General features: G+C 46.7%; 1 protein-coding gene and 1 long non-coding RNA gene across 3 annotated transcripts in view; both read left to right on the top strand.

Moving 5' to 3' along the window:
• The first annotated feature begins 4,373 nt into the window (after nucleotides 1-4,373).
• LOC308463428 (BOS complex subunit NOMO1-like) lies at nucleotides 4,374-37,728 on the top strand. Its single transcript, XM_080981806.1, has 31 exons — nucleotides 4,374-4,535; nucleotides 6,225-6,314; nucleotides 7,074-7,119; nucleotides 8,678-8,778; nucleotides 8,898-9,004; nucleotides 9,694-9,766; nucleotides 9,967-10,119; nucleotides 11,315-11,452; nucleotides 12,420-12,509; nucleotides 13,467-13,572; nucleotides 13,670-13,820; nucleotides 14,749-14,926; nucleotides 15,604-15,745; nucleotides 16,079-16,210; nucleotides 17,428-17,564; nucleotides 18,520-18,607; nucleotides 19,312-19,375; nucleotides 21,887-21,982; nucleotides 23,402-23,611; nucleotides 24,412-24,494; nucleotides 25,661-25,820; nucleotides 26,411-26,537; nucleotides 26,836-26,949; nucleotides 29,285-29,412; nucleotides 29,647-29,788; nucleotides 31,764-31,847; nucleotides 34,049-34,159; nucleotides 34,482-34,583; nucleotides 35,827-35,946; nucleotides 36,709-36,801; nucleotides 37,290-37,728. The coding sequence occupies exons 1-31, from the start codon at nucleotides 4,389-4,391 to the stop codon at nucleotides 37,419-37,421; spliced, it is 3,645 nt and encodes a 1,214-aa protein (XP_080837932.1). The 5' UTR covers nucleotides 4,374-4,388; the 3' UTR covers nucleotides 37,422-37,728.
• Nucleotides 37,729-51,359: 13,631 nt separating this feature from the next.
• Nucleotides 51,360-60,948, top strand: part of LOC308463459 — a 170,515-nt gene continuing 160,926 nt past the window's right edge. For both annotated transcript variants that reach the window (XR_013979592.1, XR_013979593.1), the window contains exons 1-2: nucleotides 51,360-51,474; nucleotides 53,714-53,822. This is a non-coding gene — a long non-coding RNA (uncharacterized lncRNA). The remainder of the gene's footprint in view (nucleotides 51,475-53,713; nucleotides 53,823-60,948) is intronic.

Raw genomic sequence — 60,948 nt, 5'->3', positions numbered from 1 at the left:
CTCCTGGCAAGGGCCTTCATTCTTACTACCCCTGGATGTGTCTCGTGTAGGGCTGTGAGGACCCTTTTGCAGAGGGGCTGGGGAACAACGACTCTGCTTCCCCATAACAGGCACCCCTTGTGGGCCGACAGTTCATGTTTGCGGGTTGTGTAGCCGGCGAATTCTGGCCCGGGGCTGCTGCTGGGCCATCCCCTCCACACCCAGTCCAGGACCCGGGAGATGACCCTATCTTTCTTGGAATGGTGTGCAACTTCTTGTGCCTGAATGGGGCGGTCGGGAAGCAGCTCCAGGCTCATAACCTCTTGTGCAGGTGCTGGGTCAGGGCCTGTTTCCGGTAGTGGTAGCCTGCTGAGGGCGTCCGCATGGCCCATCGCCTTCCCAGGTCGGTGAATCAGTGCATACTGGTAGCTGGCAAGGAAAATTGACCACCTGAGGACGCGAGGAGACAGCACTTGGGGGGTCTGCTTTTCGGGGGCAAACAAGCCAAGCAACGGCTTGTGGTCAGTCACCACGGTGAAGGGCCGCCCGTACAAGAAATCATGGAATTTTTTTACTCCCTTTACGATTGCCAGACCCTCCTTGTCGATTTGCGAGTAGTTCCGCTCGGTTGTGTTGAGTGTCTGGGAAAAGTACGCCACCGGTACCTCTCTTCCATCCGGGAGTTGGTGCCCCAGGACAGCTCCAATGCCATAGGGTGAGGCGTCGCATGCTAGCACCACCGGCAGCCTCTCGTCGAAGTGTGCCAAGACCGAGTTTGAGACAAGCAAGTCCTTGACTGCCTGGAATGCGGCCTCCTGGCGCTGGCCCCACACCCAAGGGGCCCGCTTGTCCAGGAGTCTGTGTAGGGGCTCCGCTACCGCCGCCTTGTGGGGAAGGAAGGAATGGTAAAAGTTCAATAGTCCCAAGAAGGCCTGAAGTTCAGTCTTGCTCTTGGGCGCTGGGGCATCACAAATGGCCCGTACCTTGTCCCCAGTCGGGTGGACCCCTTCTGCGTCCACCATAAATCCCAGAAAGTCCACCTGAGGCACTCCTAGTAGACATTTTTCCCGCTTCACCTTGAGACCCGCCGTCTGGAAACGGTGCAGAACGGTGCGGAGGCGGTCCTCAAACTCCTCTGGTGTGGGGCCGGCAATCAACACATCATCGAAGAAGGGGGTGACGCCAGGAATCCCTTTAAGGAGAGAGTCCATTATATTCTGGAATATGCCTGGTGCCACGCTGACACCGAATTGCAGCCGCTTTACCCTGAACGCTCCTCTGTGCGTCACAATCGTCTGTGCCTCTGCTGTGGCCTCATCTACTGGCAGCTGTTGATATGCTTGGGCCAAGTCCAGCTTGCCAAAAATTTTCGACCCAGCCAGGGTGGCAAGGACATGGCTGACCACTGGCACTGGGTATGCGTGGGCCGTGAGGGCCTTGTTTATGGTACATTTGTAGTCTGCGCAGATGCGGACCGAACCATTAGGCTTGACGGGTGTGACGATTGGGGTTTCCCAGGGAGCATTAGGCACCAGCTCCAGCACTCCTTGCTCTACGAGTCGGTCCAATTCCTCGTCTATACGGGGTTTCAAGGCGAACGGGACCCGGCGGGCCTTGAGCCTGACCGGTCGTACTGCGGGGTCAAGCTGTAGCGCAATGGGGGGGCCCGTATACTGTCCCAATTTCCCATCGAAAACCCCTGGAAATTCCTTGCATATGGCGTCCACGTCCACTTGTAAGCTAGTGTGGTTCACCCCGGTGACAGCTAGCCCCAGTGGTCCAAACCATGCCAATCCCAGTAAGCTAATGTAGGGGCCCTTGACCACAAGCAAGTCCAGTTGCCGCGTCCGCCCTCGGTATTGCACCCTGAAGGTCCCCACCCCCATTGTGGGGACCTTACGTTTCTGGAAGTCCCGGAGGGTGAATGGGGCCGGCCTGAGTTTGGGACCCCCAGTGGGACACAGTTTCCTTAAGGTCCTTGCCGAGATTATGGATAGAGTTGAACCCGTGTCAAGCTCCATGCGGCATGGGGCCCCCTCTATCTGTACCTCTACATAAATTTTCTCTACATTGGGGTGGGGCAACTGGTATACCTGGAAGTCCGTGAGCTCCGTCGAGTTGCCTTGGTGCGTTGGGCCCCGGGACCTGGGGCTCTTGGATTGGTCATCTGATGCCTGGTGTCGGGTGGGCCGAGCCCGACACACCCGGGCGATGTGTCCCGATTTTCTGCACTGCCTGCACTCTGCGTTGCGGAAACGGCAGGTCCTCCTCTCGTGACTCTCCCCGCAGCTTGCGCAGTTCCCTCCTTCTCGTCGAGGCAGCTGTGGTCTGTGCGCTGCTTGAGTGCGCTGCTGTACTCGGTGCACCTCCTCCCTGTCGGATCCTGAGTCGTCGGTGAGGTCTTCATGGTGGACCCTCGGTTGGGATGGCAGGCTCGGCCGTGCCTCTTGGGTCGACCTCTCGGCAGCTTCTGTTGCCAGGGCCTCCTCCAGAGCGACCTGGAACGTTAGGTCCTTCTTAGCGTAGAGGCGTCGTTGCAGCTTCTCATCCTTCAGGCCACCGACGAGGCGGTCACGAAGCATGTTCTCCAGCTCTGAGAAGTTGCAGAACCGGGCGGCTTGGCGGAGAGAGGTCACAAACCCAGTTATGGTTTCCCCAGGGGCTTGCCGCTTTGCGTAGAAGGCATTTCGACGAGCCACCACTGAGGGCTGCGGCGAAAAGTGCCCCTTCAGCTGTTCCATTATTGTTTTGTATGGAACAGTAGCGACGTCTTCAGGCGCAAGGAGAGCCCGGGCGATTTCAAACGTCTCCTCTCCGCAGACGCTGAAGAATATCGCCCTCTTCTTGGCGTCTTCTTCGTCGGTGACCCCTTTGGCTTCTAGGAGGAAGGTGAAACGGGAGGCGTACGCTTCCCAGTCTCCAGATGCTGGGTTGAATGGCGAGAAGCTGCTGTTGGCTGCCATTCTGAGTTCCTTGTGCCCCGGAGCTGAAGCCTGGATACACGGTGCGAGGCAGCGGTGCGGCAGTTGGCGGTGCTGCGGTGCTGTGTGTGGCAGTCAGCTCAGCGGGATCCCACCTTCGTCGCCAGTGAAATATACTCAGAGTCGCAAAGTGATTTCATGCTCTTTATTCAGCTCATAGTGGTGAGGAGGAATGAATAAATGTCCCCTCACAGTATCTGCTTTATATACATTATTTACACAATGGGCTGCACATGATTGGCTAATTCTGGAATTCTACTGTAAGCCAATCAGGTTGTGGATTCACTTCTATCTGGAGCAGGATTGGGTGGTTCCTGCCAACCAATCATACTGCTGCATTGTTCTAGGACCAATCAGACTGCTGCATTCTGAATCCTATTGTTCTAGGACCAATCAGACTGCTGCCTTTTGGATCCTATTGTTCTAGGACCAATCAGACTGCTACAGTTTGGATCCTATTCAACTCAGTACATAACAAGCTCCCAGGGTTATATCCTACTTTTCCTCCAAAGGAGCTCAAGGTGGGCACACACAGTTCCCCACAGACTTCATTTCATTCTCACAGCAACCCTGTGAGGTAGGCTAGACGGCGACCGGCCCTGGGTCACCTGTGAGCTTCATGACTTAGTGGGAATTCGAACTCTGGCCTCCCAGTCTGACACTCTAACCACTAAGCCACACTTCTGTTCTAGTGCAACTCCAGAGGCCCCGTCTCCCTCCTCCTCTATTGAAATGAAGCCAAGGAGGGTGAGATGGGGGACTTATTTTTATCCACTGCATTTTGTCCCACCATTTTCCTCCAAGGAGCTGTACATGGTTCTCCCCCTCCTCATTTTAATCCCACACAGCAACCCTGTGAGGTAGGTTAGGTTGAGAGAGGCAGTGAACTGCTCCGTCCCCAAGGTCATGGCCGAAGGGGGATTCGAACCCGGGGCCTATCCCAACGCTCTACGTCAGGCACCCCCAAACTCAGCCCGCTATATGTTTTTTTTGAGACTACAATTCCCATCATCCCTGACCAGTTGTCCTGTTAGCTAGGGATGATGGGAGTTGTAGTCCCAAAAAACATCTGGCGGGCCGAGTTTGAGGGTGCCTGCTCTACGTCACGCCGGCTCCCGTCACGTTCTACGTCAGGAAATGGTTCTTCAAGCTCAGACGTCGCTCATTCTGAAAGCACTGCGTCCTCCCCCCCCCCCAAAAAAAGCCGTTCGGAGCGCCTTGCTAACCCAACCCTGGGAGTCGCAACTCCCCTCCCAGCCGCCAGGGGGAGCAGGGATAACCCTTTCGCCTCTCGCACGCGCTTGCTTCCGGCAGGGAAGAGGAGACCATAGAGCGCATCCGGCACATGCGCCGTCTCTCTTCCTGACTCGGCGTCGACCTTCGGAGGCTGCTCGGCGCGGCGGGGCTGAGGGGGGCGAGGGAGCGGCGATGCCGCGGGGCTGGGCGCCGGCGGCGCTTTGGTGGCTCCTGTGGGGCTGCCGCTTGTGGGACGCGGCGCGGGGCTCCGAGGATATCGTGGTGGGCTGCGGGGGCTTCGTCAAGTCCGACGTGGAGATCAACTATTCCCTGATCGAGGTGAGCGCTGCGCCTCCGGCTTCGCCCGCTCTGTGTCTCGCATTTGAAACGGGGGGGGGGGGCGGGCAGGTGAAGCAGCTCCTGGGGGACTGAGAGGAAGAAGAAGAAGAAATGGATCAAGGGCCTCTTTCTCATTTTACTTACCCTACTTAATTCATAAAATTCATACTACTTGTTTGTGAAAAACAAACATCCACCCCCCAAACCCCTCAAAGCGCTTTACGGAAAGATAAAGCAGCAGCATCAAGGGAAACGCACAACCCTAGTTTAAAGCAAACAAATGTTTAAAACTCTGAAGTGGGTTAAAATCACATCGACTTTCCAATAAGGTATGTTTTTTGAAGGCTCCGAAGAGAGTTCAGCAAAGGCCCCTTGCACAATCTCAATAGGCAGCGAGTTCCAAAGTAGATGCTCCTATCAAGTTCCTTACCGTGTACTTTTTAGTGCATGGCACTTATGTAGCTGTAGGAAACGCTCACCGCATGCATAGAGTGGATTTATTGCACCACGAACTCTTTAACCCCTTAGTTGCGCAAACCTAAGTTTCCATTATGCAGTTGAGCTCCTCTTATGAAATACTGACAACCTGAAGGTGTCTTGCATTCACCCTGCACTATCCTGCTACAGAAGAAGGAAAGCCTGTTCTGTGACCAGCGCTGAAGCGCAAAGCAGGTTGTGTGCCTTTGCCAGTCCACTCGCGAGAAGTTCTACAGTTTACAGCCATTTTGTGTGGGGGTTCCTGTTCCTGGCCCCCCCCCCCATGTTGACAGAGTGCGTATAAGTGCCCCCACCCCCATTGCACTCTTTTTGTGACGTGTTGAGTGATGCCTTCAGGTTACTTCAGGGTTCAGTGCGGGGTGTGATTGTGCGTCTTTCAGATAGTGGCTTCTCCTCTGGCAGGCTAGTATTTTATTTTTTTGCAGGCCAGTAACATTTGTGGGCTTATTTGCAAGGCTGCTTTAGCCTTTAGTGTAAAGTAGGGTGGGACACCTGTGGCCTTCAGATGTTGCTGGACTACAATTCTTATCATCCCTGACCATTGGCTGTTCTGGATGAGACTGATGGGAGTTGGCATCCAGTAACATCTGGAGGACCACAGGTTCCCTACCCCTGCTTTAAACCATAGTTAGAAACGTAACTGTAGCTTAAAGGTGAAGGTGCAACATACGAGGGATAAAATGGCTGTTTTGCACCTCCATGCTCCTGCTCTGCTACTGGGAACTAAGCTTTGCTTTGGCTTAGTGTTACAGCCAAACCTGGGCTTGTGTTTTGTCTCCCTCTGAACAAACTGAGAGATGTATCCAAGGTTTCTTCTTAGCATACTGGTTGTGTTTTGTTTGGAGGAGCCGAACCATGAGCCTATGTTTGGACATAATGCTGAGCCAAATCATGGCTTTCCTTCCTGGAGTGGAGCAGGAGGAGGAGTGGGGGGGACAGACATGAAGCACTTAGTTTTCTTCCTGCTCACCAGCATATGGTGTTTTTCTTTGAAACCATATTTTTAAGCTTAATTGTGTTTTAATGTGTCATTCAAACCAAGTCATTGTGTGCTCTGTATTTTTTTTTCCAAAAAGCTTTTGAGTGTATTTAATATAAAGAAAAGTGAGGGATATGAGTTTAAAATAATAAATAATTGCTGTAGCAGAATTACCATATTCCATTGTGGGGTTTTTTGCTTTTAACTTATAGATTAAATTGTACACCAAGCATGGAACCTTGAAATACCAAACAGACTGTGCTCCAAATAATGGTTACTTCATGATTCCTCTGTATGATAAGGTAAGCAACCATATGGTACCTGAACTGTAACAGCCAGAGGTCGCTAACCTTTTTGCACCTGTGGGTAAATTTGCAAACTGGAGAAACTGGGAACACCATCACCCCACTCCACACCGCTGTCAACCACACACTGCTGCTTTCTGTTCTATAGGCTACAGTGGCAAGTTTTCAAGCCTAATTTTAGCGCTGGGTGAGGGAGGGGCTACCGGTTCCAGGCTAGTGACCCCTAGCGTAGGTCTTTCTTGAATTTTGAGTTTATTTTTCCGCCCTGCGTGTACAGCTAATTGCGCAAAAGTTAAATGTATGTAAGTTGAGGGCATACTGTACTGTGTACAGTTCGGGTAACTTCACCTGGAAAGGGATATTGCAGAATTGGAAAAGTTTCCAGAAAGGGCGACCGCAATTATCAAGGGGATGGAGTAACGCCACTAAGAGGAAAGGTTGGAGCTTTGGGGACTCGTAAGTTTAGAAAAAAGGTTAGTAAGAGATGACACAATAACAGATTATAACATTATTCTTGGCACAGAGAAGATGGATGGAGAAAAGGTTCTGCCTCTCTCATAACATTCAGAACTTGTGGACATCTAAGGAAGTTGAACGTTAAAAGCTTCAGGACAAATAAAAGAAAGTACTCCACCTAGTGCATAGGATTTATTGGATACCCCCTTAAGATAGAAGATAGTCAACTGCTGGGTTTTCTTTAAAAAGCTGTTGCATTTTTATTGTAATTGCAAAAAATGTTCATGATTTCTTTCGTAGGGGGATTTTGTCCTTAAAATTGAACCTCCCCTAGGGTGGAGTTTTGGTATGTATGTACCTGTTTGTTTGTTTGTTTGTTTGTTTGTTTTTTGATGGGGTGGGATATGAATTGTTCCAAATGTTGGTTTTAGATCATTTTGGTGTGTATGTTTGGCTCTGCTCACTTTTGGCATGCTGTCTGAAAAAAAGATTTGCTGACCCAATGTACAGAACTGTGCTGTAACACTGCAGTCATATGCATTCTTATCTGGGAATAAGTCCTGGGAATAACTCACTGAAAAGGACAGTATAGGATTGCACTGGATTGAAACTGAGGTTTTCAAAAGTTCATTTCTAGTGGCATTTGCTTTTATAGGTGGCATAGGGAACCTTTGGTCCTTCAGTTGTGGCTGAACTATAGCTCCCCACTATCCCTGGTCCTTGACTGTGCTTGCTGGGACTGAAGAGAGTTGTAGTTTTGCAACCGGAGCCCCAGGCATTCCTCACACCTGTTCTGGGGTGATAAAAAGTCAAAAGCTATAGAGATAAGAACAGGGCTCTATGTAGAATATGTTGGGCCTTGCATGGTGAAAAATGTTCTGTGATCCTGTCTCTTTGGGGGGGGGGGAATGCTGCCTTGATTTTATTATCTATTTACTGAAAGTCTTTCTAAGCTACTTAATTTTACAAAAAAACCAAACCAAAAACCTGAGCTGTATAAAAAAAATCCTTAAAAACCCACAGTATCATAACAACAGTAAAACAGCACAGGAGCAGGTAAAAACAGGAATTCAGTTTTTAATCCCTCCCCCTGCAAGTATAATGAAAACAACCAATAAAACAGGTAAACCAAACAGCTCTTTGGATCACAGCATTCAAAAAACGATGCTAAACCTGTTTGCCTGATATTGCTCCCCTTTCTCATTACTAAGACTAGGAATCACTTGCAACTTATAAATCTATTGACCAGAAGTGTTCAAAATAATCCACATAAGGCCCTCCAGACCCGACCATAGGTCTGTGGGGGGTCTTTGATCTGATGAACTGATGTTAACAAATGCAATAAAACTTCCAAATGTCATCAAATGGGCCTCTTTCTGTCTTCTAGCTACATGGTGGAGGAATTCAGAAATAGCAAGGTCCAATCTCATGGGTCAGGGAAACTTTGGCAAAATGATATCATCTTCACATGATGTCTGAAGCAACCAAGGCCACACCCGCCTCATATTTCACCACTGTGCATCCACTCCATACATTTAACCACCCTTATACCATTTTTAGCAGTCATGGCTTCCCCCAGAGAATCTTGGGAACTATTGTTTAAGGGTGCGGAGGTTTGTTATGAGGTCCCTATTTTTACAGAACTGCATTGATTGGTTTAACAACCAATCCCTCTTCTCTGCAAGGGAAATACTCTTCTCCTAACAACTCTTGCACCCTTAATAGACTACACTTCCCAGGATTCTTTGCTGAAAGCTGCAGCTGTTAAAATGGCATCATAGTGCTTTAAAATGTTTGGGGCAGATATGGTTTCAGGAATGATGCTTCATGTATAGCAGACGCAGAAGACATTGACATAATTTTTCCTCCGTTTCATGCTTTCCCTTTCATTCCCTCCCCACCAGAGCCCACAAGCGTGGACATCCATGTGGACGGCATCAATGACATTTGCACTAAAGGAGGAGACATCAACTTTGTGTTTACAGGCTTCTCTGTAAATGGGAAGGTAAAAGGCCCTTGCTGTTTGACCATTGCTGCCTCCTTTTGGAGGAGGTGATGGGGAAGCAGGTTCTCTGTGCTTTCTTCCCTGCAAGCTGAAGAGCTGCTCTGTCCCCTTCTTTCCAGGTTCTCAGCAAAGGTCAGACACTGGGTCCTGCCGGGGTTCTTGTTGCACTGCGGAATCCGGGTTCGGAGGCGAGCATACAAGCCACGACCACTCAGCCGGGCGGAAAGTGAGTCTGACTTGTTGCCGCAGGGCTGTATCTCATGCTGTAGCTTCAGTGGCGCAGCAGATTTCTGGGTGTGCAGCAGTTTTTCCACTTCCTCTCCAGCCCACCCTGCCACGCCCACCCTCAAAATAAACTCTGGAGAGTTGAGGGGCTCCCTGGAGCATCTTTGGGGAGCACACAGGTGGGAGGAGAGGAAATGGCAGTCCCATTGTGCCAGTGGGATTGCATATGTGGAGCATTAGTTTACAAAGTATAGGTTATTTACATACAGCACTTAGGGCTCACGAGTATAAAAGCAATTTACGAGCATAAAAATCCAACTGCGCAAGTGTTAAAATACAGAAATCCATAAATAGCATGCGCAATAAAACAACCCCATTAAAAACAGCATAGTAACTAAAAGAGAAGAATCTGGCTGGGAGAGCAAGGTAATGCCTACATAAATAGAGTGTGTTGCTTGTATACCAGAGGTGGTTTTTGGACAGTTAAATATGTAGGGCCTGAGCGACTGCGTGAAAGGTTTTGCTTCCGATTCCTCTCTTACAGTCTGGCAGGGATTGTTTGAAAAAGAAGGACGGGACCATAGCTCAGTGGTGAAGCACATGGTGGGTGGGGTACAAATATCATCATCGTATGGCACACACTGTTAGCCAGAGCTATTCTGTTTGTGAACCAGCTTTCCTTTTCTACAGGTATGCCTTTTTCAAAGTCCTTCCTGGGGAATACGAAATCTTTGCTTCCCATCCAACCTGGATGCTGAAAGAGGTGAGTGCTCCTGTAAATGGAAGCGTCGAGCTTGCACACAAATCTGCCCCATACGCTGGTGAAGTGACTTTAAGGCTCTGACTTTCTCAGAACAAGAAGGATCTTTCAATGGTCAAAATGGTTTTATATTTACAAAAAAAAGCCTCCAAAACTGTATGTGGAATTGTGAGACCAACCGTTCACATTTTTCTATATTTCAGGCCAGCACAACTGTAAGAGTGACCAATTCCAATGCTTATGCCTCTGGCCCTCTCGTTGTTGCTGGTTACAACGTTTCAGGATCCGTCCGGAGTGATGGGGAGCCCATGAAAGGGGTCATGTTCCTCCTTTTCTCGTCGTCGGTAACCAAGGAGGTCAGTTGTACATCATGCAAAAGAGAGGGTTGTAGCCAACTATCCACCCCACCCCCCGTAGACCTATTGAAACTAATGAACCCAAGTTAGTCATTCCCATTAATTTCAATGGGTTTACCTTGAGTAGGACTAACATTGGATACAACTCGGAATGTTTTTGACATCTGTGGAGATGTGACATTGGTCTTGTTTTTTTACCCCCTCGTACTGTTTTTGACAAACGTGCCTAACTGCAGTTAAATGAGCCTGGTCTTCACAGAATGAGATAGTGGTAGAGTCAGGCTGTGGAAGAAAGGGACTGTGTCGCTTAATTCATTTTATTCATAAAAAGTATTTATATACAGTGGTACCTCGGGTTACATGCGCTTCAGGTTATATACTCCACTAACCCAGAAATAGTACCTCGCGTTAAGAACTTTGCTTCAGAATGAGAACAGAAATTGTGCTCTGGTGGCGCGGCGGCAGCAGGAGGCCCCATTAGCTAAAGTGGTGCTTCAGGTTAAGAACAGTTTCAGGTTAAGAACGGACCTCCAGAACGAATTAAGTTCTTAATCCTAGGTACCACTGTATCTCCATTAAAACGCAAAAAAGCCAAAACACTTCCATAAAATAAAATCCCTATTAATAAAGTTAAAATTAGAAATCAGCTAACCTTTATGGAAAGAGGTATTCTTACTTGCCTGCATAAATCTTACAGAATTGAAAAGTTTTCAATAGGTATTTAAAAGCTGAAACAGGTGGTGCCTTCAGAGTACAGATGGAGGACCACATTTCTAAAGTTTTACCAACCATAAGGGATGGTAGGAGAAGTATGCCAACAACTTCTAGGGATCCAAGCTTGAACACTGCTCCCATCCATCTGGTTTGTGGGGAACGGCCAATGCTCCAAAGTAATTAGACGATGGGCGGTGTGAGTTTCTCTTGCGTCTTGTGAAGGGGAGGGAGCGATTCTGTACCTGAGTTCCATGTGCACAGTCCTGGTTTTTGCATATGAAGCATCTGCTTTGTCTGCTGCTCAGTGAGCCAAATTCCCTGTTTGTTTACATGAAGAGGAAATACCATCGTTTGAGTGCCTCTCCAGATGAATGGGGAAGCTTTGGCAGCCACAGAGCTCCCATTTATGCATTGGAAAATTCTGTGCTTCTTGGGGTTCCTTGTTCTCGGTATAGAGGATTGTCTGCCTTCTTTTGTACAGGACATCATGGGCTGCAGCACCTCTCCAGTTGACGGCTTTCCTGCCAGGGATGATTCTCTCGCCTATCTGTGCAATGTCATCTCCAAAGAGGACGGCTCGTTTACTTTTCTGTCTTTGCCGAGTGGGAAATACACTGTGGTGAGTAATGAGAGAGCTCCCCGGCCTTTCTGAATAATGATTTCCTCAAAAGTGAAGGCTACAAGCAGGGGCCCTTCTTGGGGCCCATGGGTGCAGTTGGAGGTCATAGAAACTGGTGTGTGTGTGTTGACAACAACACTTGCACTCTGCAGCCACACACACACCCTCATCTCCCCACTGCAAACAGCAAGTAGGCTTGAAAAAAATAAAATAAACTTTTTTCAAACATATTTTTTATGTGTGTGAGAGAGAGAGCGACAGATTTATTTGTTGCATTTATATCCAACTTTTTCTCCTGTGAGCTCAAGATGTACATGGTGCTCCCCCTTAAGGTAAAGGTAAAGGGACCCCTGACCATTAGGTCTAGTCGTGGCCGACTCTGGGGTTGCGGCGCTCATCTCGCTTTATTGGCCGAGGGAGCCGGCGTACAGCTTCCGGGTCATGTGGCCAGCATGACTAAGCCGCTTCTGGCGAACCAGAGCAGCGCACGGAAATGCCGTTTAGCTTCCCGCCAGAGCGGTACCTATTTATCTACTTGCACTTCGGCGTGCTTTCGAACTGCTAGGTTGGCAGGAGCAGGGACTGAAAAACGGGAGCTCACCCCGTCGCGGGGATTCGAACCGCCAACCTTCTGATCGGCAAGTCCTAGGCTCTGTGGTTTAACCCACAGTGCCACCCGCGTCCCTCTCCCCCTTCAGGTAGATACATATTATTACATTGGGCTGTATCCAACTAAGTATTACTCAGAGTATACTCATTGAAATGAATGGCTTAAGCTCATCATGCCCGTTAATTTCTTTCCTCTGGTTATGGCTAACATTGGATGCAGCCGATTGCCTGGAGGGCCCCTAGATTCAACAGTCACCATTGCTAGAGAAACACCTCCCACTGCGATGGATTGGATTTTGTCTAGATTTGTCTTTTGGAGAAACACGTTGCTTAACCTGGGGCTCTGCATTCTTCTCAGGTCCCCTTTTACCGAGGCGAGAGAATTATGTTTGATGTTGCTCCATCTAGATTGGACTTTACAGTGGAGCATGACAGTTTGAAAATTGAGGTGAGCTCTTCTCGAATTACCCTTTTTGCACTCTGGATAAATTTAGGTAACGCATATCGTACGGATGGATGTATCTTAACCTGAAATAATCCAGCAATTCAGAACTATTTCAAATGGGGTAGGAGGGAGGAAAAACAGTTCCAGTATGATGCATTCTAATTCCACCCTTTTTCACCCGTGGTAAAACTACTCATTGGCATTCAAATTCTGGATAGTGGTTTGTCAAGAAATGACCAAAATACTCAAACATCCCATTCCAACTTCCCTGCAGCTTTTTTTTTAAACTGAATCTATGGGATGATCAATTGAAAAGTTTCAGCTCTCAGAAACTCTTGATGAGGATGCTGGCAATTGCCAGAACCTCAGTTGCCCCCCCAGTGGAGAACCTTGTAGGATTTGCGACTTTTGCTTTGGTATAAGAATATGTACAGTTTAGCATTAGCTGAAAAAATAACTTCTCAATCACGTGTTGCCAAAGGCTTGGAGGACCCTGAAAGATTCTGTGCTGTTTGGTAGGATTTTATCTTATGTACAAAAAAATGGACACACGGGACTCCCTTTCCGTAGTATAATGTATAATTTTTGTTTTCCTAATGGTTTTAAGTACTTTACAAACCTAATGCTAAATCCTTCTCAGATATACAGTACTTCTGTTATTTTTATTGTATTGATTTGATTTACCTCAATAAAATCTTTAAATAATAATAAAAATATATTTTAAAAAAATTGAAAAATTGTCCAGTGGCACCTTAGAGACCAACTAAGTTTGTTCTTGGTATGAGCTTTCGTGTGCACCAAGAACAAACTTAGTTGGTCTCTAAGGTGCCACTGGACAATTTTTTCAATTTTTTAAATACATTTCTATCGCATCAGACCAACACGGCTACCTACCTGAATCTAATAAAAATAATTTTTTTATTATTCAGCCATTGATCTCTCCTACTTCCTCCCTTTCAGCCCATTTTCCATGTCATGGGCTTCTCAGTCACAGGGAGGGTTTTGAACAGCCCAGAAGGGGAAGGCGTTTCAGATGCTACTGTGACGCTGAATAACCAGATTAAAGGTATGTGCTTCTTCTTTTGCTCTGGCGTCCTACCTATTTGATGCTTTTGGCCGAGCTGAATTCAAACACAATCTGTCCATTTTTAATTTGTCCACAGTTACTACCAAGTCTGACGGCTCTTTCCGACTTGAAAACATAACCACCGGAACATATACCATTCAAGCCCAGAAAGAGCACCTCTTCTTCGATACCATTACGGTGAAAATTGCCCCCAATACTCCCCAGCTGGCCGACATCATCACAACAGAGTGAGTGTCTGAGTAGGAAGCCGAGCAAGACAGCAAGGGCGGGCTTGGGGTTTTTCAGAGCAGAGCCAAGAGGCCTTGGGATAGGAGCACAGGACACTACCATACACCAGGGAGGGGCTGTAACTCAGTGGCAGAGCAGCTGCCTCACGTGCAGGAGGTCCCCAGTTCCAGCCCCAGCATCTCCAGGTAGGCCTAGGGAAGATCTTCTGACCTCCTCTAGAGTTGCTACCAGTCAGAGTAGACAATCCTCAGCAAGATGGACCAATGGTGCGGCTTGCTTATTTATGAATGAATGAATGAATCTAGATTCAGGTAGGTAGCCATGTTGGTCTGACGCAGTCGAAATAAATAAAAAAAATTGTCCAGTAGCACCTTAGAGACTCCTTAGAGACCTTAGAGACTTTGAATGAATGAATGAATGAATGAATGACATTTCCTCCAAGCCATTCATGGTGGCCTACAGAGTTCTCCCCGTTTTATCCTCACAGGAACCCTTTGAGGTAGCTTAGGCAGAGAATAAGTGACTGGCTAAAGGCTACCTGGTGAACTTCATAGCTTTGAACTCTGCTTTCCCAGGTCCTGATCCAACACACTATCCAACACTGGAGCAAGTGTGGTGTAATGGCTAGAGGGTTGGACTCGGACCTGGGAGGCCAGGGTTTGAGTCCCCAGTCAGCCATGAAGCTCTCCTTGGGCCAGTCACTTCGCTCTCGGACCAACCTACCTCACAGGGTTGTTGTGAGGGTGAAATGGGGAGGAGGAGAACCGTCTGCCTTGAGATCCTTGGAAGTTAAAGGCGGTACAGTGTATAATTGTCAACAACAACAATGGTGTCGTTATATCGGAGTTGGGAACCCTGGGGCCTTTTAGATTTCCTGACCATTCCAATTGTTCCTGACCATTGGCAATGCCCTTCTTTCCCCAATAGGTTCAGTGTCTGTGGCCAGATATCAGTAACCCGCTTTCCTGACTCTATCAAGCAGATCAACAAATACAAGGTGACGATGTTGCCTCAAGACAAGGACAAAACCTTGATGGTTACTACGGAAACGGACACTCGCGGTGCTTTCTGCTTCAAGGCAAAATCGGGTGCCTATGTCATCCAGGTCAGAATAACTAGTACCTCTTAAGAAAAGAAATAACTCGTAAAAGCAATCAAATCTGGAAGCCTGGGAGCAGATTTCTGTTTCTCAAAGCAGTGGGAGACCTTAGGCCCAGGGACCACATGTGGCCCTCAAGTCTTCTCTACCTGGCTCTTGGAACCCTTTACTCTCCCTGCTTTGTACCCCCAGTTTTTCCCTGGCTGGAATGTGTCCTTGAACGCTGATAATGCTTCTCTCTTGCCTCTTGGAGGGCAAAGGAGTGGGTGTGGGTGTGTAGAAAATAGATCAGGGTTTCCTAAACTTGGGTCTCCGGCTGTTTTGGGGCTACAGTTCCCATCATCTCTGACCCCTGGTCCTGCTAGCCAGGGATGATGGGAGTTGTAGTCCAAAAACAGCCGGAGACCCAAGTTTGGGAAACTGAACTAGGCTATTGCACAAAGGGAAAATTGACATTCATTGCTCCACCCACCACTGGTATGTGAGCCCCAGAAGGTCGGCCTGAGGGAAGTGCGGCCTACAACTCCCATCAGCCTTGGCAAGCATACTCAGTGACCTCCTTGCATATTTCCAGTTTCTTGCTCCTTTGCTGCTCAGCGAATGGGGTGCAGCTGTTGTCTTTTATCTGTCTTGCTCCATTTCACACAAGGAAGTAATTCTCAGCGTCATTTTCTTTGCTGTAGGTGATCGTTCCCGAGGCAGAAGCCAGAGCTGGCCTTGCTTTGAAACCCAAGATATTTCCTGTGACGGTTGCCTCCAAACCGGTGCTGGACGTGACTTTCTCACAGTTTCTGGCCTCCATTTCGGGGAAAGTCACTTGTTTGGGTAAGATTTGCACTGACGGGTGGAAATAGTTGACTTAGGTTGCTCATATAATCTGGTGGGAATAGCCGATTTCAGAGGAGAACTTTGCTGGATGCAACCATGTGATTGGCTGCAAATTCTTGTTGAGTGTCTGCTTGCTGGTAGATCCAGGTTTGTTCTCAAATGAGTGCTGTCTCTCATCAAGAGGCTAACATCTGAATCAAGGCTCTATCCCCCGCTCCCATTTCTAGGAATCTCTGACACACACACCCCCTCCCAAAAGTCCTAAGGAGGCTGCTGACTAAACATGGCAATCTGAAATCTGCACATTTCCCTCTTTTTGTCTTCCCCCAGATGCTTGTGGCGAATTGACAGTGACACTCCAGTCTGTGAACCGGCAGGGGGAGAAGCGTAGCCTTCAACTTGCAGCAAAGTCTAACTCAGTGACTTTCTTGTTTGAAAATGTGCTTCCTGGAAAGTATAAAAGTAAGGACAATGCAGTGCTTCTAGTTTGTATGCAGCAAAGTCGTCTGCTAGTGCAAAGATTTCCACCTGTGTAATGGAACTTAATCTTCTTACGTGCCTTCCCTAATTACCCCAAAAACCTCTGGAGCAGATTTTGGGGGGGCCAAGAGAGGGCATGTGGAGAGAGGGAGTCTGGTTGCACAGGGGTGTTTATTGCCTTTTCACTGTTTCAAATTGTGCCAGAATTTGCTACTCATTCATATTTATGGTCCACTTTTCATCATCATCATTTATTTCTGTGCTGCCTTTCCAGAGTTAAAACCATGCTCAAGGCAGCTTCCAACATGAAAACATTTATTTCATAATTTAAAAAATATATAACAGCAGTCATAAGCCATAAATAAAAGCATGTCAAAATGTACACAACAAAACTAAACCACCTCCACATAAGACATAAGAACTAAAAACAAAGCTGCGAAAAAATAATATCAATAGGACAGCAGAATTAAAATCTCCCAAAATTTATTCTTGACCCCAACAAAAATCCCTAAACAATGCCCCACGTTTTGGACAAGATATGTCTCCACTGAAGTTCAGCCTTCAATGTTTATTCAATTTAATATGCTAGATGTCATTAAATAAATAAATAAATAAACCACTGCCACCACACTGTTAATCGTTTAAAAAGATGCCTTAACATCATAATGTTATTTTTCCCAAAAAAATCATTTTAATACAATTGCTTATAAAACAACAGAAGGAAATACTCTATTAAAAAGAAACGTTCCCATGTTCTCTTGCACGCTGAAGTTTCTCCTAGTTTCTGTGTCTGATGTGTACAATCCCTGTTGTGTACTTCTTATTCCAAAGAGAGAGAGAGAGAGAGAGAGAGAAATGTGGGGAATGCACAGGTGAAAGCACATAAGTTCCTTACGTCTTGCAGACTTCCTTTTCAAACAGGGCTAGCCAACGTGGTGCCCTCCATTTTTTATGGGCTCCAGCTCCCATCAGCCCCAGCCAGCATGGCCAGTGGTCAGGAATGATGGGAATGGCTGTTCCTGCCACATCTGGAGGGCGCCACGTTGGCTGAATATGCCCAGTTCTTCCATATCTGGACTTATTTTTAAACGCTAATGCTTACAAAATGTTCGGATGACTTCTGTGCTTGTCTAACTGCTTGCGTTTTAAGCATCAGGCGTGACACCTCCCCCTTACTGGTCTGTCTTTTCTCTTTTAAGTGAGCATCATCCGTGAAGACTGGTGCTGGAAGAATAAATCCTTGGAACTTGAGGTTTTGGAAGAAGATGCGTCAGGAATTGAGTTCCGCCAGACCGGCTATATGCTGCGCTGTTCTCTTTCCCATGCGATCACTTTGGTGAGATCACAGCTTATATGCGTTCTCTTTGGCCTGAACTGCCCCACAATATATAATCATAGCCAACTGCCTTATAGACAGTCAGACTCAGTATTGATCATAAGAGTTGCTCCTTCCAGTCCATTCCAGTCCTTTCCAAAATCTGGTAATCACCAACCTGGCTGCTGCCCATAAGTATCAAATTAATGATTTAAGTAATATATTTCTATACTGCTGGGGGGGATGCTGGTTGCGCTGTGGCCTAAACCACTGAGCCTCTTGGGCTTGCAGATCAGAAAGTCGGCGGTTTGAATCCCCACGATGGGGTAAGCTCCCATTGCTCTGTCTCAGCTCCTGCCAACCTAGTACAGTGGTACCTCGGGTTACATACGCTTCAGGTTACATACACTTCAGGTTACATACTCCGCTAACCCAGAAATAGTACCTCGGGTTAAGAACTTTACCTCAGGATGAGAACAGAAATCATGCTGTGGCAGTGCAGCGGCAGCAGGAGGCCCCATTAGCTAAAGTGGTGCTTCAGGTTAAGAACAGTTTCAGGTTAAGAACGGACCTCCAGAATGAATTAAGTACTTAACCGGAGGTACCACTGTAGTTCGAAAGTAGATAAATAGGTACTGCTGCTGTGGGAAGGTAGACGGCATTTCTGTATACTCTGGTTTCCATCAAGGTGTTCCATTGTGCCAGAAGCGGTTTAGTTATGCTGGCCACGTGACCCAGAAAGCTGTCTGTGGACAAACGCCGACTCCCTCAGCCTGAAAGCGAGATGAGCGCCACAACCCCATAGTCACCTTTGACTGGACTTAACCGTCCAGGGGTCCTTTGCCTTTACTGCCTTTCCCACTTAATTTTGGAGGCAGAATTGAAAACTGCTGTAGTTGTTTGAAAACTGACTTGGAAACTTCAAAGATTGGGATTCAATACCTGCTAATAGACTTTTTGGGTTTTTTGTCATCAGGAGTTTTATCAGGATGGAAATGGACCTGAGAATGTTGGCATTTATAACCTGTCCAAAGGCGTGAACAGATTCTGCCTCTCCAAGCCGGGTAAGTGTCTCGTTGGAAATGAATGGTCTTGTGTGTATGTGTTTGTGCGTGAGTTCCCAACAGATAGTGGTAAATTTTGAAGTGCAGCTCCCATAACAGCCCCCAAAGCTGCACCCCACTGCAAGGTGAGTCCACAAATACAGGAAGGTGCATTGGTTTACCCCATTCTCCAAAGAGCAGGAGCGCCTAGCCTAATATCCAACATTGTAGGATCAACAGATAGCCATAGGCAGGTAAGCTGCAAAAGATGGTTAGCGTGTTGGACATTGACTGGGAAACCCCAAGTTCCCAGGATGACTGTTGGCCAATCGCTGTCTTGGGCTAGGCTCCCTTGCAGGGTTGTTATTTTGAGGTTGGAGTAGACCAAGAACCACAACCTTCCTGGGGTGCCTTCTCCTGAGCCAAGTGCATCCTGGAATTCCTCACCAGTCCTGTAGGGGGCGCACCAGGTGGGAGGCCATGGAATGTAGGAGGAGTGCCTATCTACCTATGCAATCTGCACTGAGATAGAGAATTAGTGAGGTTGTGTCTTCGGTTAGGCAAGCCTCTTGTTTAGGCAGCAGGTTTCAGGTTGCCAGCAAAATGCTTCAAGCGAGGCAGGTTCAGGAGCTGACGAAAAGGCTAGCGTGATACAGTTTTGAAGTATGGGAACCTTCAGAATCTGAAATCAGGATTGCAACTGTGTCTCGCTTTGATATTTTCAGGTGTGTACGAAGTCACACCCCGTTCCTGCCACCGTTTTGAGCACGAATACTACACCTATGATACGTAAGCATGAAGTAGCAGCTGGCTGGTAACCTTTGCGGAAATGTTCACCGGCAATATTTGCAATGGATAAATGTGATAAACTAGAAGGAGGCTTCACATATGTGAAGCTGTTTCCGGGGCCTCTAGAAGCTGTGGTGGAGCCGCTTTTCCATGGGTTCATCGCACAGTGCGGCTGTCATGCTCTTTAAAGAATGAGCACTTAACTGCCTGGTTGGAGCCAGGCAAGCAGGTCCTTAGCACCTGACAGTCTTCCTTGATCCTAGCTGGGTGACACTTGCATGCTAAAGAGCTGGCTGTTTGGAGTCTAGGAAGCTGCCTTGTTAAAGTCAGGCCATTCAGTGCAGTATTGTCTATAGCAGTGGTGGAGAACTTTTGGCCCGCAGGCCAAGCTTGGTCCTACTTGCCTGCCTGATGTCAGTAGGCAGTGAGATCCAAATTGTAGGTCCTGCCACATTATGATAGCCGTTTTCAAATGGCCCAAGGGCTGTCACATGGAGGATGGAGCAAGCTTGTTTTCTCCTTCTCCAGAGGCTAAGACCCGAACCGATGGATTCAGCTTACGAAAAAGGAGATTCTGATGAAACATCAGGAAGAACTTTCTGACACTAAGAGCTGTTTGACAGCGAAACAGACTCCCACGAGACGTGGTAGACTCTCCTTCCGTGGGAGATTTTTAAGCAGGGGTTGGATGGCCATATGTCGTGAATTGTTTAAGTTGAGATTCCTGCATTGCGGGGGGTTGGACTAGATGACCCTCAGGGTCCCTTCTAACTCTACAGTTCTATGAGTCTGTGTTATAGCAGCACTGTGTCGTGTGGGCAAGTAGCTCTCATGCCACTGCTAGAGCATCTAAAGGCCACTTAAATGTTATTTAAATGTACAGGTGAAACTCAAAAAATTAGAATATCGTGGAAAAGTTCATTTATTTCAGTAACTGAACTTAAAGGTAAAACTAATATATGAGATAGACTCATGACATGCAACACAAGGTATGGCAAGCCTTTATTTGTTATAATTGTGATGATTATGGCATACAGCTGATGAAAACCCCAAATTAACAATCTCAGAAAATTAGATTATTGTGAAAAGGTGCAGTAGCTATTCAATCCATAACACCTGCAATGGGTTCCTGAGCCTTTAAACGGTCTCTCAGTCTGGTTCAGTAGGAAGCACAATCATGGGGAGGGCTGCTGACCTGACAGTTGTGCAGAAAGCTATCATTGAGACCCTCCATAAGGAGGGGAAAGCCGCAAAAGGTAATTGCAGAAGAAGTTGGATGTTCCCAAAGTGCTGTTTCAAAGCACATTAATGGAAAGTTATGCGGAAGGGAAAAGTGTGGAAGAAAAAGGTGCACAAGCAGCAGGGATGACCGCAGCCTGGAGAGGGTTGTCAGGAAAAGACCATTACAGCTTCACCTGTAATCTTAATTTGATGGCAGCTTTTCTTTTTTACCACCAGTAGAGGGAGTACATTACACTGACTTTTAAGAATGTTGATCAGACCAATATTCATGTAGCCCACACATGGGTAAACTCATCCACTTTTTTCGGGGGGAGGGAAAGATCCTAGGAACATGCTTTATAAATATGCCATTTCAAATTGTCATATTTGACAGGTTGATTTCTCTGAAAACTTCCACTGTAAAAGATTAAAACAAGGCATATAAGACATTGACATGATTGGCACTAGAGGGAATGTTTAGCCAATATTATTAGAGGGATGTTCGTCAGTGTGGTCCCCAAATGGGTTCTGCTCACCCCTGCGGTTTGCATTAATGAATCTCTCTTCCTGTGACCTCAGTTCAGACATTGCACCACAACACACTTGTGGAAATTTTCCTTCTTCTTATTAGACTTCTATACCACACTTCATTATAAGATCTCAGGGCAGATCACAAGAAAAAAAATACACGGTAAAAGCACAAATAAATAGTTGAAATGAAAACAACGAAACAATACCACTCCTTCCCATAAACACATCTAAAAATCTGTCGAAAATTAATCGGCCCAAAGCCTTGGTTGAAGAGGAATATTTTCGCCTAGTTCCTAAAGATATGGAATGAAGGCACCAGGTGAACCTCCCTGAGGAGAGCATTCCACAAACAGGGCCACTGCATTAAAAGGCCTGTTCTCATGTTGTCCCCCTCTGGACCTCTCATGGAGGAGACACATGAAGAAGGGCCTCTGATTGCAGAACCCAGGTTGGTTTATAAGGGGAGAGGTGGTGCTGAGCCATTTAGAGGTTGTTGTGATATCTTAAATGGCAAGCCATAGATTGTGGCCATCTTTCCACCTCCAGAGGCTGCTATATCACAAAGATGGGAGTGAACTTATAATAGTTATAAGTTGACCCAGCTATGCATGAGAGTCTTTAAGTAAACCTCAACCGTTTTACAACCCCAAGCCAAATGCAAATGGCTGAAAATCCTATCCCTTTCATAGCGTGGAATGGAAAGCAAAAGGTGGTTGTTGGGATCGATTTTAAGTGCCCCCTCCCCCTTTTTGGTTCCAGGTCTGCTCCGAGTATACTGACGCTGACTGCGATTCGTCACCACGTCCTTGGAACTATAACAGCCGATAAATTGATGGATGTGATGGTTACCATAAAGTAAGAACTTTGGGGTTGCAAAGACTACCCTTGAATTACCAAGTTTTAACAAACGTTCGTTGTCTTGTGTGGCTAGTGGGTTGCAGATGCTTAGGAGAAGGGTATTTCTTTTTACACATGTAGAAGTTTCCAAAAGGTCCACGTATCCTTTATTCTATGGGACATCCCTGAGTTGAAACAGTTGGGCGCCTAATGTTTCAAGAGCTTGAAAGGATATGTCCACTGTCTGTTCATGACGAAACTCTAAAGCACTAGTCTTCAACTGGTGCGTCACAGCCTAGTCCACAGAGCACAACCTACCACATGCGGATATATGGCAAGAGCAAGAAATGGATCCCCAAATGTATGTTTGGGTTAGAAGTGGCACCCTGAGACTCTTAATCTCAGGGCCGTGGGTTTAAGCCCCATGTTGGGCAAAAAAGATTCCTGCATTGCAGGGGGTTGGACTAGATGACCCTGATGGTCCCTTCCAACTGTATAGTTCTATGATTCTAAGACTCTACTGCTCTAGAGAGCACAATGACTGTTTCATATTTCAGGGCCTACAGCACTAGAGTGCCCTCTTTGAGGGTGGTAGTCATCATGCGCTTCAACCTTGCACAACTTGTGAACTACAGTCGTACCTTGGTTCTCAAATGGCTTAGTTGCTGAACAAATTGGCTCCCAAACGCCGCAAACTCGGAAGTAAGTGTTCCGGTTTGCAAACGTTTTTTGGAAGCTGAACATCCTCTGTTGCTTCTGCTTGAGTGCAGGAAGCTCCTGCGTCAATCAGAAGCCACGCCTTGGTTTTCGAACAGTTTGGGGAGTTGAACGGACTCCCAGAACGGATTAAGTTTGAGAACCGAGGCATCTCAGAAGCTATAGGAATATTAAGGGAGATATCCTAGGCCACACCCACACTATGCATTTGAAGCATTCTTACGCAACTGTAAACCGTTGTGGAGAATCCTGGGAGCTGTACTTTGTTAAAGTCCTGGGGATTCTCCATGACTGTTGAAAATGGCATAAGAATGCTTTAAAATTGTATGCTGTGGGTCAGACTGCTGGTCTGCCTAGCTCAGTACTGCATATTATGGAGTGCTGGCAGCCACCCAGTCTCTTGGGCAGAAATTGGTCTACCAGGTGCTGAGCCTGAACGTGCCCCAGGCCATCCAAAAGGATCCTCTGTCCCAGCGATGGAGAAGCCATGGCCAGGTGTTTCTGGACTACAGATCCAATAGACCACAGCCTGCATGTCCAGTGGTCAGAAATGATGGGAGCTGTAGTCCAGCAACGTTTGGAGGGTTGCAGGTTCCCTGTTCCTGTTTTATGCCCCCGAAGAACAAAACGAAGGGGCCCTTTCAATATCTTCCCCTTGGTGGCCATTTCCCCTGCCAGTTTTGCATTCAGACGATTCTTTCTCTTGTTTTGTTTTCTCAGATCCTCGATCGACAGCGAACCCGACCTGGTGCTTGGCCCCCTGAAATCTCAGCAGGAGCTGCGTCGGGAGCAGCAGCTGGCCGAGATCGAGGCCCGCAGGCAGGAGAGGGAGAAGAAAGGCCTGGAAGAGGAAGGATCTGAGCCTCCAGTCCAGGAAATGGTGGAGGAACTACAAGGGCCGTTCCACTACGAGTTTTCCTACTGGGCGAGGTGCGTTCGTCTTCTGCCCAGAGAAGTCCTTTTTCTTGTTGTTATAGAAGCTTTTGAGGAAAGTTTGAACTGCTGTCTCTTCAGGCTTCAGCACACGGGGTTGGGAATCTCAGGCCTCAGGGGCCAAATGTAGTGCTTCAGGTCTGTCTGTTTGGCCCTTGGCACTCTTGCTAGGTCTCACCCCTCCCTGACCCAAGTGTTTTATTTATTTATTAAATTTGTATACCACTTTATTTGTAGCTGTAGGTCTCGGGGTGGCTGACAACATAAACTTACAATGTAGAAAACTCAAAATACATAATAAAAATAATTAAAACGATTAACAATACTAGTGTATACGACCTATAAAAATACACTCGGCAATCAAAGAAGCATTTGAAACATCCCTGTTCCCCTTAAAAACATTAACCTTACCACAAGGTCCATGCCCTCATTCCTCCCTCCCGGAGTGTCACCCCCAAAGGGACGACACCCTTTGGCGTCGCCTCTTTTGTGGTGGCCCCATTCCCAAGGCAGGCAGGCTTTCTGGATTTGCCCTTGAATTCTGATTGTGCCCCTTGCTTTCCGGGATGGAGGTCAGAGAGGGGTGTTTGAATGTGTGCAAAAGCCAGGCTGTTGCATAAAGTTTAAATTTGTGTTTGTTGCTCCACCCCCTTTTCCTTCTGGCCCCGCCCAGGAGGGAATGCAACCCTCAGGATGAGAAAGGTTACCCGTCCTTTAGCATTGTCCATCTTGAGACAGCTGTTTGGACTCAACCGTACAGTTCCAGCTCCCATGTTCTTTTATGGTTCTTTTTCCAGGTCTGGGGAGAAAATCACAGTGACGCCATCCTCAAAAGAGCTCCTTTTCTACCCGCCTTCAATAGAAACGGTTGTCAGTGGAGGTAAATCTTGGCTGTAGCTCAGCGCTGGGAAGTTGCTGGTGGATCTGCACAGCCCCGCGGGTCGAGCGACTAAGTCTGGGACAGCGGCTGAATCAGGGAGTGTTGGACTAGGAGGCTGTAAAAGGAAGGGGCCAGTGCCGTTAATGCAGCAAAGCAGAGATAAAACACTAAAACAGCAGGCTTCCACTGGCTCCCCAGGGGCATCTGCTTGGCCACTGTGAGAACAGGATAGTGGACCTGCTTCTCCACTGTCGGAATTCACAGAATGCTGTGTGGGATAGTAAGTCTGCAGGCTTGAGTTTGCTAGCTGAGGCAACTGGCTGATGCAATCAGCCTACAATACTTCCTACGGAAGTGCTGAGTCAGAAAGACTCAGCAGTAATGTGCTGTCAGTTGATTGGCTGTCATCGGTGTAAAGGGGAAACCTGTCCAGCAGTAAGAGAGAAAGAGATAGAAAGGTCTTCCTATTTGCCTTAAGGTACAGCCAGGTACCCTGTTTGACTGTATGAACTGCTCGTGTATTATAGCTTGTAGGTCATTGTATATATTTGTATATATATGGCTCACAATAAATATACTGCACTGCACTGAAGAATCTGGAACTCTCTGCATTTCTGCTAAAGCGCCGCGGAGAATTCGCAACATCCACAGGGCAGGACCTGAACCAGTGGATTAAAGTTGCAGGAAAGGAGATTCCAAATAAGCATTAGGAAGAATTTTCTGCTGGCAAGAACTCTTCAACAGTGGATGGACTTCCTCTCCTTCATTGGAGGCTTTTAAACAGAAGTTGGGTGGCCACCTGCCAGGGATCCTCTAGCTGTGATTCCTGCAATGCAGGGAGTTGGTTCTAGGTGACCCTAGGCAAGTCCCTTCCGATTCTATGAGATGGACCTTTGGCCTGATCTAGCAGATCAGAGGGAAAAGGTCGCAATACAGCAACCGTTAGAAGTAACAGTAATTCAGCTTTGGCAATGATAATCGAAAAAGCATGTGGCCATTTATGGTTCAGAGGCCTTCCTAAACAGAAATAAATAATTAAAAAAAGCTGCTCACCATCTCACAGAAGATAATAAGAGGATGAAATGATCTCCTCCTGGGAGGGAGTTAGAAAGTTTCCATAAATCCCTAACTTTCCTCTCTCTTTTCCTTCCCCTCCTCAATTTAAGAGAGCTGCCCCGGAAAGCTGATAGAAATACACGGCAAAGCAGGCTTGTTCCTGGAAGGGCAAATCCATCCCGAGCTGGAGGGTGTCGAGATCGTCATTAGCGAAAAGGGAGCGCCGTCGCCACTCATCACGGTTTTCACAGACGACAAAGGTTCATACAGGTAAGCCCTTACGGCCAGTTCCCAGGGGTTTGGGTCCAGAGGCCAACTCCAGGTACATCTGCTCTTACCAGAGAGCATGTCTGCAGTTTGGCTGGCTGTCCTCCTTTTGCACAGTTTCTAAGGGTCCCTTGATCCTCAGGACTGTTTGTTGTTGTTGTTTTTTCTCAGGGGATGAGCAGGGAGGTCATTCCCATACAAGGGCAGATTCCCCGTCCCCCCCAAATCCCACCTGACATCTTCTAGGGTTAACCTGCCCAGATCTGCAAAGCAGGGCTTTTGAACATATGGCCCCAGGCAAAGAGTTGGAAGCTGAGGCTCTTTGTAGGAGAAATAGACCAGTTCTATAAAGGGTTACCGTGATCATTTGACTGCCTTGGGATTCCCTTTAAACCAGAGGCCTTCAGGCAGTGTTGTGGCTGGTAAATTCCTGCCCATGCCACTGTTTCCCTCTTGTACTCTTGTGTTCTGGTCCTGCTTGGCGGTTTCCTACAGGCGTCTGGACGGATACCAAGAACAGGATGCCAGACTAGGTGGGTCTTTGGATTGATCCAGCAGGCTCCTATGTTCTTACGTTCCCTTTATTTTTACAGTGTGGGGCCTCTTCATAGTGACCTGGAATACACTGTCACCGCTCAGAAAGAAGGCTTTGTGTTGAGTGCCGTGGAAGGGACCATTGGGGACTTCAAAGCTTTCGCTCTTGCCGGAGTCACTTTTGAGGTAACGTCCTCCGTCTCCTCTGGAACCTCAGCAGAGTTGTTCCTTCTCTAGATAATTTACATGGGCAGAGGGCGGAAGGGGGAAACGTTGCTTGAGGACAATGAGGCACACACAGTGCCAAATTTTATGGGAGGCCAAAGATTTCTCCCAGCCATTGCCAAAGAGGTGAATACATCTCTCCACTTGGTGGCTCTCCATTTATCTTAGGGTAACACACCTGTGCTCTTTGAACTGTGTTGTTCAGCTGCTGATTGGGTACGTGGTATTGCATCACTTTTCTTTTTTTCATTTTAAACAGATTAAATCAGAAGATGACCATCCCCTTGCAGGAGTCCTCCTGTCCCTCAGTGGAGGCGTCTTTCGCTCAAACCTCCTGACTCAGGACAACGGAATGCTGACTTTCCCCAACTTGGTAGGGTTACGTCCACAACTGTTCTTTTGGATCTGCTCTCTGAAAAATCATTAGAGGCCTGATGATGATGATGATGTTATTATTTATACATAGACCAGGGAACTGGGCTCCACCTCCTGTGGGCCAACTTTGATGAGAGCTTAAAGCAGGCATAGGCAAACTCGGCCCTCCAGATGTTTTGGGACCACAATTCCCACCATCCCTGACCACTGGTCCTGTTAGCTAGGGATGATGGGAGTTGTAGTCCCAAAGCATCTGGAGGGCCGAGTTTGCCTGTGCCTGGCTTAAAGTGGCTTCAAAGCGAGCCTCTTTTGAAGTCCTTACATGTGTGGTTTGAACCCAAACCACACCTGCTGATGGATGAAGCGGGGCTCTGTGTCGGGGACTTCTGTGGCTGCACCAGGGAGTTTCCAGTGGGGAACTCCTTAGTGCAGTCAGTCCCAGTGGGGTTTGCTTTCAGTGCTGAACGGCTCCCTCTCATTCCTTTGTACCTATGTCCTTAGCTCCCGACAGCTGACATCACACAGGACTTCAGGAAGATTCAAGGCAGGAAGATTCAAGGACAATCAAAGAAACATTCAAATGGGTCGTTGTAGTATAGTATAGTATCTTTCCTCTCTTCAAGAGCATTGTCTATTCTTCTACATTTCTCGGTGACACGTTTTTGTGAACAAGAGTTTTCAACTCTGACAAATATGAAGGATCAGGGAAGAGAAAAGCTTATTTGTGTTGATGGGGAGATGAGAGTTTGTTTGTCTCAAATTAGACCCAGTATAAATGGTATATACCTGGTAAAAGCCAGACCAGCTCATACCTCTCATTTAATTCGTATCCATGTAAGGTACACATGTAAGAGGCTTGTTTATAATAATAATTTGGAATTGATTTGTGTTCTTCTGTAGTTGCACTGCTTTGTGTGTTCTGGATGTCCCATGATTATGTTATAAAGCAGTTGTGTTGTATGTTATAAATCACACACTGCCAGGAGTTGTTTCTTTTTGTTTTGCAACGTATTCCTTATCAGTACAAAGTTTGGTGTGGTACAAGCAAATTTTTATTCTGGCCCAGGAAAAAAAAAGCTTGAAAACCACTGGTTTTGAGAAAAGGCAAGTGAGGGGCGACAGGATAGAAGTGTGTGAAATTATGCACAGCATAGAGAAAGCGTCTGGAGAAAAGTTTTTTCTCCCTCTCTCATAACACAGGAATGATGTCCAGTGAAACTGGACTTGAGAAGATTCTGAACGGGTAAAAAAAAGGACTTCATCACTCGGCGCATATTCAAACTGTTGACTTTGCTCCCACGAAAGGCAGAGATGGTCACCAACATGGGTGACTTTTGAAAGAGGATGAGACAAATTCCTGGAGGAGCAGGCCGTGTTCTGCCTCCACTGTCGAAGGCAGAAATGCTTCTGAATAACAGTTGCTGGAAGAGGGGAGAGGTCCTGCTTGTGGACTTCACATAGGCATCTGTGGGAATAGGATTCTGGACCAGATGGGTCATTGGCCTGATCCAGCAGGCTCTTTTGTTCTTAATGGTCCGATCCACTTTCTTAGCTTCCTGCATCCTATAGGAAGCTGCCTTACGCCAGGTAGATTATTCGAACCTCACAGATATACCGTATTTTTTGCTCTATAAGACTCACTTTTTCCCTCCTAAAAAGTAAGGGGAAATGTGTGTGCGTCTTATGGAGCGAATGCAGGCTGCGCAGCTATCCCAGAAGCCAGAACAGCAAGAGGGATTGCTGCTTTCACTGCGCAGCGATCCCTCTTGCAGTTCTGGCTTCTGAGATTCAGAATATTTTTCCCCCCTTGTTTTCCTCCTCCAAAAACTAGGTGTGTCTTGTGGTCTGGTGCGTCTTATAGAGCGAAAAATACGGTACCTCATAGATGATGTACCCATGAGCGATGAGGGAGAGCTTGTTCCTTGTGAGTGTCTGAATGAACTCCTGTATATGAAATAGCTTGTAGGAGTTTGAAAGATCCGTCTTTAGCCTTGCTGTTCTATAAACCTCTAATCTCCTGGGCACTCAACGCTTGCCGGAGCCAGGCAAGGACACATTTCTCTTTCGCTACATGCTGGCTTTGATCTCGAAATCCCAGCGCGTCCTCCCAGGGCTTAGTTCATAAGGCTTGGCCGGAAGCGAATCGTCTCCTGCAAGCCCAGAAGACAAAGGGGGGGAAAGTGCCGCGGTGCTTTGTCTCGGCTTCTGCATAAGCTGCTCTTCGAAAAAGACCGCTAGGCCATTAAATTACGCTGCCTCCCCTCCTGCTCAGAGGCAACACGCCTCTTATTACTAGAGTGAAATAACAGCCCCTTGTTTGATGCCTCTTGCAGAGCCCAGGGCAGTACTATTTCAAGCCCATGATGAAGGAATTCCGCTTTGAGCCCTCGTCTCAAATGATCGAAGTGCAGGAAGGGCAAAACCTAAAGATCACAATAGTTGGTTACAGGACGGCGTACAGGTTGGTAGACGTGAGATGCCCCTCTATTTTAAAAATGCCATTGGGCAAATTTTGCCTTGCATGGGGTCGACTGCAGGCTTTGCGTATGGCCTGCACAGGTGCCCAAGCTCCCTTGCAAACTCCCCACTCCCTCCCTCCCCTGCCAAATGTTTCTCCCTCCCCCCCATAGAGTTCGCGTTCCTCCCAGCCTCCTCCCCACGGAAACTGAGCACTCTTTCATTCTCTTTTCTTCAGCTGCTATGGTACCGTTTCTTCTCTAAATGGTGAACCGGAGCAAGGCATTTCAGTGGAAGCCGTTGGGCAGGGAGAGTGCGGAGTGTATGGAGAAGACACCGTGACGGATGAAGAGGGCAAGTTCAGGCTGCGGGGGCTGCTGGTAAGAACCTGCACAGGCGTGAACCTGGAGGGCTGATGTTTGATTTCCAATAATTGACAGCACACAGCCCTGTATGCAGGAGGTCCAATCATTGGCTTCTCCAAGGCTGCAACTGCACTGATAATAATAATAATAATAATAATAATAATAATAATAATAATAATAATAATTTATGTATATCCCGCCCTCCCCAGCCGAAACTGGGCTCAGAGCGGCTAACAACAATAAAATAATATAGCATTCTAAAATCAATTCATTATAAAATCAGTTCAAATCAAATTGATGGCAACCATTGGGCTAGAGTTCTGTGAAGAATTACCAAAGGAGGGGGTCAGGCTGTGCCTTGGCCAAAGGCCTGGTGGAACAGCTCTGTCTTGCAGGCCCTGCGGAAAGATGTCAAGTCCCGCAGGGCCCTAGTCTCTTGTGACAGAGCGTTCCACCAAGTCGGGGCCACAGCCGAAAAAGCCCTGGCCCTGGTTGAGGCCAGCCTAACCTCTCTGTGGCCCGGGACCTCCAGGATGTTTTTGATGAAGACCGTAAGGTCCTCCATGGGACATACCAGGAGAGGCGGTCCCATAGGTATGAGGGTCCTAGGCTGTATAGGGATTTAAAGGTTAAAACCAGCACTTTGGACCTGATCCTGCACTCCACCGGGAGCCAGCGCAGCTGGTATAGCACTGGGTGAATGTGATCCTGCAGCGAAGGGCCCCGTAAGGAGTTTCGCCGCGGCATTCTGCACCCGCTGGAGTTTCTGGGTCAGTCTCAAAGGCAGCCCCATGTAGAGTGAGTTACAATAATCCAGTCTCGAGGTGACCGTCGTGTGGATCACAGTGGCTAGGTCAGGGCGAGAGAGGTAAGGAGCCAACTGCTTAGCTTGGCGGAGACGAAAAAATGCCGCCACTGTTCATTCCAAGCAGTATCAGACCACTTTAAGCAGCCATGGCTTCCCCCAAAAGAATCATGGGAACTGTAGTTTTCTGAAGGGTGCTGAGAGTGGTTAGGAGACCCCTTCTTCCCTCACAGAGCTACCATTCCCAGAGTTCCCTGGGAAGAGGGATTGATTTTTAGACCACTTGATTTGTGCCTGGCTAAGACTCCATCTGCACTATGCATTCAAAGCAATATCCAGGCCTGGATAGCTTCGTTGGTTTGAGCATGGTACTGATAACGCCAAGGTTGCAGGTTTGCATCCCAGATGGGGCAGCTGCATATCCCTGAGGTGATCCTCAGGATCCCTTCAAACTTTGATTCTCTGCTACCGTGGCTTCCCTCAAAAGTATTTTGTCAGGCACCCCCAAACTCGGCCCTCCAGATATTTGGGGACTACAATTCCCACCATCCCTGACAACTGGTCCTGTTAGCTAGGGATCATGGGAGTTGTAGTCCCAAAGCATCTGGAGGGCCGAGTTGCCTGTATTATGTTAAGGGTAGTAGTTTGTTAAGGGTGCTGAGAGTGGTTTGACAGTCACTCCCTCTTCCCTGTGAACTCTGGGAACTGTAGCTCTGAGGGGGCGGGAATAGGGCTCTGCTAACAACAACTCCCTTCACACTTGCAAACTGCAGTTTCCAGGATTCTGAAAGTGGATCCCTGACTGTGGTATCTTAGTGCTTTAAATGTGTCGTGTGGGTGGAGCTCAGTTTCAACCAATTCGCTCAGTCTCATCCCTTGAAGAATTAGGGCCTCCAGCCAGCCAGTATTTCCAATGGCCAGGATAATGGCAGTTGCCTCTCCCAGCCCAACTTGGAGATGCCAGGGATTGAACCTACAACCTTCCGATTGCCAAGCAGGTGCTCTGCCCCTTCCCCAAAAACTCTGGATGGCCGTGAGAAATTTGAGTTTCTTCAGTTATGTTTTGGGTAGAAACCTGATGGCTGTCATTGGTTGTTAAGAATTGGAATCGTTGGGTTTCCCCCCTTTACGGTATTGTTTAAATAAATGTCACTTCGGATTGATCCTCTTCCTTTTTCTTTTAAGCCGGCCTGTGTGTATCACATCCAGCTGAAGGCTGAAGGCAACGATCACATCGAAAGAGCCCTTCCGCAGCACTTTGCAATTGAGGTAAGCTGCCCTTGGAACCAAAGGTCTGATTTTCTGGGTTAAGGGAATACTGCTACCCATAACAGCACAGTATATATGATTTAAAAGCAGAATCACACCACAGTTCACTGGGAAGAGGGATTGATAAACTATTCCAGGAATTCTAACTCTTGTCAGGGGAATAGGAGATCTCCTAACATCTCTCAGCACTCTTCCCAAGCTACACTTCCAGGATTCTTTGCGGGGAAGCCAAAGCAGTTTAAAGTGTTATGATACTGTTTTAAATGTTCCATGTGGATGGGGCCTGGATGACTTCCAAGGGTTGTATCCAGGGCTATTCCATGTAAACCCATTGAAAGGAATAAAGATGACTAAGGTCCAGTCATTTCAGTTCTTAAGTTAAAACCTAGTGCCTACAACCCAAATCACTTTGGATTCCCAGCCATTCTCATCCCTGACAATCGGCCACACTGGCTGGGCTGGATGCACTCAAGTGTCCACCAACATCTGGAGGGCACCAGGTTGGGGAAGCCTGATCTTAGACTCTGAGTGAATTCGGGGCTCTGCTTTTGCTACAATGGACAGAATCCTCTCCCAGCATCTACTTAACTGGCGTAATAAGGCCACTCCACAGAAGCCAACTTAAATGGGCACCAAAGGACAGGGGCGGGGGAGATGGTTTCACAGGTCACTAGCAAGGAAGGACTGTATTTCTGCATCCAAACAGTTTTTCCATGCAAGAGGCTTCTGTTCAGCCTGGTCAAGCAACAAGACAGTTTTTGGACTACTGGATTCACGGTCTGTTTAGTTTCATGCAGAGTTTTCAGACCATAAAAAAAGAGAGAGAGGGAGAAACATCAGGAATTATACAGACCATTTATAATCGCTGTTTGGGAAGCTAGTCATTTGCAGAGGCCCACTGAGTAAGGAATAAGGGGCAGGCAGAATAGATCAGAGCATCAGAGATAAATAACTATACAACTTTTGGAAGGCAGCTCTGTATATGGAAGTTTTTAATGTTTGATGTTTTATTAGGCATTTATATTTGTTGGAAGTTGCCCAGAGTGGCACAAGGTTTATAAAATGGTTTATCATGCATGGCAAAAGTGGGCAAGAGGATTTTATTCTCCCTTCTCCACCCATAACCCATGAGCAGAGGTTGGGGGACCTCTGGTCTAAGAAATTACCCATTCTGGCAGAGGGAGATGAAATCGACGTTCTGTTTATATCCTTCTCCTCCCTGCTGTCTCAAGGTGCGTTGCAGCAGTTTTGAAATCCGCTCCCGCGTGATGCAGGAACAGCCACCGATTCGTATCACTTTAGAAAAGGATTAGACAGATTTAGGGAGGCTGAGCCTGCTGGTATCCACTAGCCATGGTGTCGAAAGTTCTGCCTCCACTGTCAACAGTCACTGTGCCTCTGAATACCACCTGTGGGGCGTCACAAGCAGGGAGAGCGCTGTTGCACTGAGATCTTGGTTGCAGCCTTCCTGCAGGCACCTGATTGGCCTGTTCCAGCAGTTGCTCTTCTCATCTAAGAAGGTCCCAAGTTGGATCTCCAGGTAGGGCTGGGAGACACCCCACTCTGTGAAACCCTGCTGCCAGCCCATGTGGACAAGACTGTCCCAGGTGGACTAATCTGCTGAGTTGTGATAAGGCAGCTTCCTGTGTAGCCATTGTGGCTAACGGCCATTGGTATGCCTCTTCTCCATGAATCAATGCCCTTTAAAAGACATCCACGTTGGTGACAATCACCAAGCAATTCTATACTTCATGTTCTGCGTCAACAACTACTATTTTATGATCACAGACAATCGTATCGTTTATCTTCCTGGGTTCTAGCATTAAGGGAGTATCATTCTTTCGCTTTAGCATTCTAAATCACTGCCCTTTTGTGATGGAATCAGAGGTGGGGAAATCACCGGCAATTGCTGCCTAATTCCTTATTTCGGTTTTAGGAGTTGAGTCTGAGGAATACATTTCAGGGAACTCATACCCGGTTCTTCTCCAAAAAAGCTGATTTGTGCATGGCCTCCCCCCCCCCCCCCCATACACGAAGGAGGACATATTTTTCAGCAGTGCCTGAAATGCAGCGTGAATGTTCATTTTTACGGCCGAGGGAGCTGATCAGAGAGCTGATATGAGCAGCATATTTAATCCGAAGCCTTCCATCTGGCCAGTGTTAAAGGAACCTTCCCCCCCACCCCACCTTCCATATTGTAGGTTGGCAGCAATGACATTGAGGACGTGAATATCATCGCTTTCCGCCAAATTAACCAATTTGATCTAAGTGGCAACGTGATCACTTCCTCGGAGCATCTGCCTACCTTATGGGTGAGTGCACCTCTTTCCAGTTGTTTTTGAGATTCCTCAGTGTGACACCCCCCCACCCCCGGGCATGGATTTATTAAAGGCAATCCCTCTTCATTCTTGTGCATTGTGAATTTTTGAGGGAATATTTTCTGGGGCCTTTTGTGGGCACCAGAAGAGGTATTGGCAGGGGCCCTGGTGCCCATGGGTACAACGTTGGCAACTCTGCAGTTAGAGCCAAAGGGCCTTGGGAAGAGACAGAACTGAGGAGGGGGATGAGATTGCCGCCATCTTAACCATCCCAGTAAAAGCTGTATGCCTTTTTCTCTGTCTTCTCCCCTCACAGGTGAAGCTTTACAAAAGTGAGAACCTTGACAACCCAGTCCACACCGTCTCGCTAGGCCAGTCTCTGTTCTTCCACTTTCCACCATTGCTCCGGGACAGAGAGGTATTATTTTCCTTCTTTCTACCTAGTTATGCGACCCCCGAGCACGAGAAGCCAAGTTACAGGGAACCAGGCAGAGGGCCTTCTCGGTAGTGGCGCCCTCCCCGTGGTCCGCCCTCCCACCAGATGTCAAAGAGATAAACAACTACCAGACTTTTAGAAGACATCTGAAGGCAGCCCTGTTTAGGGAAGCTTTTAATGTTTGATGTATTAAAGTATTTTAATATTTTTTTGGAAGCCGCCCAGAGTGGCTGGGGAAGCCCAGCCAGATGGGCGGGGTATAAATAATAAATTATTATTATTATTATTATTAGATCAGAAAGTGCTTTATATTGAGGCAGACCACTGGTTCATCTAGCTCAGCACTGTCAACCCCAGTGGTCTTCAACTGGTCCAGACCCAAGGCCCACCTCTGACTCCCAAGCCTGCAGCACAGGGCCTACTTTCACATACTCACTTTTAATTTATACCTAATAGTGTAAATAAGGCACATTATTAATCCTCAAATGGCAGTTCCCAGAGCCATTTCCGTAGTGTTGCCCTAGCTTTGCTACTAAATGAAAACCAGACGTCTTTTACACTTGTCCCTAGCCAAACAACGGAGAAGCTATTGAAAACCAGTGATTTGGGGTTTTTCCAAAAACAAGACTCAAGATGGCAAATGCTACACAACCAAGCTTCCCACCTCAGTGGACGCTTCTATCCCTGCTCTGTAGAGAACTCCCTGGCTACACACATTACTGTAGGAGTAGCCAGAAATATCTTTCTGGTTGTAAAAGTCTCTTGACGCTTTGCAGCACTCGTAGAAATAGATGAAATGAGTTTCTCATCAGAAGAATGTGTCTAGCCCAGACGCCACAGGGAGTGCTTTTTTGGTTTGGTTAGCTGTAGCCGGAGTCCCATTTGGCAACAACAGCTTTACCGTGACCCGGCTGGGATGGCTTTGTGGAGCCAACTGGGCATCCTGACAGATTGAAGACCCATGACTTAGGGCCAAGTGCACAGACAAACTGGAAGATCGTGGTTCTCCTGTTCAGCTTTGCATTGTGGTATTTATCTTGCTGGCCCATTAACTCAAGGTTGGGAATGCAAGCGATGCAGGCTCCAGGTTTTGGGGAGCAGCAGAATGGGGCCTTCTCTCCTTGCCAACTCTCACCACAACCTGTTTGCTTTCCCCTCATGGCTGGGTATACCCCCCCCCCCCCAACTGAATGCTAGCAGTTCCCTCTTGTTCTTTCATTGGCAGAATTATGTGGTACTTTTGGACTCGACACTTTCCAGGTCCCAATATGACTACACCTTGCCTCAAGTTTCATTCACCACCCTCGGGTACCATAAACACATCACCTTGGTTTTCAATCCTACGGTAAGCATCTTCTGGCCAGCCTGTTCTGCAAATGTGCAAGGGAAAATTCTGTTGGGGTTCCCTTTTCATTTCCAGCTCTTCTGCTTTCCTAGCTCTCAATAAAGTTGGGTCTTGCTTTGTTTCCAAGGGAAGATTTTTGGCGCTTTATAAGTGATCTAACAGCCAGGTACCTGGTTCAGTTCAAAGAAACCGCTGCCCCCCACCCAAAAGTTTCAAAACAGCGGATTCAAAATGAAATCCGATCACATCCAAAATAAATGAAAACTTGCTCCTCGATCTCCGAAAGCATCATGCAACATTTTGTTACAATATCTTAAGATGTGTCCCAATACATAGCAAACAAGCAGCTTTCCAAAATGGATAATGATGATGATGAAATTAAGCAACTGCCCTGCAAGTGTGCATTTCAGGGGAAGAGGAGCAATGGCTGTCAAGCACATACTTCTTGACCTTTCCATTGAGCAACCGCAACAAAACTCCAAATTCCAAAGCAGCCTTTCCCAACCTTTGGTTCCCAGATGTTGTTGGACTACCGCTCCCATCACCCCTAAGTGGCAGGGCCAGTGGTCAGGGATGATAGGACTAAAAACATGGACAGACCAAAGACTGGGAAAGGCTACTCGAAAGGGCAATCACACTTTGGGAGGGAGGAAAACTGCTACACAATACCTTTTTAAAAATTTATTTTTTAAACAAAGGGACGAATCGTACTAAGAGTGTTCTGTAGGAACTAACAGCCACGCACCTTTGACTTGTTTACAGAGAAAGCTGCCTGAGCAGGATATTGCGCAAGGATCTTACATCGCCCTGCCATTAACGCTGCTGCTTCTGTTAGCTGGTTACAACCATGATAAGGTAAAATGTCTCTCTGTGTGTAAGTGTAAGTAGTGCTGCAGTTTTACTCATTTCAGGAGCCAAAAGTGGCCTCTCTAGACTTCTCTGTCTGGGGCTTGGGAACTCTCCCCAGACCACCACTCCCCCCCTTTCCCCAGGTCATACGCCTCACCAGCCTCATTTGGCACCATGCTAAAGTGGCATTGCCTGGCTGGAATATGTCCTTGAAGTTTGTTAATGCCCCTCACTTGCCTAGATGGGAGGGTAGAGAGGGGCTGTCATTGGAAGCAGTAGTCTATTGAACAAAGGTAAAATTTACATTAATTGCTCCACCCACTTTTGCCTTTGTCCCCACCCATTGCTGACACATATCCCCTGCTCAGCAGGAAATGTGACTCTTGGGCTGAAGAAAAAAAAGGTTTCCTCACCCTGTCTTTAATGATTATATCATGCCATTGTTGCTGTAATGGTCCATCATGGTCATCTGCATTTTTCTGCCCCCTCTCCAGCTGATCCCCCTGCTGCTCCAGCTAACCAGCCGTCTCCAAGGGGTGCGGACGCTGGGGCAGGCAGGTTCTGACGCAGGGAGCCTTGAGGACATGAAGAGGCAAGCCAAGAAGCAGAAGATGAGGCGGACATGAGGCGAAAAGAGCTCCTGTCATGCTAGAGTCACGGCGTTTTCGACCAGCATAGCTCCTAAACAGGACTGAATCCTGGGACCTGAGGAAGGCATTTGTTTACATTAGGGTTCCATCCCAGATGGAATATCACAGTTGCTTTTTTAAAAAACAGCGACGATGAACCAACAGGATTTTGATACGGAGAACATCATCCTCACTGGAGGCAGTTGCGGGGGGAACTTATTGGAGATAACACCTTATTATATTTTGCCTCGGTTTTACAAGAATGGCAGCCAATAAAACCTGATTTCGCCTCCCAGGCTGTTCAGTTTGGTTTCAGTTTTAATATTTTACCATTGCAAACCTTTGGTAGTGTTGTGTCGTTTCACTTAAACTCTGTACGCCCCTTCCCCTTCTCCATCCTAAGAACAAAACGTACTTAAGGATAACATACTAAAACAAATGCAGTCCTGTTTGCATGATTGCAGTGGACCCCAACACAGGCAAGCTCAGCATTGGTGGCCATATTGGGATGGCGGTGCTCACCTGATCATGGGGTTGCTGCCACTGCTGCTTGACGCTAAGGGGGGAACGGAGGTTGGTGCAGTGCAGTGCAAACACACCAGCTGAACCCATCTAGCACGCCTGCTGACACCTTAGCATCACGCTGACCTCCCCCTCTCCTTCATGGGAAGGAAGCAGCATATGGTCTGTCAGGAGGTCAGGTGAACACTGCCACTGCTCCACCATGCAGGATGCCTGTGCAGATGGGTAGCCATCTGTTGACGCTGCACATGCTTGAAGGCTTCAACATGGTTGGGCCAGATTGTTCTGTTGCTCTAAGACCTTCAGACGCTGTCCAATTAGCCCTTTTGCTTTAATAAAGCCTGTCATGAGAAGCTGATGTGGGTGGAGTCCGCAGGAGAGGAGTTTTTGGTGCACAACTTTAAACCACGAACTTTTATGGGGGTCTTGTGTCACTAAGGGCAGTAGACCGGGTAGATTTAAATTTAGACGGAGCCAATAATTAAGAGCAACATGGTTGGGACAACCATGCCTTCGTGAGGGGTTTTTTCTCTTCCAGCTGACATAAAATAGTATAGTTGGAGGGACCACGGGGGTCATCTAGTCCAACCCCCTGCAGTGCAGAAATCTTGAACCCACAACCCTGAGATTAAGAGTCTCATGCTTTACCAACCAAGCTATCCATCATAAATATCTCAGTTCTATGTATAGTCAGTTAAAAAGAGGAACATACCTGATGTGACATCTTTTTGCTCCACTGGACAGGCTACAACTAGGAATTTGCCGCTGCAAATGCAATTGTTGGGTGGGAGAAGTGTCAATGGTCTTATCTCTCCCTTATAGGCTACAGCAAGGATGGGGAAGCTCTTTCCTCCCAAGGACCATGGTTCCCTCTGCAGCCATAGGGGACTCCCATGCAGGATCATGAGCAGGACCAGAGGCAAATGGGGGCATGACATTAGTATCATCTTCGTATTATCCTCCATTCAGACAAGCCAGAGAGACACTATCGGAGTTTCCAGAAATACATCCCAGCCAGGCAAAACCGCTCGAGGGGTGCATTTTCTGGGGAGAGGGTGTGTGGCTGGCCAAGGTCCACTCGGGCCTGAGGTTCCCCACCCCTGAGGCTCCACAGATCAGGCTCCCTGCAAAAGTGGCTATTGGTGTTTTACTGCCCCCAATTCTTCCCCCTACGGCTGTCTTCCCTCTCACTTTGTGAGGAGGAAATTGATTGCCGTAGTGCAACACTCCAGGCGTTTCAGAATTCACTTGTGAATGAAAGGGATCATTAATACCGAATGTTTACAAGCTGGTTATAGCAGATGATTCATGTTTGATTCATAATATGTCCTTTTTATTAGACAGATGATAGATTAAGTGCTGTGGTGTTTTTTGTTTTTTAAAAAACAACAACATTATTTTTAAAAAAACGAAATATCCAAAGCACTGTTCAGGTTGCTAAGTAACAATGGTGTTGGTATCGGTTATCATTTGCGCAATGAAAGTCTTACAAGCAAGTGAATTAGTAATCAAAGATAGCGGAGCTCATGTGGACCAGAAAAGGAGATGGCGTTTATCCAGAGGAAATGTGTCTGTGTCACTGGCTCCAAAGCGCTTGATTCTAATTTGTAATGAGGTGGCCATGTGCCCTGCTTTAGGGAGGACAGTCCTCTTGTGCGAGGCAAGGGGAGTCTGCTTCAAATCAACAGCAGAATCCCATCAAAATGCCTGCCATGTCTCTAGCCCTCTAGGTGGGGAACATTTTCTAGCCTGAGGGCTGCATTCCTTTCTGGGCAACCTTCTGAGGGCCACATGCTACTGGCAGGTGGGGGCAGTGGCCAAAATGGGTGGAGCAACGAGTGTTAACTATTACCTTTGTAGGGTAGGAGACTTCCTCATACCTGCCAACATTTCTCTGATGAAAGGCAATATTGCCTTCTCTGGTGTCAAGGCAATAAACAACTGTTTTACTTTTAAAAGACAACTGAAGGCGGCCCTGTTTAGGGAAGTTTTTAATGTCTGATGCTGTATTGTTTTTAATATTCGGTTGGAGTGGCTGGGGAAACCCAGCCAGATGGGCAGGGTATAAATAATTATTATTATTATTATTATTATTATTATTATTATTATTATTATAAAGGGAAGTACTAGAATAGGGAATGATGATGATTTTTTAATTTTCTTATACCCTGGGTGACTTTCAACATAGATAAAACATTTAAAAACTTCCCTATTCACGACTGCCTTCAGATGTCTTCTAAAGGTTGTCTAGTTACTTATCTCTTTGGCTCGGGGGGTCACATAACTCCATACCCTCCAATATTTCTCCAATGAAAACAGGGACGTCCTAAGGAAAAGCGGGACATTCCGGGATCAAATCAGAAACTGTGACGGCTTCTGTAAATCTGAGACTGTCCCTGGAAAACAGGGACTCTTGGAGAGTCTGCTTTCTCCACACACTGTTCTCTGTCTCGCATCCAGTCACTCAAGAGACACGATGGGTCCTTTCCTCCCCTGTGATTCCCCTTAACTGGCCTTCAGAGACATATGGACTCTTATAGCAGAAGCAAAACATAACCATTTCTCCTCAGACTGCGAAGGTAGCGCCTAGCTACAATGGCTGGTAGCCACGGTTAGCCTCATCCTCTGCGAATTTGCCTAATCCTCTCTTAAAGTTCTCCGATTCGGTATAGGCTGCTTGGCTATCAACATTCTGCCCCTTCCCCGAATGCTCTGTTACTGGGATTTGTTAAGATTCTGCTTCTAAGCCAAAGGCCTACTGGGAAAAAGCCTCTTGCAAATTTCTAGAGTTCTTTTCCTTATAGCATAAATGGACTCGCGTGAACTGAAAGCAGGGGAAGAAGCAGTTCATGGATCACCCTCTCCTGCTATTAAACATGAGGCTTAATTTACATGTTCATCGCAAAATCCTCCTGGGCAAAACAGCAGCATTCATCCACAGGAAAACTGTATGTCTCTCGCCTGCTCTGGAGGAGGAGAGGGAGAATTACCTTCCTAATAGGCAAATATTTATTTCCTGCTCATTTCCAAAGGTCTGCACCTACTGGTTTTCAATGTTTATAGTGTCGTCTGTTTCATCATAACAGATCAAACGGTGCCCATTAGTGTGCTGGCAAATTCAGAATTGCTCAGCTCCTTCATGGTTGTCACAACCACACCCTGCCTAACATTATGCCACTGTATTAGATCTTGCAATAATCTTATAACTACACAATAATAATAATTAGGGGTGCTTTGCAACATTTAATGCAGATCTCCATTACAGTGGTAGTATAAAACTACAGTCATGTGTACACTTGCCCAGGGGTAAGCCTTGTTGAAAAGGGCAGGAGTTACTTATGAGTAAACATGTATAGGGGTGGTTCTGTAAGCTATAGAAGACCCATAGCTCAGTGGTACAGCACCTGCTTTGAATGCAAAAGGTCCCAGGTTCAGTCCCCAATGTCTCCAGTAAGGACTGGGAGAAACATCAGTCTGAAAACCTGGAGAGTCAATGTGGACACTACTGAGCTAAATGGATCAGTGTCTCACTTGGAATATGGCAGCTTCCTCTGTTCCTGAGCTGCTTGTTTTTCTCCCCTTTCTTTACTCAACTTTGCAAACCCTTATTTGCAAAGATGACAATGATGATGAATAAATATTAATTAATAAACCAAACAATCTCTATAATTCCAAACATGTGAACTTTGAAGGAAGAGGCATTCTAATGAGACATTGGAATGAAGAGCTCGATTCTGGTTCACTTTTTTGCCTGGTAAATTATAATAAAACTTCACATGCATTAAATTGCAGCATGAAGTCAATTGTCGGTGCATAGCAAATTAAAATTAGACACTTTCTCTGACTGGGAATTTATTCCCCCCTTTAAAAAAAGCAAGGAGTGAGGTTTGCTTTCAATCAGAGCACAGTTGTGTTCTCATGGGAAGGAAATCAACTCCTTTCTGTTCTGGAGAGAGATCAGTTTGACAACCATGGAAAACCACCGACTTTTTTCTCTTTGCGATACAGATGGAGGAAGCACACTGAAATGACAGCAATCTAGACAGTGCTTGTTTCATGGGCAGAAACAGGGATATAAATTTGTTAGATGCTCATGCCTAGGAAACGGAGGGCAGAATGGTTGGTCAACTTTTGGTATATCCCTTTCAGGGCATTGTGCTGTAGAATTAGGTCTGATCCTTTGGCTTGTCGGGTGCCGCACGGGGAGAAGTTTTTCTCACTTTCATCACACTAGAACTAAGGGACGTCCAACAAAGATGAACGTTGAAAAATTCAGGACAGGCACAGCACATACTTAAACTAAGGAATTCGCTTTCACAAGAGGCACTAACTTGTATGGCTTTCAAAGAGGATTAGACAAATCATGGAGGTTAACGCTAATGAAAGGCTACTCACGACGACAATGACGATGACAATATATTTTTTGTACCCTGCCCATCTGACTGGGTTGCCCACTCTGGGTGGCTTCCAACATGTATAAAAACATTATAAAACATTAAACCTTAAAAAGCTTCCCCATACAGGGCTGCCTTCAGAAGGCTTCTAAAGGTTATATAGCGGGCATCCCCAAACTCAGCCCTCCCATCATCCCTAGCTAACAGGACCAGTGATCAGGGATGATGGGAATTGTAGTCCCAAAACATCTGGAGGGCTGAGTTTGGGGATGCCTGTTATATAGTTTCTCATCTCCTTGACTTCTGATGGGAGGGCGTTCCACAGGGCGGGTGCCACTAACTGAGAAGGCCCTCTGCCTGGTTCTCTGCGGCTTCACTTCTCTCAGTGAGGGAACAACCAGAAGGCCCTCGGAGCTGGATCTTAGTGTCTGAGCTGGACGATAGGAGCGGATATGCTCCTCTGATGGCTATGTTATGCCTCCTCTGTCAGAGGCACAATGCCTTTGAACTGCAGTTGCTGGGAATCATAGAATTGTAGAATCACAAGTGCGGGTAGTACTGTGGCAGATCCTGCTTGTAGATTTCAAGTGTTCGGCCACTGAGAGAATAGGATGCTGAACTAGATGCATCACTGATACTGATGGGGCAATAATTTCATTCTTAATTTTCCACCGATGGTGTCAATTACCGTATTTTTCGCTCTATAACACGCACCCGACCATAACACGCACGTAGTTTTTTGAGGAGGAAAATCCGTAGGCGTGCCACCCGTAGGCATTCCCTCCATAACACGCACAGACATTTCCCCTTACTTTCTAGGAGGAAAAAAGTGAGTGTTATGGTGCAAAAAATACGGTAGATTCCCACCCCACAAGCAATCTGGAGAGGCGGCAACCACATGTCAGAATCCAGTCACGGCTTTTCGATGCGTCAAAAAGGTTGCTTCCGAAATGTCCCTTTCTACTTTGGAATGCTTGGATATATTTGCGCTTGCTGTAACCAGAATGTTCATTTCTCTTTACCGCTTTCATTTCAGCCCCCAAATTTAATCGCGCTCCTGGATGTCACCATTTCGCTGAACAGCTGATCTCGCTGCAAATTTGAACATTAATGCAACCTCAAGCCTCTTGTGTGACAGTTATGCTCAAAGACTGTCCTTGAATTAGGTCTCAATATGAAGACTATGCTGTGTCTCCATGGTACCCATTACAGTGGCGTAGCGTGGGGGGTGCAGGGGCGGCCAGCCGCGCCGGGCGCAACATCGGGGGGGGGCGCGCTCGCACTCGCAGTGCTAAAATCCATGGGTTAGGGGGCGCAAATTACTTGCCTTGCCCCGGGTGCTGACAACCCACGCTACGCCACTGACCCATTATCCTGCATGTGAAGAGCAGGAAATGACTCTTCCCATCCACTTGTTTGTTTGTAAAAGGTTTTGTCTTTTTGTTCGCCCCTTTGGTTTCTCAAACAGCCGAGGGAAGAGAAACCACCGCAGATGTAAAACAGGAGCTCATGTGGCATCAGACTCATTCCAATAGGCTTATTTGTCTGACAGCCTCGAGGGCAGAGACTCTTCTGCAAGTGGTAAAATAATTGGCAGCATATCGGAAAGCAATTTAATAAGTTTGCTACCTGTTGCATTATGGATGCAAAATTTCTCCCCCTGGACTCAATCACAAGTTTGGGGGTTGGCAATTCCAACGGCTTCTGAAGAGTCGGCAGGCGTTGTTGGAGAAAGACAGGGAATGTGTTTCGCTTGAGATGAGGAGTAACAAGACTCGGGAGGGTTTGAGCCGCCGTGCCTGGGGAGAGAAAATCTGATTCTTTCTGGTGGCTCAGACTTTATGTTTCCAGGAGACCACTTCCTTCAGAGGGCGAAAATGCCTCGTTGAGATGAGAAAAAACAATTGCCGCTTGCAGGTTGATTACCTCAGATTTCGTGTTTAAGAATGCAGTGGTACCTCGGGTTACGAACTTAATTCGTTCCGGAGGTCCATTTTTAACCTGAAACCATTCTTAACCTGAGGTACCACTTTAGCTAATGGGGCCTCCTGCTGCCGCCGCACGATTTCTGTTCTCATCCTGAGGTAAAGTTCTTAACCCGAGGTACTACTTCCAGGTTAGCGGAGTCTGTAACCCGAAGTGTTTGGAACCTGAGGTGTTTGCAACCCGAGGTACCACTGTGTATAAAAACTTCCAGTTGATCGTAAATCACTTTCCCACAGGGTTCTTATTAATATAGGTTATATAGTGCAGAAGTCACTTTAAAGCAGGAGGAGGGAGCCTTGGTTCTGGGGCCAAATGCAGCTTTATCTGGCCCTCAGAACTCTCCCAAATGTTTTTCTCTGGCTGGAATGTGTCCTTGAACTCTGTTCATGCCCCCTGATGATCTGGATAGAGGACAGAAAGGGGCCACCCACCTGCTAGTCACCCAACATTATAATAACACCAGGTGACCAGTTGAAATCAAACCACGCAGGCAACAGACACAGCCCTTGGGAAGTGCCCAGGATCAACTGTTCCTGCAGACCTGCTTTTGGCCCATCTGAGACTTCACCTGCCTGGCACCTGTGATGCCAGGTGTAGGGGAAGTGGGTGTGGCTTGGTGGAGACAGCCTTGTGGGCCAAGTGGAGAGGCCTGAGTGGGACGTGGTTTGGCCCCTCACCTGCCATTTCCAGAAAGAGTTGGAGACTTTCTTTAGTTTCAGCAAGATGAGTGTGCGCACTTTATACCTTTAAAGCACATTCGAAACACACTCTTTCGCTCCAAGAATTCTGTACAGTGTGAAGAATATTATTGGCACAAAAATGGAAAAAAGAAGAATTACTGACGAAAGGCGAGTGGTAAATGAAATTAATGAACTATGCAGAATTAGACAAACTGACAGGAAGGATTCGAAACCTGCGGGACCAGAGATTCTTAGAAGACTGGAGTAAATATTTGAACTATTTGAAAAGCAATTGTAAGAAACAGATTACGTTAGTAGGACTGCAAGAAGTTTTGTAAGGAGGACTAGGCGAAATATTGCAAGGAAGACTATGAAGAGAATTATCTGTTAAGGACATTAAAAAGTAATAGAGAAATTAAGAAATGCAGATTAAGTGATAAAGAGTGGAAAATCTTCAGAGGTAGCTGACAGAAGTCTAAAATATTGTATAAGATAAGAATGTATGTTAAATGATTGTTGGAAATGATATGTCAAAAACTTAATTCAAATGTATTAAAAAAAGAATTCTGTACAGTGTGTACACAGCCTTGGCCTTTGTCACAGATGTCTGCTTTGTATGGTATTGGTTGTGTGTCTGGTTTTTATTTTTAATCATTCGCTGTCATTTTTGTTCTGTTTTCAAGTGGGTCTTTCCTTGCTGTTTTGCATTTGGTGCATCACCTTAATAACCGAGTACTGAATTCCAAATATCACTGAATTTGCCCATGTGTAAATACTGTATTGGGTTAAAGTCTGGTAAACTAGAATACCCCCTTTCTTGTAATGTATAAATTTTGTTGTTGTTGTTGTTCTGTTTTGTTTCCTACATGAGTACTATTTCTTTTCTTTTCTTTTTTCTTTTCTTTTCTTTTCTTTTCTTTTTAGTGTCTTCTCTTACTCTGTTCACTTGTAATTATGTACTTTTTATCTTTCAAAAAAGTATGTGTGTGTGTGTGTGTATATATATATATATATATGGGATAGCTCAGTCAGTAGAGCACGAGACTCTTAATCTCAGGGGACACTCTGAGGACACTCATAGTCCCACCCAACTCTACAATTCTATTATTCAATCCATGATTCATATATGTGAAAGGTGATTAATTAATTAACAATTGCCACACTCACACCTCTAAGACTGCATGACACCAAGCGGCACTTTCCCCCGTTTCAGGGAAAGGTGGGCAGCCAAGGGCTTCATGCCACATTTCCTCAGGTACAGGTCATGTTTTTTGCTCAGGTGACTAAGGGAAGCTATGTCTCTGCCTAGCACAGCTGCTTTCTCCTGGGCAGCCATTTACAAGGAAGCGCAGTTGTTCGTGCCTGCCTTTGGTCTCAAGGGGCAAAGCCAGATTCCAACCACCCAGAAAACTTCCTTTTTGTTCACCTTCCTTGGACATCTGAATCCATTTAAATAGGAGCGATTGAGTTCCACACTTCTGAACTCAGAGGGGGAGGGAAGGAATCATCTGAGCATGAACCTTAGCAAAATTCTTTCAGCCCTATTAGATTTAAGTTGATGGGTTAACTGTCTCCTATCAAAATCGCTTTGCCAAATCAGGGCATTCATCTCTCTCTCCCCCCTCCCTCCAGTTTATTCTGTTTGCAGATTAATCTTTCTCTTCTGACATCACTTTCCTGCTGTCTTGGTTTAATGAAAATAAATGAATTCATATATCCTTTTCAGTTTACATCCTCTCATGGATTAGGCAGTATTAATCTTATCTGCTCTCAGCGCAGAGGCCTGTTCCAAACAAAATAAAGCAGAATGGATATGACACTGGGAATAATGCTTTAAAAAAAGAATATGCAAACTCGCAAATATATACAAGAGTTTCACATCCCTGCTCCTTGATCAGCTGATTCCTTCCTGGCCATAGGAGTGACTCACAGGTAGAACATCTGCCCCACATGCAAAAGGTCCTAGGTTCAACCCCATCTTCTCCAAGTGTCGACGTTTTAGCAATGGTTGTCAGCCATGAGTCCCCACCAGCAGTCTGGCCACCTGCTGTAGCTTCAGTCCCCATCCCAAGGGCAGCCCCACAAAGAATGCATTACAGTAATCCAACCTCAAGGGTAATATATATGTAAGGTAAAGGGACCCCTGACCATTAGGTCCAGTTGTGACTGACTCTGGGGTTACAGCACTCATCTTGCTTTATTGGCCGAGGGAGCCGGCGTACAGCTTCCAGATCATGTGACCAGCATGACTAAGCCGCTTCTGGTGAACCAGAGCAGCGCACAGAAACGCCGTTTACCTTCCCACTGGAGCGGTACCTATTTATCTACTTGCACTGGTGTGCTTTCGAACTGCTAGGTGGGCAGGAGCTGGGACCGAGCAACGGGAGCTCACCCTGTCGCAGGGATTCAAATCACCAACCTTGTGATCGGCAAGTGCTAGGCTCTGTGGTTTAACCCACAGCGCCACCCGCGTCCCAATATATATGTAGCCTGCCCTCAAATTATGAGTGGTTTCCCCTGCTGCTGGTGTCCCGTCCCCCCCATTTCTTTCGTTCTTCTTCCAGGTCTGGATGCACTTTTGGCTCTGAACTTTTCTCTGACACCAGCAGTCCTATTAATTTTTAGTGGCTCTGAATTACAGTCTTGCCAATAGGACATTTGTCACCGGGGTTCAGTGGGAGCGGGATTACATAAAAGCCATGCATCTTATTGTTTTATCGGCTCTTGCTCCCCGTTTGCTTCAAAGAAGCTCATATTGTGGAAATAACAATAAAAAATGTCGGGATCTCACCGTGCGCAGCAGCGGGGGCAGGAGATAATCTAAGGCTTAATGATGGCTGGCTCTGTGCTTGAATTGCTGTCTTTTATTTGCTGATAATCTGAGTCTCCGTTTCCCCCCAACCCACCCACCCCCTTTTTGGGGGGAAAAGAAAGAAAAAGCAGAAACCGAAAAAGGGACTAAATGTCTATCATTAGCAGGCAGAAAAATGAGATTAGTTATTTCAGTCCAACACCTGGAAGCATTAAAATGTTAGGAAATTAGAGCCACAATGCGGTCTAATAGGGTGACATGCGGATAGATTCTTTGATAATGGGAATGTTTTGAAAGAGAGCAGCGCTACACGCTGTTTGACGTGAAATGCCGGGGACATTCAAAGCCCTTCCCACCCATCTCTGGGAAATGAAAGGCTATTGTGACCATTGTGCAAATCACAATGCCTGATTATTCCAAGGCATCCCTGGAGAGTCAAAAAGTTCTAATTCAAACCCAGCTGGGGTGCTTCAAACAGGAAGGGCATGTTGCTTCGGGGATTGTTATTATTATGGGGTGTTAGAGGAGGGGTAGTACCTCTAGCGGTGGACACACGTCATGCTCTTTCTGGGGTAGTTTGTCCATCTTTGGTTCTCCACCCTGCAACCAGCTCTCACCTGTAGCTCCTAGTCACCTGTAGCTGCAACCAGCTCTCACCTGTAGCTCCTAGTCACCTGTAGCTGCAACCAGCTCTCACCTGTAGCTCCTAGTCACCTGTCAGCATGCGACAGCGGCCACCCCTCTGGGAATGGCTTCGACTGATTGGCTAAACCTGGTGAGGGTAGCCAATGGGGATCTCAAACCCTTGGTAAGTTAGGGACTTCCCCTGTATGTGAAGACAAGCTCCAGCAGATTGAGAAGTTAAGACCAATATGGGTCCAACATGGAAGAAGGCGGTTTCTGCATGTGCTGTAGAGGGAAATGAGGAGCAGATGGGACTTACTTGTCAACACCTGAGAAGGTAGCCCATCTAGGAGAAAGACTGAAAGTGCTGATCTTCAACCTCTGCTGCCTTGTGGGATATCTTTGGGAGAAGAGTAAGCCCTACAGAAATACAGAGTGGAGTCCCTAAGAAGGCTGTTGGATGGGGCCTTGTATGCCTTCTTCCAGCAACTCCTGCAGCCAAGCTGGTGCCAAACGTATTGCTCTGCTTTCCTTTGGATCACATCAGAGAGGCTGACTGGGGCAGGGGGGACGATCTTGTCACCGGGGCAGCCCAGAATCTCCATACACAATGCCCAGGCCTGCACTCTGGGGAGGTGATTTCGGTGCTGCTATCACAGCAGTTTCACTTCATCCCTGGAGGCACCGTTCCAGTGTCTCTCGAGACGGACGGGTGCCAACAACCAAAATCATAATTGCCGAAGCAACAAGATGGGCATTGAAATATATCCTTGAACCAGAACTTCTGAAGCTCCAAGGATATAAAAATAAATCACTGTTATTTTGTCACAAGGTACTGCTCTGCTGCTTTTTGTTGTGCAAAGGACACTGCAACAGGGCTTTCAGTGAAGTCTAGAGTGCAAAGGACTCAGTTAATGTAAGAAGAGGCCAATGGCTCATCTAATCCAATGTTCTGTTCTCACGATAGCCAACCAGATGTCCATAGGAAACCCCTAGCATCTGGTTGGCCACTGTGAGAACAGGATGCTGGACTAGATGGGTCATTGGCCTGATCCAGTAGGTCTCTTCTTTATTCAAAGGGCTGGTTTTGGCCTGTGAAGCTTTTCTGTTGCTCAGGACCCCAGTACTTCAAGAACCGCCTCTCACGACCAACCCAGACCATATGATTGTCATCTGAGGCCCTTCTTCATATGCCCCCTCCATGGGAGGTTTGGAGGGTGGCAACACAAGATGGGGCCTTTTCAGTGGTGGCCCCTGCTTGCTGAATGCTTTCCCCAGAGAGGCACGCACAGCAGAGGCATCTCCTCTCTTGCACTCAGGAGGAGCCGAACACTGAAGCCACATTATGCTTGGTTCCATGCACGGCTTCCTCCACCCACTCAACATTGAGGGGCCCCGTCTCCCTACCAACAGATTTGGGAGGAGCCAAAAACACATTGGCGCCATAGAACTGACACCCCTGATGCCTGGGTGCCATCTTCATCTGTTTTTAGGAGTCAAACAATAATTTTGTGTTTTGACTGGGCTTATGGCTCTTAATTTGAAGGGTGCCAATGATGAGACCACTTTAATTGGTTTGGATCTGTAAGTCCTGCCTTTTAGCTGTACAGCTATGTTTTTAGATGTTTATTAGAGGTCCTTACTTGGTTTTAAGGTAAACCACTTTGGGATGCTGGGGGCAGGGAAGGCAACCCACCCCCTGCCAGCTATCCCTGATTTGTTCCTTTCCACCCTTTCTCCCATTGCACCATATTCAAATCGCTCAATAATAATAATAATAATAATAATAATAATAATAATAATTTATTATTTATATCCCGCCCATCTGGCTGGGTTTCCCCAGCCACTCTGGGCGGCTTCCAACAGAATATTAAAATACAATAGTCTATTAAACATTAAAAGCTTCCCTAAACAGGGCTTCCTTCAGATGTCTTCTAAAAGTGTGGTAGTTGTTTTTCTCTTTGACATCTGGTGGGAGGGCATTCCACAGGGCGGGTGCCACTACCGAGAAGGCCCTCTGCCTGGTTCCCTGTAACTTGGCTTCTTGCAGTGAGGGAACCGCCAGAAGGCCCTCGGCGCTGGACCTCAGTGTCTCAGCTGAATGATGGAGGTGGAGACACTCCTTCAGGTATACTGGACCGAGGCCATTTAGGGATTTAAAGGTCAGCACCAAAACTTTGAATTGTGCTTGGACACTATAGTGTCCAGCCCTCCCCTACTTTTAGTATTACTTTCCATCTGTATTGATAGTTACTAAAGTATTAGGAAGTGAGTTTGCTATGGCTTGGATGAGGTGGTGCCTTATGCAAAGGAGCAAAGGCACAGTGCTATGATAAAGGCAGCGATCCGAATCAAAGACTGCGGCTTAAAAACACCACACGTCAAAATAACGTAGCGTAGGCACTCCCCTTTGTATTGAATTACATTCCCAAATGACACATGTCCCCCACTCCCTAATCTGTATGGAAGGATGGATGGAAAGCCTTGCCGACTGCGTTATCATGGGACGGGGCCTGATAATGGTGTGATGACCTTGCGGCGAGGATAGGAAATGCAAACGGGGAGAAAAGCGGCCATTTGTATGTGCAAGGACGAAACACAATATACAAATCATCTTGGAGATAAAGAGATCTTCAGGCTCGCAATGACTGGGTTTTTTTTTTTTTGGCACCTAGGATGTTATCACAAGATGCTCCGGGCAGTTTGTCATGTGCTGAAGCATGCAAACAGGCAACGCACAGGCTGGGAAACCAATTCGCAGGGTTGAGAAGGAATTGATTTTGTAACAGGAGGGTGGGGGCTTGTGGTGGGCAGGAAAACAATGTAGTGTTTCAATAGCAAAGGAGGCATGGCTGGATCACACAGCAGGGAACATCTGCATGCAGGAGAAGGTTGTAAGCAATCAGATGAAGCTGGTGAGGAAGAAGAAGAAGAGTTTGGATTTGATATTCCGCTTTATCACTACCCGAAGGAGTCTCAAAGTGGCTCACAATCTCCTTTCCCTTCCTCCCCCACAACAAACACTCTGTGAGGTGAGTGAGGCTGAGAGACTTCAGAGAAGTGTGACTAGCCCAAGGTCACCAGCAGCTGCATGTGGAGGAGCGGGGAAGCGAACCCGGTTCCCCAGATTACGAGTCTACTGCTCTTAACCACTACACCACACTGGCTCTCCCGAGGGGAGCCTCAGGCCTCTAAGCCTCTCTGCCTGACTCTCAAGGCTCTCCCCAGGCCACACCAACCTGCTGTCCCTGGGCTGCAGCCTCCTTAGGTGTTTTTGCCTGGCTGGAATGTGCCCTTGAATGTGGCTTGTGCCTCTTGCAAGCCTGGATGGAGGACAGAGAGGGGTGTGCGAGTGTGTGTAGAAATTAGCCTGTCGTACAAAGTTAAAATTGGCATTCACTGTTCTGCATGCTGCTGCTTCAGGCCCCACTCATCCCCACTGGCAGTGCTTTTTTTTCTAAAAGAAAAATGTTTAGGGGCACTCTCATTAAACGCTCTCTTCCGTCTGAGACTCAGGGAACACTGTGACAGAAATGAGGTAGCAACGGAACTGACGATTCACCATACTAGAGGAGAAACTAAATTCTTTTTTTTTTTTTTTTTTTAGTTTCTTCTCCCTTTAGATTCACAAAATGTTTAGGGGTATGTGTACCCCTGCATCTCCCCAGAAAAAAAGCACTGCTCACTGGCCCCTGGAACATTGCCCAGAAGGGAATGAGGCCCTCAAAAAGAAAAGAATGGTTCCACACCCCTGTTCTAAAGCCTAGTGCTGTAGTTGCTTGCTGGATGTCCAAATGGAAGGAAGTTCTCAAAACGGGCACAGCAAAATTCTTTTTTTAAAAAAAACCTGCCCTGGGTAGTTATAGAGCAGACGACTGGGCACCCCAAAATGTGTGTTTTGGGGCACCACGCCTGAAAAAAGTGCAGCCCGAAATCGTAAGGGCCTTTTTGACTGCTGTCCTCTCATGGAAAAAAAATGAGATGCCCTGTTTTTCCAGGGCAGTTGACTGATATGAAGCATGAGGCTGAGGTTGGATGAAGTTGGCGGTGCGTGTGTGTGTGTGTCCCATTCACCCTAATGGTCCGGCCTCCACTGCTCAGCTGTGGTGTTATATGGTGACCAGCTTCTCAAGTTTGGCTTCTGTTTCTACACTAGCTGAAGCTTCTGGACAAGCCTCAGTGGCAGCCCCAAATATAGCACATTGCAGTAATCAATCTGGGCCACTGAGGCTATGTGATCCCTTGTCCAGGAATGGCTGCAGCTACCATGCTAACTGCAGCTGCTAAACAGTGCTCCCAGCCACTGTGATCATTTGGAGAATGACAGAGATGACTCCAGGAACACCCTAAGGCCATGTACTTGCTCCTGCAACATCATCCAGAACAAGCAATTAATCGTGGTCATAGGAAGACCCGTGTAGAAGGGGGAGCTGGGTATACTTGCCCTGGGCCTCGGAGGCCCTGCCAGGGATCTGCTCCTTCTTTGGTTTGAGTTTATAACTTTAATTTAGCAAGACTCCCTCCCTGGGCTTCAGGGAAGTTCAGCATGGTCCTGGGTGAAGGTATCAAAAGCCACAGAAAGATCAAGCAGAAGAAGTAGGGCTGGACTTCAGCTTACCTCTTTCTTTTTAAAAGTCATCCATCGAGGCTGCTGAGACCCATTTGGTCCTAAAACCAGGCTTCAAACTGAGTCTAGAGAATTGGCATCTTCTGGGATTCGCCACAGTCGCCCTGCTCTTCTCAAGCACCTAAAGGGGGAGGTAACTAGTAGACAGGCCAAGATGATGGGGCAGTGTTTGAACAATAGTTGATAAAAGGATGGTGATTTCTTATGTCCTCATAGATAAATTCATGGGGGCTAATTAATGGCTACATGGACCTTTTCGTCTGATCCAGCAAGCTCCCCTTACATTCTCATGAAGTCTCTTCGCTGCAACTCTTTGCTGCTCAGAGCCACATGCTCAAGACCTTTTAATATTCTGGAGTGTTTACTTTTGATCCCTTCCTAATCGGTGTTATTTCCATTGTCTTATTTATCCTTTAAAAAGGCAGAGTTTCCAACGAGTCCCAATCTTTTCTTTATCGGTTGTTTGCAAAATGGTTAATTAGGCAGGTCTGCTACTTGTTTCGCATTTTACAAAACAAACAAACAAACAAACAAACACACATCTAATTCGGTTAATGTTAGAGCCGTGCGATTTCCCTAGGCATCTTCTTGTTGACAAATGTTTATTGCACCAAGAAGATATTTTTGTTTTTGTTTTTTTGTAGCTGGAGAAGGAAAAAAAAAAGTTTTCAGAAGAACAAATTCTCTCCTCCTCAAGTGGGTCATTAGCATATCTTTCAACTTTGAATGTGCCGCTTGGTTGACTCACACAAGGTATTGTACTCTGGTTATTACGGCTTGCTTGAATTGCTCTATAATGAAAACAAAGTAACGTGAAGGAGGATTAATCAATTATGTTTCGAGGATGTTAAAGCTGGTGCAAGGAAGCATCCATTTGGTGTTCCTCCTCCAGCTTGGAGCATTAGAAACCATCCATGGATGGTTTTAAAAGAGGATTAGACAAAATCATGGAGGAGAAGGCTATCTGTGGCTACTAGCCACAACGGTTTTGTTCTCACTCCACAGTGGGAGGCAGCAGTGCCTCTGAATCCCATTTGCCAGAAACTACTGGAGGGGCAAGTGCTCTCATAATCATGTCCTGCTTGCAAGCTTCCCATTGGTGCATCTGGTTGGCCACTGTAAGAACAGGATGCTGTCAGTTTGCATTTCTTAGTGCAGAAAGTATTGATCTGATGTGTAGAGATCTTTCCTGTTCTAATTAATTCAAGAAGGTTTTGGAAGCTTCTGGAAGCTTCTCTGTGTGAAAGAAACGAGCAAAACGTTCGTGATGTTCAGGTTATTCCTTCAGAGAAGCTGAGTACAGCTGGCTTAAACTGGTTCTCTTATCTCGTCTGTCAAGGTCAAGCTGACTATAAAAAGAGGCCTGTGATGGCCTGGGAATTGGATTCAGAGGCTGAACCTGAGGAATCCCAGCCTGCACAGGATTCCCTGCCTCCAGAACCAGCTGAGCTGGGGCTGGGGCTTGAACCTGAAGGGCCCTCACCTGTGCCGGATCCTCAGGAACAGACACCAGCTGAGTCTGCTCTGGCTCCTGAGGTGATGGAGGACCCATTGCCTGCAGGTGCTCCACTCTCAGCCCCGTCAGGGGAAGGTGAGGTTGCCTCTGGGTCCAGTAACCCTCCAGCCTCTCCTGAGCTGCAGAGGCTCAGGGCAGAGAGGCAGAGGGAACTAAATTCTTACAGGAGGAGTGCTCGCCTCCAGGCCAGGAGAGGCGAGTCACCTGTGGACCAGGATGCCCTATGCCTCGGGGCAGATAAAAGCCAGCCAGCCCAGTCCCAGGTTGCGGGAGCAACATTGTTGGTAACCTGTTCCTGCCGGCACCCTGTCCTGCTCTTCTGCCAGAGTTCCTGACCACCCCTGACTCCTTGCCTTGGACCCCACTTCAGCCTTGATGGACAACCCCCATACCATACCCTCGACCTCGGACTGGACTTGGACCACGCCGCACGGTAACCCCCTGGGACCAGCACAAGGCCAGAAGGAGCCTAGGTTTCACTTTCTCTTCTGGCAGGGGCGGAGGAAGGGGGTGCGGTGGGTGCCGGCTGCCCTGGGTGTCACCACTGAAGGGGGTGACAAAATGCCAGGCGGCACTTACCGCGAGGTCTGTAGCGCACTCGAGCCAAGCGTCTTTCCTTTCAGTAGCAGAAAAGCTCTGCTGGATGAAATATACAGTCATACCTCGGGTTCCAGATGCTCCAGCTTGCGTTTTTTTGGGTTATGGACCTGCCGAAACCCGGAAGTACCGGAACGGGTTACTTCCGGGTTTCAGCAGTCACACATGCGCAGAAGAGCCGAATTGCAACCTGCGCAGATGCGGTGCTGCGGGTTGCAAACGCAGCGGGTTGTGAACATGCCTCCCACACAGATCATGTTTGCAACCTGAGTGTCCACTGTAATTGCCTCTGGTCTATTTTTTGGGAATCCTGCAACATGTTTAAGTTTTTACTATACAGTGGTACCTCGGGTCAAGTACTTACTTCATTCCGGAGGTCCGTTCTTAACCTGAAACTGTTCTTATCCTGAAGCACCACTTTAGCTAATGGGGCCTCCTGCTGCCGCCGCGCCACCAGAGCACAATTTCTGTTCTCATTCTGAAGCAAAGTTCTTAACGCGAGGTACTATTTCGGGGTTAGCGGAGTCTGTAACCTGAAGCATCTGTGACCTGAAGTGTCTGTAACCTGAGGTACCACTGTACATTGGCATCTACTCTGGATCAATATTGAGTAGAATTCAATGACAGATGCTTGATCAAATGGCCCATTGGCGTGATCTGGGAGACTCTTCTTAGTATGTTCCACATGTATGCAGGACCTCTCAGAGCAATTGAAAGCCTGTGGGGAAGTCCCTAGGCAAAGTATGCTCTGATTGACCTCTTCTTCTGTTAGTGAGGATGAGGGAGGAATTCGATTCGGTTCACATTTAAACCTGAACTTACCTTGTTCACTCTTTCTGAAACAGTGAACAAACCCCAAAACAGCCATCTTTTGAAATTCACACTTCTCTGAATTTTGCAATCCAGTTCTCCAGTCAAGGAATGTGTCCAAAAGTGCATGTATTTGGGTCAAATATGCATAAAAACAGACCATTTCCTCAAAATAATGAACAAAAATGCATTGTGTCAGAGGAAACCACTTTGCAAAAATATGGATATAAAGAAAAATAGCACGCAAACACATGTATAGTAATATCTACAAAATGAATGTACTAGTGTAAAGAATGCATACATTGGTGAAAATAGCATCCCAACATTCGTCATATTAGGCAAAATTGCATATAAAAATATATACATCGGGATAAAGCCACTACCTTTAAAAAGGTAGTGGCCCCATAACACTAGGTATTATTATAGAGGTTGTGACTCTGAACATCTGCAACAAATTAGTAATTGTAACCTTTGGTGGACGTGCCCAAGGATTAAGGCTTTCTGGGAGATGATCTATAATGAATTGAAAAAAGTATTTAAATATACCTTCTTGAAGAAACCAGAGGCCTTTCTCCTGGGCATAGTCGGCCAATTGGTGCCAAAGAAGGATAGAACTTTTTTTATGTATGCCACAACAGCAGCAAGAATACTCATTGCAAAGTATTGGAAGACACAAGATCTACCCACTCTGGAAGAATGGCAGATGAAGGTGATTGACTATATGGAACTGGCGGAAATGACTGGCAGAATCCGGGACCAGGGAGAAGAGTCGGTGGAAGAAGATTGGAAGAAATTTAAAGACTATTTACAGAAATATTTTAAATTTGATGAATGTTAGAACGATGTTGGATAGAAATTAAGTGGTTTTTAGCTGCAATACTATAAGGGAATATGAAAAATGGATTACTAACAGGTAAAAATTTAATGTTACAATATTTTAAGATTAATGATTAGGATAGACAAAGAGGGGAAGGATTTGCTGAACCAACAAACCGAACTGGAATACAAAAAAGGGAGGCGTGAGGAGGTCCGGGAAACAAGCTAATGAAAAATAAATAATGGAAAGATTGAGTTGTTTTTAACTATTTTTATTTTTTGTGTTTTTCTTTTTTCTATTTTTATTTTGTAATATTTTGAAAATCTTAATAAATATCTTATAAAAAAAAACAACAAATTAGTAATTGTAAAACACACACACATTGCAGATAGCTGATTCATATAATGCTTCTGCAAAGTTGACTTTGGGGTAAAATAGAACACACAAAAAATATCAATAAAATCCATTAATGGAGCCTGGCAGTGGGTAGTCATTTAAATAAAATTAGCAGAACAGCCTTCAAAGAGCAATAAGTAATCACCATTTCCTTGCACTAGAGGCTCATTTTGTGTAAAGTAAAAAAGACAAACACTATTAGATATTCTCCACAGTCTTGACAATACCTCTCTTCCCCCTTTTGAAAATACCATCTCATCAAGTGGTGAGGCGGATCTCCCTTTTGTTCAATGTGATTGCTTGCCAATGGGCAGCTGATGCTCAGTCAATGGCTCCTAATAGCTGGAAGATGTTTCTTTAATGAGCTGGTGGTGAAGACACCCTCAGACTCAGCTTGAGATGAAAGCTGAGGGGAAACAAATGGTTGGCCTAAGCCAGGGGTCCTCAGACTTTTTAAACAAGGGGCCAGTTCACTGTCCCTCAGACACTGTTGGGGGCCGGACTATAGTTTGAAAAAAATATGAACGAATTCCTATGCATACTGCACATCTTTTATTTGTAGTGCACAAAACAACAGGAAAAACAACACAATATTTAAAATGAAGAACAGTTTTAATCAACATAAACTTATAAGTATTTCAGTGGGAAGTATGGGCCTGCTTTTGGCTAATGAGATGGTCAATATCCGGTTCCATATTTGTCACTGCTAGTCGTAGCAAGTGATGCAAGGCTTAAAACATTAAACGCTACCTCAAACATTAAGAATTCCACTTCACAATCACCCCAAAAGTAAACACCACGACAATACCATATGAGCAACACTAATGTAGCTTCTTCCATTTATATTGATAACATTGATATTGATAACATTGTGCATTTCTCTTTGCAAGTTGCATTATAAACTTCTGCAGCTCAGAAGTACGACAGAAACAATGGTTTCCAAACCTAGTCAGGGATAATAAACACAGATGAGCTCCTACATCTGTGCTCATGTCCCTTGCCTTTATTTTAAAAGAAAAGAAAGCTAGTGCTTTTATCTTAGCAGCACTGTCAAGACTTTTGCCAACACTGCAGTCATTTCCCATTTATTACGAAGGTCCTTCCTCCTCAATGGGAGGGCAGAGAGAGCTTTAGAATATAATAATAATAATAATAATAATAATAATAATAATAATTTATTATTTGTACCCCGCCCATCTGGCTGGGTTTCCCCAGCCACTCTGGGCAGCTTCCAACAAAGACAAAAAATACAGTAAAATATCACAGATTAAAAACTTCCCTAAACAGGGCTGCCTTCAGATGTCTTCTAAAAGTCTGGTAGTTGTTGTTCTCTTTGACATCTGGTGGGAGGGCATTCCACAGGGCGGGTGCCACTACCAAGAAGGCCCTCTGCCTGGTTCTCTGTAGCTTTGCTTCTCGCAATGAGGGAACCGCCAGAAGGCCCTCGGCGCTGGACCTCAGTGTCCGGGCTGAACGATGGGGGTGGAGACGCTCCTTCTGGTATACTGGGCCGGGGCCATTTAGGGCTTTAAAGGTCAACACCAGCACTTTGAATTGTGCTCGGAAACGTACTTGCTTTCCAGAAAGCGGCCTTAGCAATGCCAAAGAGCGGCGCGTGGGGTGTACACTGAGGAAGAGTCGCACCTTGGCAGCAGAAATTCCCCCACCTCAGGGGAGAAAAACCCCCGACACATAAAAAAACAAAAACCTCACTCGCTGATTTCCGGGCACGCACAAAAGTCAAGGGTGCGACCTTCGCCTGCCGCACAGAGCTCTGGTACTCTTGCTGATCCTGGGGTTTGAGGAACGCCCTGGCAAAGAGAGAGGCAGGGAGAGGAACCAACTTTAAAATACCAACGCCGCTTGATCTCCCAGTTGGACCCTCCCTGCTGTTGCCACCACTGAGACCAAAGGAAGTGGGAAAGAGTGACTCCTGCTGGCGAGGAAGAGCGGCGCCAGCACCAGCACCAAGCGAGTGCTAAGCTGGAGGTGGAAGCAGTGGGGCTGCTGCCTTCTTCCTCGGCCAGGGTCCCCACTCTGGCAGCACCCTCAACCCCTAAATTGCCGGACCTGTGTCGTCCTTTACTCTGACGACACAAAGCCCGCCGCCATAGCCTCTGCAGTAGACCGGAAGTCTCGGCTGCTGCCTTCTTCCTCAGCCAGGGGCGCGAGGAGTGTTTCTTATAGGATGCTCGCCAAGGCCAGCGTTGTGAACTCTTTGCTTAAGACGGGAGGGCGGGAAAGGGAAGGGTGGAGGCGGCGGCGGGCAGGCCGGGTTCAGGACCCTGGCAGCTGGATCTGGCCAGTAGACCATAGTTTGAGGACCCCTGGCATAAGCAGTGAAGCTAGCAGGTGAGCCGGAAGGTTTTGCAGCTTCCTGGAAGGAGAAATCTAGGAGATCGGCTGTGGCTCAGCATCTGAACCACTCCTCAGTGTTTTTCTTGTGCACCTTCCCCAGAGTGACAATCTAGGAGACAGTCCTCAATGGCTGACTCACCTCCTTTCACCCCTCTTGGCTCCAACCAACACAAATGGCCAGAAGAATTATTCTCCGTGTCTGAAAAGATCCCATTTCATGCTGATTGGGCAGCTCTACGAAGGTGGAGACAGGGACCTTTCTGCAGAAATAGTAACAGCTATTTGACCCAGAACCACTGCACTTCTGGATAGCAGTAACAACAGGTCATACAGTTGTGGGATAACGATAATGATAATTTATTATCTATACCCCACCCATCTGGCTGGGTTTCCCCAGCCACTCTGGCTGGCTCCCAACAGAATATTAAAAACATGATAAAACTTCAAACATTAAAAACTTCCCTAAACAGGGCTGCCTTCAGATGTCTTCTAAAATTCAGAGAGTCGCTTATTTCCTTGACATCTGATGGGAGGGCGTTCCACAGGGCGGGCGCCACTACCAAGAAGGCCCTCTGCCTGGTTCCCTGTAACCTCACTTCTCGCAGTGGGGGGAACCACCAGAAGGCCCTCGGAGCTGGACCTCAGTGTCCGGGCAGAATGATGGGGGTGGAAACGCTCCTTCAGGTATACTGGGCCAAGGGCGTATATGTCCTGAGTGATCTATTTAGGTGCCAGGTGGAGAGTTTTGTTTTGTTTTTTAAACAATCTCTTGGACCTTTTTTAAATCTTCCTTTTTCATGTTCGCGCTGTACATTGGTTAGTTATCCACTTTGATACTTTGTTGGATATATCTATGTGGCAAATTATTATTTGAGGATGTTGTGTTTTATAATATTATAATCCCTACCTGAAACCCTGTGGAGCCACTGCCAGTCAGTGTAGACATTTGTGAGCTACGTGGACCAATTATTTGGCTCAGTTTAAGCCAGCTTCCTATATTCCTTTCCTAGGATGCTGAAAGTTTATCTCCCCACCACCACCACGGCCAGCCCTAGCAGAATTGCCATTGGTTGATTAGACCAGGGAAAGTTTCTTTCATGATTGAAAATAGAAGCTGTGAATGCGGAGAGTGAGAACTGAGTAATTAATACCACTGAGAATAGAAGTTGTTCCTGTGAGGTGGGAGTGTCAATGGAACACCCAAGTGCCGTGTCTGTTTTGTTTCAAAATGGATTTTAATAACATCACAGGCGAGAGTTGATGGACGGCAAGAAATTGCCAAAGCGGAGAGGATTTTTTAATGTTTTATTTATAGCTGGTTAATAAGAGCGCAGAGTAGGTTGTATATGAAATGCCAGCTCTGAAATAAATTCAGAGAATGGCTG

The sequence above is a fragment of the Podarcis pityusensis genome (genome assembly GCF_964106645.2).
Source record: "Podarcis pityusensis genome assembly, chromosome: 14".
NCBI classification, from domain to species: domain Eukaryota; kingdom Metazoa; phylum Chordata; class Lepidosauria; order Squamata; family Lacertidae; genus Podarcis; species Podarcis pityusensis.
This window is presented reverse-complemented; position numbering and strand designations above follow the sequence as displayed.

What these genes read in the sequence shown, in the direction of transcription:
- LOC308463428 (XM_080981806.1), top strand. Translation starts at nt 4,389, where the DNA reads ATGCCGCGGGGCTGGGCGCCGGCGGCGCTTTGGTGGCTCCTGTGGGGC. An exon ending in GCTTCTCTGTAAATGGGAAG is followed by an intron (nt 8,779 to 8,897) that starts GTAAAAGGCCCT and finishes CCTTCTTTCCAG; the next exon opens with GTTCTCAGCAAAGGTCAGAC. An exon ending in GACGACAAAGGTTCATACAG is followed by an intron (nt 25,821 to 26,410) that starts GTAAGCCCTTAC and finishes TTATTTTTACAG; the next exon opens with TGTGGGGCCTCTTCATAGTG.